At 45.3% G+C, this 72,089-nt stretch overlaps 2 protein-coding genes across 2 annotated transcripts; both read right to left on the reverse strand.

The window, feature by feature from the left end:
* Window positions 1–5,482: 5,482 nt before the first annotated feature.
* On the reverse strand, window positions 5,483–38,673 carry LAP3 (leucine aminopeptidase 3). The gene is made up of 13 exons (XM_069744696.1): window positions 38,486–38,673; window positions 37,406–37,521; window positions 37,268–37,322; window positions 35,430–35,535; window positions 34,443–34,602; window positions 33,242–33,406; window positions 32,411–32,569; window positions 31,877–32,001; window positions 10,792–10,880; window positions 8,396–8,498; window positions 7,512–7,591; window positions 6,206–6,318; window positions 5,483–5,863 (listed from the first exon to the last, which is right to left on the reverse strand). The coding sequence occupies exons 1-13, from the start codon at window positions 38,588–38,590 to the stop codon at window positions 5,668–5,670; spliced, it is 1,572 nt and encodes a 523-aa protein (XP_069600797.1). The 5' UTR covers window positions 38,591–38,673; the 3' UTR covers window positions 5,483–5,667.
* A 13,340-nt stretch (window positions 38,674–52,013) lies between these two features.
* CLRN2 (clarin 2) lies at window positions 52,014–66,595 on the reverse strand. Its single transcript, XM_069745797.1, has 3 exons — window positions 66,162–66,595; window positions 62,856–63,035; window positions 52,014–55,214 (listed from the first exon to the last, which is right to left on the reverse strand). Exons 1-3 carry the CDS (start codon window positions 66,412–66,414, stop codon window positions 54,949–54,951), a joined length of 699 nt encoding a protein of 232 aa, XP_069601898.1. The 5' UTR covers window positions 66,415–66,595; the 3' UTR covers window positions 52,014–54,948.
* Window positions 66,596–72,089: the final 5,494 nt, after the last annotated feature.

The following is a 72,089-nucleotide window of genomic DNA, read 5'->3' on the forward strand; positions in this document are numbered from 1 at the left end:
CTGGTTGATCAACTTGGACAAGTCCTCTCCCGTTCCTGCCCGTCGGATCTCCTTTCTGGGAATGATCCTGGACACTTCAAGGGGGCTGGTCTTGCTTCCTCGGTCCAAGGCCCAAGCGCTTCAGCAGGGAGCCCGAACGCTCTGCCATCCTCGCCCGCGAACCATTCGGTTCGCCATGAAGATCCTGGGAAAGATGGTTGCAGCAATCGAAGCGGTTCCTTTCGCTCAACTCCATCTCCGCCCCTTGCAACAGGCCTTGCTGGACAACTGGGACAGGAATCTCCCATCTCTCGACCGCCCTTGCCCGCTGTCCCCGCGGGTCAGACAATCACTCCTATGGTGGACCCTGGGTCCATCTCTTCTCCAGGGGAAGTCCTTTCTCCCGATCCGCTGGTTAGTGGTAACTACCGACGCCAGTCTCCTCGGCTGGGGGGGCGGTGTTTCTTCACCACTCTGCCCAGGGCCGTTGGACGGTTCGGGAATCGAGACTCCCCATCAACATCCTGGAGATTCGTGCTATCAGACTTGCCCTGAGTCACTTTCACGCCCGGGTCACCCAATACGAATCCAATCGGACGTCACAGCGGTGGCTTACATCAACCACCAGGGGGGTACCCGCAGCAGGGCGGCGATGCAGGAAGTCTCTCACATCCTTCGTTGGGCCGAAACCAACCATTCCACCATTTCTGCGGTGCACATTTCGGGAGTCGAGAACTGGGCGGCGGACTTTCTGAGCCGCCAGGGCCTTGCCTCGGGGGAGTGGGAACTCCATCCAGAGGTTTTTCGACAGATCTGCCTTCGCTGGGGGACCCCGGACGTGGATCTGATGGCGTCCAGATTGAACGCCAAGGTCCACAACTTCATTGCACGTTCTCGGGATCCCCAGGCCATAGGAGTAGACGCGCTGATTTCTCCATGGCATCAGTTTCAACTCCCATACGTGTTTCCTCCCCTTCCCTTACTGCCGAAGGTGATCCGAAAGATCAAGACGGAGGGAGTTCCGGTCATTCTGGTCGCCCCAGACTGGCCACGCCGCGCTTGGTACGCGGAACTCGTTCAGCTCGTAGCCGACGTTCCCTGGCGGTTACCAGACCGCCCAGACCTGCTTCGCCAAGGTCCGATCTGCCACCAGAGTTCAGGGGCCCTACGTTTAACGGCGTGGCTGTTGAAACCTGGATTCTAACTCGAGCCGGTTTCTCTCAGCAGGTCATTCCCACCATGTTAAGTGCTCGCAAGGCGTCTTCTGCCTCCATTTACCACCGCATCTGGAAAACTTTCTTCTCATGGTGCAGGCTCCGAGGTCACCCTCCGCTCGTTTTCTCTATCCCTTGCATCTTGAATTTCCTTCAGTCCGGTCTGGACTCCGGCTTGGCACTGAGTTCCCTCAAAGGCCAGATCTCAGCGTTATCCGTGCTGTTCCAGCGCAGGATCGCTGCCCACCTTCAGGTCAAGACCTTCATTCAGGGAGTCTCCCATGTGGTTCCCCCCTACAGGATGCCGTTAGAGACCTGGGATCTCAACTTGGTCCTGGGGGTTCTTCAGGAACCTCCGTTCGAACCCCTTCAAGACGTTCCGCTCTCTGTCCTCACATGGAAGGTTGCCTTCCTGGTAGCGGTGACGTCCATCAGAAGGGTTTTAGATCTGGCCGCTTTATCCTGCCGGGTGCCTTTCCTTGCCTTTCATCAGGACAAAGTAGTCCTACGCCCTTCCCCGGCGTTTCTTCCGAAGGTGGTCTCATCTTTTCATCTTAACGAGGACATCATTCTTCCCTCCTTTTGCCCGCAGCCCAAACATAGGGTTGAGAAGGCTCTCCATACCCTGGACGTGGTACGGGCCCTCAGGAGGTACATTTCCAGAACGGCTCATTTCAGAAAATCGGACGCTCTTTTCGTGCTCCCGGAGGGTCACAGAAAGGGTTTGGCTGCGTCTAAAGCCACGATAGCCAGATGGATCCAATCTGCTATCCAGGAATCCTATCGGGTCAGTCCTATCCCGGCGGGGATTAGAGCACACTCCACTCGGTCGATGGGTGCTTCCTGGGCCATCCGGCACCAGGCAACAGCGGAGCAGGTTTGCAAGGCCGCAACGTGGTCCAGCTTGCATACTTTCACAAAGCATTACAATGTCCACATTCACTCCTCTGCAGACGCTGCCCTTGGCAGGCGTATCCTGCAAGCAGCCGTTGCGTATTTGTAGTCAGATGGTACACGGAGTTATTTGGTTGTATTGTTTCCCTCCCAGGGACTGCTTTGGGACGTCCCATGGTCCTGTGTCCCCCAATGAGGCGAAGGAGAAATAGGGATTTTTGTGTGTACTCACCGTAAAATCCTTTTCTCCGAGCCACTCATTGGGGGACACAGCACCCACCCTGGTAGCCTTACAGCTCGTTACCTTTTTTGGTCTTTGACTGTTTGTTTGACATGTTACATTCTAATGTTACTTGATATATTGTTGTTATTCTCCTACTGCTTTTGCACTGAACTGGGTCTCTGGAAGCCAGCATGAGGGTGTATACTGCAGGGGAGGAGCTAACCTTTTTTTGTCTCAGCTTAGTGTCAGCCTCCTAGTGACAGCAGCATAACCCATGGTCCTGTGTCCCCCAATGAGTGGCTCGGAGAAAAGGATTTTACGGTGAGTACACACAAAAATCCCTATTTTGTCACCAGTATGTTTAAGGCCACGTTCACATGTTCAGTGTTTGGTCAGTATTTCAAATCAGCATATGTAAGCCAAAACCAGGAAGGTGAGAAATACAGAAGTAGTGACGTGTTTCTCAGGCTATGTGAACACGTTGCGGATTTTGCTGTGGATCTGCAGCAGTTTTCCATGCGTTGTACAGTACCATGTAAACCAAAATCTGCAGTACACATGCTGCGGAAAATACCGCGTGGTAACGCTGCGTTGTATTTTCTGCAGCATGTCAATTCTTTGTGCGAATTCTGCAGCGTTTTACACCTGCTCCATAATAGGAATCCGCAGGTGAAAAATGCTTTTGAAAACCGCACAAAAACTGCGGTAATTCCACGATAAATCTGCAGGTAAAACGCAGGCCGTTTTACCTACAGATTTTTAGAAATCTGCGTGGAAAAATCCGCAGCAGATTCCGCACCGTGTGCACATAGCCTCATTGTTCCACTGCTGTTTCTGCATTACAAATACTGACCTAATAGTTTCATTCACCGAAACCACTTAAAAAATTGCAGTGAAAAATGATGCTGCAATATCTGCAGCTTTTTTATTCTTTCATTGCTTTCTACGGGTGAAAACACACTGAAAGAAGTGACACGCTACAGATTTAAAAAGCGCTACAGTTCTGAAATCCAGTCAGAAAAAAAACAATCGCCTGCAGGAGATTTCGGAAATCTCCTACGTTTTGCTGGCACTTTGAAAAGCAGCTTTTCGCCATGTTCATATGCAGAATTTTTGCATCTTTCTGCAAATAAGAAGTTTACAGCATTTTACAGCACAAGCAAAAACTGAGATTTTCTGAAATCTCCTGCACACCGTTTTATTTTCCCCTGACTGAATTTCACAACTGCAGCGTTTTTTAAATCTTCAGCATGTCACTTCTTTCAGCAATTTTTTTTACCCGTAGAAAGCAATGAAAAAGTTTAAAAAACGCTGCAAATGTTGCAACGTTGTTTTTCGCTGCGTTTTTGGTGAATAACACTAACTTTATTAAACATGTACTGTAGACAAAATGCATACTGTAAAAAACAAACAGCAAAAGCTCTAAAGGTATGTGCACACAGTCAGTAAACGCTGCGGGTCGGCTGCTGTGTACTTGCTTCCAACCCGCAGCGCCAGATGTTACAGTATAGTGGATGGGATTCCAACAAATTCCATCTCTACTATGCGTGCACTATCACCTGCACCTCACCCGCAGACGGACATGGGGCGCGTCTGTCCAGGCTGCAGTATGTCAATTTATATGGCGTAGACACGAGTCTCCGCAAGAGATATCTCACCCCTGCAATGTATATGATGAGGTGATTCCGCACAGATCAATGACCACACGCGGAATCACCTGTGCTCAAAAGATTGTAGAGAAGAAATGAAAGCTAGCACTCAATCAGTTCAGTTCACGGTGCCAGTGAACGGGATGTTTAATCCCATATATCATAAAGTCAGAAGAAATCACTGCACTCGTCTGGTTTTCAAATGCATAAATTGAAAAGTTTATTTAAATTGGTGAAGAAGAGGTACTAGGCGAATTCACCTAGTACCTCTTCTTCACCAATTTAAATAAACTTTTCAATTTATGCATTTGAAAACCAGACGAGTGCAGTGATTTCTTCTGACTTTGTGTTCAAAAGATGGCAGCACTTTGGACACCGCACATATCCGCTGCATCCAAAGGGCTGCCATTTCCAGATTCTCTGCACATACTCTAAAAAATGGGTGTTTTGAAAGCAGCGTTTTACTGCCAAGAGAGCAGGCTTTGGCTGCAAAAAAAAATGCACCAAAAACGCTGATTCTTATGCACAAATGTACTATATGTGTATAGTTTACCCTTATTGCTTCACGTGGGAATTCATTTATTTCTATATAATAAATACCCTGATTCAGCAGACAATATTCCAGTCTTGTGTCATCCAGACAGTAGTGACAGCAGGTCGCTCTGTCAGATTACAAGCAGTGATTTAGTGACTGTGGTCAGAGCCTATGCTGATCCCTGCTGTACGTGACTGTGAAACCTGATCCTACAGCAAACAGCACAGAGCTCCGGACCACATGAGTAAATCACTGCACTGAGGGGGTCTCAAGGGGGATTTGGGAGAGACGCTCTGGGACTACAGAGCAATGCACAGCATTATTCACTGCTGTACACCCTCTGGGCACTTTATACAGGGGCTGTAGAGGCAGGGGGCCCCCCTTTCCAAACGCTGGCCCTGGGTATCACGCATGCGCTGCTGAGATGAAACCCTAAAAACCTGATTTGTCCTGATGAAGAGGTCCTGCGTGACATTGAAACGCGTTGACTTATAAACTTTATCCAATAAATGTTTAAGGATTTCAAAATAGTTAAGGACATAAGAATTCAAAATTTGAAAATTGCAAAGTTTTCTAAAATGTTCGCCATATCTTTGTTTAAAAAAAAACAAAAAAAAAAAACGCAAATCATAGCAAAGAAATTTTACCCTTATCATGCAGTACAATGTGTCAAGAAAAATATAAAAAAACTCAGAATCAGTGGGAGCTGTTGAATCGTTCCAGAGATATTACCTCAAAGGGACAGTGGCCAGAATTGTAAAAATTGGCCTGGTCATTAACGTGCAAACCACCTTCGGGGGTAAAGGGGTTAATTAATCTGGAAGGTCATACTGACAAAAATCAGAGAACCCCCAAAAAACCTTTAAAATAAGACAAAAAGGCACAAATAGTTTGATGAATTTGTCACGTCGAAAATGCAATAATGAATCTGGCCTAAAGTGTCCAACACCTTTAACAAATGTGTGCGATATGACTGGGTACTGGCAGCTAAGGTTTCATTTTTTATTTGTTTTTAGACATTTCGCCACTCAGCGCGTTGATGTATTAAAATTGCAGAATAATCTGAAGATGGAGGCGCAGATTCTAGACTTGCTTGCATAGACAGGTCATTGAGGTTTAGTTCATTACGTCCACAGAGGACAAAGCAGATCCGGTAACCGACCGATGTCCGGATTATTTCGGCTTCTTGTCCTTACTCAGACGATCAGCGAATTCTACCAAAGTCCTTGTGGGGCGGCCGGACATGCCTTTGCGCAGATAAGGGACCTCATCCTTGTTTGACATGACGCCGGCTATATCCAGGTGAGCCCAGTGCGGGGCCGTGACAAACTCCTTCAAGAAAGCCGCGGCCGTGCACGCACCGCCAGATCTGCGAGAAGAAAAACTTTTATTAGTTTCTGTGGGGCAAGATACTTTACCTCATGTATACTACTGATGTGGAATTGTAGTTTTATTTATTTTTCATAAAATCCACATATAAAAAAGGAAAAAAAAAGCCAAAAAAAAAAAAATATTCCCATGATAGAAACTGATGACGTGTTCTGTGGGGGTGCAGGAACCCCATCCCATGTGGTTCAGCTCTCGCCAATCATTTCTATAGGCATTCCAATAACAGAGGAGCAAATCTGGCGCTGGATGGAGGTCTCAGAGGTGAGGCGTCTCTATGAGATCCTGTAGAAGCCTACTACAACCACCATATTACATCCATTACCTGCTGTACTTCCCAACGTTATTAAGGTCTGCGATGGGCGACTCAGTCACTTGTTTAGTGTAATGATCAAAGAGAGGCATTCTCCATACACGGTCCCCAGTCACAATGCTGGCCTGGAAGGAGCATGAAACATCAGCAGTAAATTCAACAATGTGGAGGATATCCCACAGGTCTAGAACACATACTTCACGCCTTCCCACAAAAGGTGCAGGTGTACGGAGTTCTCTCACGAGAGGAGCCTCCTCCATACAGAACAGATGCTGGCTGCGTTACACAGCTGGCAACTGCCTCTAGCAGCAACAAACGGAGCTAGCTCAGATCGCTGTACGACAGCAGCACTGAAATAGTGCGAGGGTTAACAACTACAAGGTGTTGATAGTTTCCTTGGCAGCCAGACACCTACTGAAGGCCCTCGTTGACTCCATCTTTGTGCTCCTATGCAGCCTTGCTTGAGCTTAATAGGCGATTGTTAATTTTACTATATACTGCTGCAGTATACAGTACAAGTTCAAGTGATAGGCAAGCATGGTGGCTCAGTGGATAGTACTGCAGCCTTGTAGCACTGGGGTCCTGGGTTCTAATCCCACCAAGGAGAACATCTGCAAGGAGTTTGTATCTTCTCGTGTTTCCTCCTACACTCAAAGTCATACTGATAGGGAATGTAGATGGTGAGCCCTAGTGGTGACAGCGAGGATGTCTGTAAAGCGCTTTGGAATTAATGGCGCTATATAAAAGTGATTACAATAAGTAAAGAAAATTAAAATAAAAAATTAAATACCCTGACAGTATGAATTGAACTCATTTTCCTGATCTGAATATATTTGGTATCGATGCAAAAAGGAAGGGAAAAAAAAAGAAAAAATTAAATTTAAAAAAATTAAAATACTGTAAAAGAAAAAAAAAAGAAAAAAAGTTCATAATGTTTTCTTTAAAACCAAACAAAGGGGGGAAAAAAAAAGGCCGAACCTATGCTAATTTTGGCATTGTTGTAATCGCACTGACCTGAATAATTGTGTTACCGGGTCATTTAATGCACAAAGAGTGCTGTAAAAAAAATAAATAAAAAAATCAAACCTCAAAAAGAGACGTATATAGTACATGAAGTGAATGGTCTCATTCAAAACTACAACTCGCCCTCCCCCCCCCCCCCCAAAAAAAAAAAAACCACACAAGACCTTGTAGAGTTATGTTAGGGGACAAATAGTTATTGAAATAAGAAAAGGGAAAAAAAATAAAGTGTAAATGACCAATGATTAAGACAGAAGAGAATTCCATGACAAGAAGATAGAAAGTAAATGTTTCCAACCTCTTGAAGGTGATTCCAAAGCCAAGAAGAATTGGTGAAGACTCCGGTGGCTGCAGATCCCAGGGCCACGTCCATTGCACCTAAACAAGAATTCTCGGTGAGCCGCGATCCTCAGGGGAAGACACAGGCAGACATCCACATACAATAACTGCATACAGCTGTATATAATAAAGCCGACTCCATCTGCACCCATCACATCCTGCTCGCTGGGGTACTCTGACGACACTTCTCCCACCATTACCAGACAGACAATATAAAAGTAATACAATATACAGCTAAACAAACAAAATACATTATATTTTTAGGAAATCCAAATTAAAAGGGTTTTCCAGTTATTACGGTACCTATCCATAAGATTGCTGATAACTTCCTGAGCCCAGGGACCTGAATTGATCGGCAAAACTGGAACTTTTATCTCTGGTTTAATAGAGCAGCAATGTAGATGCCCGACCGGCGCTCTACTCATCCTATGGGGGCTGCCTAGTCCCGCACTCCGCTTTTTTCAGGCAGCCCCCATAAGAGGAGGTATGGAGCAGCAGTCCAGCATCCAACCTGCCACTCATTTTTTTTTTTTTTTTTTGAACAGGAATGAAAAAAAGCTCAATCAGGGATAAAAATTCCCCGGTCAGACCCTCACTGAGCTGGGGAAAGGGTTGGTGCCTGCCTACATCCGCCCTCTAAATTCATCAAAAGTGGGGGCAATTCTTACTCCAAAAGTGTTACTCCAGTCCCAAGACGAGGCGCATGGATCCGCACTACACGGATGAGTTTGCCGCATCTTAACGGACGTGTGCCTCTGACATACGAGACACCAGACTTCATGAGACGTAGCCCATGTGTACGTTCTCCCGGCCCCTTCCATCAGGTGTACGCAGCTCACATACCTGTTAATGTCGCTGCATTTACGATCGCTCTTGCATTAAAGTTGTGAGCGTAACACAGAGCATCCGCCAACAGCAGCCGTCCCTCCGCGTCCGTGTTATCCACCTGGAAGGAAACATCAGCAGTAATGGATTTACTACCTATAAAGAAAACAAACTAAATTGCTGTTCAGATTCATATGTACGGGGCAAAGGATCGTTACTTATTAGAGGATAACCCTTTCATCTTGCGATTAGACATCTGTACAATATTGAATAGGACCTGCACTTCATCTATAATAGCCACATAACTCGTGGCATTAGAGAAAACTCCGGCTCTATAGTGGTCTATTCTAGAAATACCCTGCACTTTAGTAAATCTGAAGCATGAAATATAGTAATTTATATCCATTACTGCTTGATGTGTTTATATTTTACTGGAGATATATATATATATATATATATATATATATATATATATCTCTCAAAGACAGTGGGGCCCAAACATATGATATACCGTATATTTCAGACTATAAGACGCACCGGACCATAAGACGCACCCCAAATTTGGGGTGAAAATTGCAGAAAAAAAGATTTTTTTATAAGATGTGGGTCCATCTTATTGTCAGAATTTACAGTATCTTACTTGAGGGCTGGCGGTGGCAGAATAGGGTCACAGGAGGCATGGTGTCGGCAGATGTGCAGTGATGCGGTGGGCGATATGGCGTTCACCTGAGCAGAGTCCCTTCCTGTTTAGGTGGGCGACGCCACGGCCCGGTGTCCATGGGGGGGGGGGGGGGTTGGGGGGTTGCAGCAGTGCTGTGGCAGCGGCAGAGGTGCAGGGATGATGAGGCGCAGTGAGCGGTATGGCGTGAGCAAGGTCCCTTCCAAAGGTGAGGTGACGCAGCGGCCCGATATCCAAGGTAAGCAGCAGAACACGGTGAATCATGGCTTTATCAGTGGCGTGGCGGCCATCTTCCTGAGGCTTCAGGAAAATGGCCACGTGTGCGCAGATGGAGATCGCAGCGGCCATTTTCCTGAAGCCGAGTTCGCAGATTTAGATCTCGACTTCAGGAAAATGGCCGCGCGATAGAGCCATGATTCACCGCACCTCTGCCGCCGCCACACCACTGCCGGTAAGCCTGCACTCCAACTATAAGACGTTTGGGGGGGGGAAAAAGTGCGTCTTGTAGTCCGAAAAATACGATATTAGTATATCTGTAGAATGGTAGGGTCCTCTCCCCTCTGTACCAGTCCAACATTGTTAAAATAAACCTACTAAGTGACATCTACATTTTGTATGTAACCCCTTCTCATGTAAATAATAATGTCAGTAAGGTGTTAAACAATACATATGCTTGGGGGTGTGAGGGTCAGGGGGTTTAGTACTGAATTAGTGGAAGGGACTGAGTACCAATACTACACAGCACAAAAACACTTGAATTACCTGGGGCTCCCGAGACGCATGCTACGCCATTGACTAGAGACACTGTTTAGAAACTCCAGTTCAAAACCCTTACTATGGCATACAAAGCCATCCATAACCTGTCTCCTCCATACATCTGTGACATGGTCTCCCGGTACTTACCTACACGCAACCTCCGATCCTCTCAAGATCTCCTTCTCTACTCCCCTCTCATCTCTTCTTCTCACAACTGCATCCAAGATTTCTCCCGTGCTTCCCCCATACTCTGGAACTCTCTACCCCAACACATCAGACTCTCGCCATACCATACCATAGAAACCTTCAAAAAGAACCTGAAGACCCACCTCTTCTGACAAGCCTACAACCTGCAGTGATCTTCAACCTACTGAACCGCCGCACAACCTGCCCTACCTTCTCCTAGTGTATCCTCACCCATCCCCTGCAGACTGTGAGCCCTTGCGGGCAGGGTCCTCCATCCTTCTGTACCTGTTAGTGCCTTGTTTTTGCTCATGTTTATGGTATTGGTCTATATTTTCCCCTTTTCACATGTAAAGTACCATGGAATAAATGGCGTTATAAAAATGTATAATAATAATAATAAAATAATAATTGACTATACATGACAAACGTGTGGCCACTTCGAAGTACCAGGATGGAGCACCACTCTGAACCTGATAGAACTACTAACAATAGCTCAGAGTGACGAGTTTTGGGCTGGTTCTCCTCCCTTGTTTGGTGGTGTTTGGTGTTTCCAGCTTCACATTGACCATGTACATCTTAATGGTATAACGCTTCACAGGCCCCATTGCCTTGGGTAACCGCGAGATAAGAGAATAAACCAGGTGGCCACATCTCCATCTATATCAGGTTTACTATAGAAACAAAATCTGAATAAGCCTAGGTCAAAGCTGACATTTCGTCTTAGTCACGGCTATTAAACGCCTAATACACAGGATAATGGCCATCACCACAGCCGGCAGTGGGTGAAGATTACCTGGATGGTCTTCCCGTTCTTGGCCTTCACCACATCCCCGGGCTTGTTAGCTCTGCCGCTGGGCATATTTTCACACAGTGGAGCCAAACCTTTCAGGATGAGATTAACCCCATCATTAGTTTTACAGAAAAACATTGAGAACAGATAAGAGTATCAGAGAGAAGGAGTAGAGATGCCATAGAAAACCTCGGACCAATTCTGAGAAACTATAATGGCCGCTGTTCAGGAGCCGACTTCCTACAGTTCTAATAAGCCGCTGTGTGACGGGTGTTTTACTTAGTACCAAATTGATTTTTTAAAGTAATTTACTGCAGGATAAACATAAAGGTCCTACAAAGTGTTATCCATGGGATGCAACAAAAAAGTAATCCATAATTGCATTTTTTGCCTGCTTTTAGTGTTCACATAACTTGTTTGTGTTTTTTTTTGTTGTTCTGTCATTGTTGCTGGAGTTTGGGTGATTTCATGGAGTTTTTGTCCAATTAAGGAAGGAAGGAAGGAGGGGCGTGGCCTGAATGTCCATGTGAGCGGACGCGCGGCAGAGCGCTCCCGCTACTAACACTCTAATTATCCTAATAAGCCGCAGCTGAGCGGCGATTCAAGACGCTTACCGGCTGCAGGAGAGTCCCGGGAGTGCGGCGGTGAACAGCGGCGGCCCCGAGGTCAGCAAATATGACCAGGAGGAGGCAAAGAGACGCAGGAGCCGGCGAGGCTGGGACCGGCCAAGATGGCGCCGACGCCAGGGAGAAGACGGAGAAGGACAACGCGGCATGCCAGAAGAGAATGGCGGCGGCGGCAAAGCTCCAGCAGTTTGCTAGAGTGGAGGCCGCAGGGAGCGCAGGAAAAGCAGAGGAGGACGCCGGAGCAGACACAGAAGGAGGGGAGGAAAGCCCAGCAGAGGAGCAGGAGGTACAACAGAGGAGCAGGGATGGTGACATGGCGGTGGTAGTAGGGGGATCTGAAGATAAGGAGCCAGGAGCAGAGCCCACCCTTAGAGACGTTTTTGCACTGGTGTCATCATGCAAACAATCCCTGACCCAGCAGCTACAGGAGGTCAAGGGGGATACAGCCCAGATAAATGCAGCCCTGCAAAAGATTGACAAACGTGTAGGGGCTGTGGAGGAAAGGGTGAGCACGGCAGAAGATCATATAGTGCAGCTGCAGAAAGCGGAGAGGAAGTTTACTCAAGCAATATCGGAGCTGGCTGCAAAAAATAAGGATCTGGAAAATAGGTCCAGAAGAAATAACATTCGTATAGTGGGTGTCCCTGAAAAAACTGAGGGGAGGAATCCCACGGAGTATATTGAAAGCTGGCTCCTTGAGACTTTTGGTGATGCAGCACTGACAAAAGTATTTGCGGTAGAAAGAGCCCACAGGGTCCCACCGAAACCACCTGTCCCCGGAGCAAGTCCCCGTACCATGCTTGCCAAAATCCTAAACTACAGAGACATTATCCTGAGGAAGGCTAGAGACATGACGGATCTGACAATTGGAGGTCAAAGAATCGCTATCTACCCTGACTATTCCGCCCTGGTACAGAAACAACGGATGATGTTCACGGGTATCAAGAGACGACTGAGGGAACTGGGAGTGCAATACTCCATGATGTTTCCAGCACGACTGAGAGTGGTGGCGTTGGATAAGATTCATTTTTTCCAGACGCCGGAGGACGCTACCCAGTGGATAGATCTCAATGCTAAAAGGCTTAAAGGGAAAGGAGATTGAAAATGTGGGGTGGGTTGGTCGGGAGGTATTTTACTTTCTTTAAAAAGGGGAAAAAAGAGATTGACTGACAGTACATTGGTAATTGAGATGTGAAGGTTTGAGGGTGGAGCTGGGCATTACTCAGGGAACGCACTGGGAGTGCTGATGCGGCGAAGTACGAGGGAGGAAGGGTGTGCAGCGTACTAAAAGTTTATTTAGTTTCTTGCAGTTGTAAGTTAATACATGTTGAAATATTTTCTTTTTCTAAGAACTGCGCCAAATTCTATTATAAACGGTAGCGGGAGGCGGAAGGAGAAGGTTACGTTAACAAGAGTGTTCCCAATGGGTGATGGTGCCCCACTCTTGATAAGAGGCAGAATGTATAGTATTGGGGGGGGGGGGGGGGTAGGGGTAAGGGATGGGAGGGAAGTTAGACAGCTCAGAACTGGGAGTAAAGACATAACTGAAGAGGAGTCACATAATAGGGGGCCGCTTTAAGATATTGAGCTGGAATGTGAGAGGTCTGGCGGATAAGTCTAGGAGAGCTGCGAGCTTGCAGTATGCAAAGGATCAACGGGCCTCTATGATATGTTTGCTAGAGACGCACTTGATACGGGAGAAAGTGGACGTACTGAATTGACGCTGGATTCAGAAAGGGTATCATTCTACCTTTTCGACGTACTCAAGGGGTGTGTCAGTGTTGGTGCTGGTGGGAGTGCAGTATGAAGAGGTGAAGGTATGCGTGGATGCTGATGATCAGTATGTGGTGATACAATGTATATTGTATGGCGTGAGAGTGTGTGTTGTGGCAATGTATATTCCACCTCCATATTCAAGTAAGAAGATTAGGGAGGTGTTGGAGAAGGTGGAACGATGGGGACCGCTACCACTTTTAATTATTGGGGATTTGAACAATATTTGTGACGACTTTTGGGATAAAAATAAGAACACCCAGAACAGGTCGGAGGGGCACACTACAACATTTGGTACCTATGTGCGTGAAATAGGCATGATTGACCTATGGAGAGTTAGGCATGTTGGGGAGAGAGGGTACTCGTGCTACTCGCCGGCTCATGCTACGCTATCCAGAATTGATATGGCGCTGGGTAACCGCCTGTTAGACACAATGGTGGGGGAGGTGCGTTATCTGCCGAGGGCCCTTTCGGATCACAGTCCAATTGAGGTGGAGGTCAGGTTGTTGGGGACACGGACCGCAAGCGGGAGAGAATGGAAGATCCATCCTAACTGGTTACATAGTGTTGACGTAAGAAGAAGTAAGACAGGCAATTAACAGTAAAAAGAAAGCATTTGCACTACTAAAGCAGGATGGCACCATTGAAGCTCTAAAAAACTATAGGGAGAAAAATACTTTATCTAAAAAACTAATTAAAGCTGCCAAAAAGGAAACAGAGAAGCACATTGCTAAGGAGAGTAAAACTAATCCCAAACTGTTCTTCAACTATATCAATAGTAAAAGAATAAAAACTGAAAATGTAGGCCCCTTAAAAAATAGTGAGGAAAGAATGGTTGTAGATGACGAGGAAAAAGCTAACATATTAAACACCTTCTTCTCCACGGTATTCACGGTGGAAAATGAAATGCTAGGTGAAATCCCAAGAAACAATGAAAACCCTATATTAAGGGTCACCAATCTAACCCAAGAAGAGGTGCGAAACCGGCTAAATAAGATTAAAATAGATAAATCTCCGGGTCCGGATGGCATACACCCACGAGTACTAAGAGAACTAAGTAATGTAATAGATAAACCATTATTTCTTATTTTTAGTGACTCTATAGCGACAGGGTCTGTTCCGCAGGACTGGCGCATAGCAAATGTGGTGCCAATATTCAAAAAGGGCTCTAAAAGTGAACCTGGAAATTATAGGCCAGTAAGTCTAACCTCTATTGTTGGTAAAATATTTGAAGGGTTTCTGAGGGATGTTATTCTGGATTATCTCAATGAGAATAACTGTTTAACTCCACATCAGCATGGGTTTATGAGAAATCGCTCCTGTCAAACCAATCTAATCAGTTTTTATGAAGAGGTAAGCTATAGACTGGACCACGGTGAGTCATTGGACGTGGTATATCTCGATTTTTCCAAAGCGTTTGATACCGTGCCGCACAAGAGGTTGGTACACAAAATGAGAATGCTTGGTCTGGGGGAAAATGTGTGTAAATGGGTTAGTAACTGGCTTAGTGATAGAAAGCAGAGGGTGGTTATAAATGGTATAGTCTCTAACTGGGTCGCTGTGACCAGTGGGGTACCGCAGGGGTCAGTATTGGGACCTGTTCTCTTCAACATATTCATTAATGATCTGGTAGAAGGTTTACACAGTAAAATATCGATATTTGCAGATGATACAAAACTATGTAAAGCAGTTAATACAAGAGAAGATAGTATTCTGCTACAGATGGATCTGGATAAGTTGGAAACTTGGGCTGAAAGGTGGCAGATGAGGTTTAACAATGATAAATGTAAGGTTATACACATGGGAAGAGGGAATCAATATCACCATTACACACTGAACGGGAAACCACTGGGTAAATCTGACAGGGAGAAGGACTTGGGGATCCTAGTTAATGATAAACTTACCTGGAGCAGCCAGTGCCAGGCAGCAGCTGCCAAGGCAAACAGGATCATGGGGTGCATTAAAAGAGGTCTGGATACACTTGATGAGAGCATTATACTGCCTCTGTACAAATCCCTAGTTAGACCGCACATGGAGTACTGTGTCCAGTTTTGGGCACCGGTGCTCAGGAAGGATATAATGGAACTAGAGAGAGTACAAAGGAGGGCAACAAAATTAATAAAGGGGATGGGAGAACTACAATACCCAGATAGATTAGCGAAATTAGGATTATTTAGTCTAGAAAAAAGACGACTGAGGGGCGATCTAATAACCATGTATAAGTATATAAGGGGACAATACAAATATCTCGCTGAGGATCTGTTTATACCAAGGAAGGTGACGGGCACAAGGGGGCATTCTTTGCGTCTGGAGGAGAGAAGGTTTTTCCACCAACATAGAAGAGGATTCTTTACTGTTAGGGCAGTGAGAATCTGGAATTGCTTGCCTGAGGAGGTGGTGATGGCGAACTCAGTCGAGGGGTTCAAGGGAGGCCTGGATGTCTTCCTGGAGCAGAACAATATTGTATCATACAATTATTAGGTTCTGTAGAAGGACGTAGATCTGGGTATTTATTATGATGGAATATAGGCTGAACTGGATGGACAAATGTCTTTTTTCGGCCTTACTAACTATGTTACTATGTTACTATGACTTGGAAGGTATAGGGAAGGAGGTGACGGAATTCTTTGCTTTAAATGATGGGAGTACAGATGCTCTAACTGTTTGGGATGCAATGAAAGCGTACCTGAGAGGGCTACTATTTAGAGACATTAGTAGGTGTAAGCGGAAGACAAGGGAGGCAGAGAGAGTGGCGGTGGAGGAGCTGAAGGCTGCAGAGGACGAGATGGTAGTGTTGGGGACCTCCGAGGCAGAGAAAAGGTTGAGAACAGCGCAAACTCATATGGAAAAGATTCTGCTGGGAAAAGCTGAAAGGAAGCGGGAGTTTCAAAGGGTGACTTATTTTCAGGAGGGAGAAACAGTGGGACACATGCTATCAGTGGTAGCTTCTGCTCAGCGTAGTACCTCGTATGTACATTCGTTGGTTTCAGATGGGGGGAGCAGGATATCTGAAACACCTGGAATTATAAAGATCTTTGCGGACTTTTGCGCGGACTTATATTCCTCCAGGGTCAATGAGTCAGTCGGAGATACGGAGACTTTCCTGGAGAGTCTGGGTCTCCCGAAATTGAGTGAGGAGGATAGTGTGAGCCTCGATGCCCCTATCACCGAGGAGGAACTGAGTCGGGCGCTGAAGTCTATGGCCAATGGGAAGGCACCTGGAGTTGATGGGTTACCAGCCGAAATCTATAAAAGCTTGGGGGAAGTGTTGATTCCCAGATTAAAGTTAGTACTGGAAGAGGCTGGATGCCAAGGGTATCTCCCAGCATCTATGAGGGAGGCTATTATAGTGGTTATTCCGAAGGAGGACAAGGATCTGGGGAAACCTGAGTCATATCGCCCAATCTCTCTGTTAACCATCGATGTCAAGCTCTTGGCCAGGGTGTTGGCTTCCCGTCTGTCCAGTGTCATTACTAACCTTGTACATCCGGATCAGTCCGGCTTTATGCCTGACAGGTCTACAGCGGTTAATCTGCGGAGGCTGTATATGAATCTGCAGCTGAAGTCTGACAACTGTGGCCGAAGGGTCATTGCATCCTTGGATGCCCATAAGGCGTTTGATAGTGTGGAGTGGGGATATCTCTGGAGGGTGTTGAAGTGTATGGGTATTGGACCGCAATTTGTGTCGTGGATTCAACTGCTATATTCATTACCAACAGCTAGAATCAGAGTGAATGGGGAACTTTCTCAGCCTATAAAGTTGGCCAGAGGTACGAGGCAGGGTTGCCCACTGTCGCCCCTTCTGTTTGCCCTAGCTGTGGAGCCACTGGCCGCCAAGATCCGACAGTCGGATGAGGTCCCTGGGTTCAGATATGGGAGTGTTGAGGAGAAGATTGCGTTATATGCAGATGACATCTTACTGTTCCTGGCGGACCCGGACGACGCCTTGAAAGGGGCCATCGAGATCATTGGAAAATTTGGAGCCTTGTCGGGACTGAGGATAAATCGGTCCTCTTTGAGGTGGATGGGGTGGAGGAGAATGGAAGTGAGCCATTGGGAGAGGGGCGGCTTAAGGTAGCATCCCTTTTTAAATACCTGGGAATATGGATCTCGATGCCAGTCACAGAGATTTTGTATAGGAATTTGACTCCTCTCATGGGCGTCCTTAAGGCAAAAGTAGATGCGTGGAATAAATTACACCTATCGGTGGTGGGTAGGGTTAATCTTATTAAAATGGTTCTGATGCCCAAAATACTCTACGTCCTACATAACGCGCCAGTTTGGATTCCACGTGGGAAGTTCCGGCAGATTAATGCTCTTTTTAGAAGCCTGATATGGGGGAGGCAGTACCCACGTATTGGCCTGGAGACGCTTCAGCGACTCAAGGAAGATGGAGGGTTGGCTTTGCCCAACCCTGAGTTATATTTTCATGCAGCCCAGAGCCAGCATTTGAAGGGCTGGGCGCGGGAGGCGTCTTCCAGTGCGGTACAACACTTGATGGAGGGGGTGACAAACCGACGACCGGTGGTGCAGTGTCTGGAGGATGGCTCCTTGGGCGTATTGGGGAAATTGTATCCAACTATTTTTTTTTTTTTTTAACCCCTTCATGACCCAGCCTATTTTGACCTTAAAGACCTTGCCGTTTTTTGCAATTCTGACCAGTGTCCCTTTATGAGGTAATAACTCAGGAACGCTTCAACGGATCCTAGCGGTTCTGAGATTGTTTTTTCGTGACATATTGGGCTTCATGTTAGTGGTAAATTTAGGTCAATAAATTCTGCATTTATTTGTGATAAAAACGGAAATTTGGCGAAAATTTTGAAAATTTCGCAATTTTCACATTTTGAATTGTTATTCTGTTAAACCAGAGAGATATGTGACACAAAATAGTTAATAAATAACATTTCCCACATGTTTACTTTACATCAGCACAATTTTGGAAACAAAATTTTTTTTTGTTAGGAAGTTATAAGGGTTAAAATTTGACCAGCGATTTGTCATTTTTACAACGAAATTTACAAAACCATTTTTTTTAGGGACCACCTCACATTTGAAGTCAGTTTGAGGGGTCTACATGGCTGAAAATACCCAAAAGTGACACCATTCTAAAAACTGCACCCCTCAAGGTACTCAAAACCACATTCAAGAAGTTTATTAACCCTTCAGGTGCTTCACAGCAGCAGAAGCAACATGGAAGGAAAAAATGAACATTTAACTTTTTAGTCACAAAAATTATCTTTTAGCAACAATTTTTTTATTTTCCCACGGAAGTTGTTGTCCAATTTGTCCTGAGTACGCTGATACCTCATATGTGGGGGTAAACCACTGTTTGGGCGCACGGCAGGGCTTGGAAGGGAAGGAGCGCCATTTGACTTTTTGAATCAAAAATTGGCTCCACTCTTTAGCGGACACCATGTCACGTTTGGAGAGCCCCCGTGTGCCTAAAAATTGGAGCTCCCCCACAAGTGACCCCATTTTGGAAACTAGACGCCCCAAGGAACTTATCTAGATGCATAGTGAGCACTTTGAACCCCCAGGTGCTTCACAAATTGATCCGTAAAAATGAAAAAGTACTTTTTTTTTCACAAAAAAATTCTTTTAGCCTCAATTTTTTCATTTTCACATGGGCAACAGGATAAAATGGATCCTAAAATGTGTTGGGCAATTTCTCCTGAGTACACCAATACCTCACATGTGGAGGTAAACCACTGTTTGGGCACATGGTAAGGCTCGGAAGGGAAGGAGCGCCATTTGACTTTTTGAATGAAAAATTATTTCCATCGTTAGCGGACACCATGTCGCGTTTGGATAGCTCCTGTGTGCCTAAACATTGGCGCTCCCCCACAAGTGACCCCATTTTGGAAACTAGACCCCCCAAGGAACTAATTTAGATGCCTAGTGAGCACTTTAAACCCTCAGGTGCTTCACAAATTGATCTGTAAAAATGAAAAAGTAATTTTTTTTCACAAAAAAATTCTTTTCGCCTCAATTTTTTCATTTTCACATGGGCAGTAGGATAAAATGGATCATAAAATTTGTTGGGCAATTTCTCCCGAGTACGCCGATACCTCATATGTGGGGGTAAACCACTGTTTGGGCACTCGGCAGGGCTCGGAAGAGAAGGCGCGCCATTTGACTTTTTGAATGGAAAATTAGCTCCAATTGTTAGCGGACACCATGTCGCGTTTGGAGAGCCCCTGTGTGCCTAAACATTGGAGCTCCCGCACAAGTGACCCCATTTTGGAAACTAGACCCCCCAAGGAACTTATCTAGATGCATATTGAGCACTTTAAACCCCCAGGTGCGTCACAGAAGTTTATAACGCAGAGCCATGAAAATAAAAAATAATTTTTCTTTCCTCAAAAATGATTTTTTAGCCTGGAATTTCCTATTTTGCCAAGGATAATAGGAGAAATTGGACCCCAAATATTGTTGTCCAGTTTGTCCTGAGTACGCAGATACCCCATATGTGGGGGTAAACCACTGTTTGGGCGCACGGCAGGGCTCGGAAGGGATGGCACGCCATTTGGCTTTTTAAATGGAAAATTAGCTCCAATCATTAGCGGACACCATGTCACGTTTGGAGAGCCCCTGTGTGCCTAAACATTGGAGATCCCCCAGAAATGACCCAATTTTGGAAACTAGACCCCCAAAGGAACTAATCTAGATGTGTGGTGAAGACTTTGAACCCCCAAGTGCTTCACAGAAGTTTATAACGCAGAGCCATGAAAATATAAAAAAAAAATTATTTTCTCAAAAATGATCTTTTAGCCTGCAATTTTTTATTTTCCCAAGGGTAACAGGAGAAATTTGACCCCAAAAGTTGTTGTCCAGTTTCTCCTGAGTACGCTGATACCCCATATGTGGGGGTAAATCACTGTTTGGGCACATGCCGAGGCTCGGAAGTGAAGTAGTGACATTTTGAAATGCAGACTTTGATGGAATGCTCTGTGGGCGTCACGTTGCGTTTGCAGAGCCCCTGATGTGGCTTAACAGTAGAAACCCCCCACAAGTGACCCCATTTTGGAAACTAGACCCCCAAAGGAACTTATCTAGATGTGTGGTGAGCACTTTGAACCCCCAAGTGCTTCATAGAAGTTTATAATGCAGAGCCGTGAAAATAATAAATACGTTTTCTTTCCTCAAAAATAATTATTTAGCCCAGAATTTTTTATTTTCCCAAGGGTAACAGGAGAAATTGGACCCCAATAGTTGTTGTCCAGTTTCTCCTGAGTACGCTGATACCCCATGTGTGGGGGTAAACCACTGTTTGGGCACACGTCGGGGCTCAGAAGGGAAGTAGTGACTTTTGAAATGCAGACTTTGATGGAATGGTCTGCGGGCGTCACATAGCGTTTGCAGAGCCCCTGGTGTGCCTAAACAGTAGAAACCCCCCACAAGTGACCCCATTTTAGAAACTAGACCCCCCAAGGAACTTATCTAGATATGTGGTGAGCACTTTGAACCCCCAAGTGCTTCACAGACGTTTACAACGCAGAGCCGTGAAAATAAAAAATCATTTTTCTTTCCTCAAAAATGATGTTTTAGCAAGCATTTTTTTAGATTCACAAGGGTAACAGGAGAAATTGGACCCCAATAATTGTTGCGCAGTTTATCCTGAGTACACTGATACCCCATATGTGGGGGTAAACCACTGTTTGGGCACACTTCAGGGCTCGGAAGTGAGGGAGCACCATTTGACTTTTTGAATACGAGATTGGCTGGAATCAATGGTGGCGCCATGTTGCGTTTGGAGACCCCTGATGTGCCTAAACAGTGGAAACCCCTCAATTCTACCTCCAACACTAACCCCCCCACACCCCTAACTCTAATCCCAACTGTAGCCATAACCCTAATCACAACCCTAACCACAACCCTAATTCCAACCCTAACCCTAAGGCTATGTGCCCACGTTGCGGATTCGTGTGAGATATTTCCGCACCATTTTTGAAAAATCCGCGGGTAAAAGGCACTGCGTTTTACCTGCGGATTTTCCGCGGATTTCCAGTGTTTTTTGTGCGGATTTCACCTGCGGATTCCTATTGAGGAACAGGTGTAAAAAGCCGCGGAATCCGCACAAAGAATTGACATGCTGCGGAAAATACAACGCAGCGTTTCCGCGCGGTATTTTCTGCACCATGGGCACAGCGGATTTGGTTTTTCATATGTTTACATGGTACTGTAAACCTGATGGAATACTGCTGCGAATCCGCAGCGGCCAATCCGCAGCCAAATCCGCACCGTGTGAACATAGCCTAATTCTAAAGGTATGTGCACACGCTGCGGAAAACGCTGCAGATCCGCAGCAGTTTCCCATGAGTTTACAGTTCAATGTAAACCTACGGGAAACAAAAATCGCTGTACACATGCTGCGGAAAAACTGCACGGAAACGCAGCGGTTTACATTCCGCAGCATGTCACTTCTTTGTGCGGATTCCGCAGCGGTTTTACAACTGCTCAAATAGAAAATCGCAATTGTAAAACCGCAGTGAAATGCGCAGAAAAAAACGCGGTAAATCCGCCATAAATCCGCAGCGGTTTAGCACTGCGGATTTATCAAATCCGCAGCGGAAAAATCCGCAGAGGACCAGAATACGTGTGCACATACCGAAACCCTAACCCTAGCCCTAACCCTACTCCTAACCCTACCCCTAACCCTAGCCCAAACCCTACCCCTAACCCTACCCCTAGCCCTAACCCTAACCCTACCCCTACCCCTATTCTAACATTAGTGGAAAAAAAAAATTTTCTTTATTTTTTTTATTGTCCCCACCTATGGGGGTGACAAAGGGGGGGGGGGGTCATGTATTATTTTTTTTATTTTGATCACTGAGATATAATCTATCTCAGTGATCAAAATGCACTTTGGAACGAATCTGCCGGCCGGCCGATTCGGCGGGCGCACTGCGCATGCGCCCGCCATTTTGGAAGATGGCGGCGCCCAGGGAGAAGACGGACGGGACCCCGGCTGGATCGGTAAGAATGATGGGGTGGGGGGGGACCACGGGGGGGGGGGGATTGGAGCACGGGGGGGGGGGGTTTCGGAGCACGGGGGGGGGGAATCGGAGCACGGGGGGGGGGGGGATCGGAGCGCGGCAGGCGTGGAACGGAGCACGGGGGGGGGTGGAACGGAGCACGGGGGGGGTGGATCTGAATGCAGGGGGGGGGGGGTGATTGGAGCACGGGGGGAGCGGACAAGAGCACGGGGGGGGGAGCGGAGCACTGGATGGAGGGGAGCCGGAGCAGTGTACCGGCCAGATCGGGGGGCTGGGGGGGGCGATCGGTGGGGTGGGGTGGGGCACACTAGTATTTCCAGCCATGGCCGATGATATTGCAGCATCGGCCATGGCTGGATTGTAATATTTCACCCGTTATAATGGGTGAAATATTACAAATCGCTCTGATTGGCAGTTTCACTTTCAACAGCCAATCAGAGCGATCGTAGCCACGAGGGGGTGAAGCCACCCCCCCTGGGCTAAACTACCACTCCCCCTGTCCCTGCAGATCGGGTGAAATGGGAGTTAACCCTTTCACCCGATCTGCAGGGACGCGATCTTTCTGTGACACAGCATATGCGTCACAGGTCGGATTGGCACCGACTTTCATGACGCATACGCTGTGTCACAGGTCGGGAAGGGGTTAAATTCGTTTATTGGTTCAGAATAAACAAACATTACACACATTTGCATTATCATCATTGATTATACCATGGAATACAAATAGATGCAAAACATCGTTATACCAAAGAATACAAAGGTTGCGTAGTGTGCATGTTAAATCATTAGATTCTTATAAGAAAATACCTAATATACAACTTTAACAACTTTAACCATTAATAGTGAGTCGCCAAAAGAAAAATAGATTTAAATCCTGCTCTATAAGCGATGCCCCCGAAAACCACAAGCCCACCTTTCTATGTAGATGTCTAATCAGTGCAGACTATAGGGTACGATAAGAGGAATTCCATCTGCCCCATATCTTTTCGAATTTACCCGGACAACCTCTATTGTGATACATTGTTTTTTCATATGGGATAATCGAGTTCACCAGATCAATCCAAACTCTAAGGGTCGGGGGGGAGCCACCCATCCATCTTAACGCCTACACTTTCCATGCCAGAAAGAGTGTCTCACGGAGAAGGATCCCAGTATAGTGGTCCCAGGACTCCTCATCCCACACCCCGAACAAACAGGTCAATGGACTGAGCGGGACAGGGATTGACAGTATAGACGTTAGTAACGTCGTGACCTCTCTCCAGTACTGAAGAAATACAGGGCACCTCCAAATCATATGAATAAAATCTGCATCAGGCATATGACACCGTAAGCAATCTGACGAATGTAAACGACCCATTTTAAAGAGTCGTGTCGGGGTCAAATAGGCCTGATATACTATATACAACTGAGTCATCCTATTATTGACGGAGGGGGAAACTTTAGTTGGAGATTCCAGAATATCCTCCCATTCTTCTTCCAGTACGTCCGGAAGGAGTTCCCCCAATTTCCCTCTGACAGAATTGATGACAGACCCATCTCCCATGGATAGTAGATATGTATATAGAGTGGAAATGAGACCTTGAGGACCCTGTGAGTTGAGGATACCTATCAAAGGTAAAGAAGAGATCGACCGACCCGTATCTACATTCCGTATGTGCGATTGGAAGGCTGACCTTAATTGTAAATACCAAAAGAATTGAGACCTCGGGATGTTGTAACTATTCTGTAATTGTTCAAAAGTCACAAAAACCCCCTGGTCATGTATGTCGCTCACCGAGAGAACACCGCAGGAAACCCAAAAATCAGTAGATGGGTGATTCAGCAATTTTGGTAGATAACTATTATTCCACAGTGGCATTTCAGCTATAACATCTACAAAATTAATCACTTTTTTAATTTGTCTCCATACCAATCTCGCCAGCCAGAGCATAGGCAGCAGACGACAAGCACCAATTTTCTCCATTTCCAAGAAACCTAGCGGGCAGTCAATCCGGGCAGAATGAATTAAGTGACTCTCGGAATTAGGTAGGGAGTTATTAGGCATCCACTTACTAATCGCCTTAGCCTGCCCGGCAAGGTAATACAGATAGAGGTCTGGCAGGGCCGCCCCACCCCCCTTTTTTGGTCTTTGCAGAACAGATAGTTTGAGTTTGGGTCTGGTCTTCCCCCATATAAAGGATGTGATTAAAGAGTTTGAATTTGCAAAAAATGATTTGGGTATTGGTACAGCACTATGTTGAAAACAGTAATTGAGTTTGGGAAGCAATATCATTTTAATTAGATTAATGCGGCCTGCAACCGAGAGGGGGAGTCTACTCCAGGTCATAAATTTAGATTTAATCAAATCCAACAGTGGATAAATGTTAAGTTGTAGGTCTAACCGACTGTATTGAGACATATGGATACCCAGATATTTGAAATTGGAAACCACAGGTAGTGATGTGAGAGTCCCGAGACAGGGAGCCGGAATATGAGATAAAGGCATCGGGCAGATTTATCCCAATTTATATATAAACCAGAGAATTTACTAAATTTATCTATGGTCGCTATCACTTGTGGTAGAGTTTCTTCCACTTTATCCATAAATATTATCATGTCATCCGCATAAAGACCGATGGTATCTACACGATCCGCGATATTTATTCCTTTAATATCTGTGGAGGACCTTATGCGTATTGCTAAGGCTTCTATCGCGAGAGCAAAGAGAGCCGGGGATAGGGGACATCCTTGACGAGTTCCCCTATGTAAGGTAAAAGGATCGGAGGTGGAGTTGTTTACAATTACCCGTGCCCTGGCATTTTTATACAGTGTGTCTATCCCCCTGATAAATTTCTCACCAAAACCATATTTCTGCAGACACGCAGAGAGAAAAGGCCACTCGAGAGAGTCGAATGCCTTGGCCGTATCCAGCGATGCCAACGCCCAATCATTATCCGGCTCTAGAGAGCTATATTGAATCACCGATTGGACCCGCCTGATATTGATAGAAGTACTTTTCCCAGGCATAAAGCCCGTTTGATCCGGGTGTATAAGGTCTAATATGAGCGCATTTAGTCTAGTGGCCAATATTTTTGTAAAAATTTTGTAATCTACGTTTACTAGTGATATGGGGCGATACGATCCGCATTCCAGAGGGTCCTTCCCTTCTTTTTTAAGTACAATAATATTTGCATCGTAAAATGTGTCAGGCATGGATCCTCCCTCCCATATACTCCGAAGTACCTTCAATAAAAGTGGTGCCAATTGATCCCGATATTTCTTATACAGCTCAATAGGAAACCCATCAGGTCCAGGGGCCTTCCCGGTGGCCATATCCATTATAGCTTGTTCTATCTCCTCCAAAGTGAACTCAGCCTCCATAAAGGCCTGCTGAACTGGACTCAACGAGGGGAATGTTATATCCGATAAATAATCTGCGCATTCAAGAACACCAAAATCCTCACTAGACTTGTATAAAGATTTATAGTAATCATAGAAACATTGGAGGATCTCCTCAGTAGAGGATACCGATGAGCCATCAGGTGCCCGGATCTGTAATACCGCATTAGATGTGTTGTGCTGGCGTACTGAAAAAGCTAATAGTTTGCTGGCCTGGTTCCCTAATTCGAAATAGGACTGACGGGTAAAAAACAATTTACGTTTTGATTTTGTGTCTATATGTTGAGTATATAACCTTTGGGAAGTAAGCCATGCCACCCTGTTGCCGCTAGTTTGGTTGGCTATATAAGCGGTCTCTGACTCCTTCAGCTGTCGCTCAATCTCATCATCCTCCCTCGCCGTCATCCTTTTAATATAGGAAATTGTGGAGGACAGACAACCCCTCAGATATGCTTTTAGAGTGTCCCAGAACAGACCATAATTTGAGGGGTCAGGGTGGGTAAGGATAAAGCAGTTCAGCTGATCCACCGTTCTATCGCTAGAATCTATTAATTTCAGCCAGAAGGGATTTAATTTCCAGGGTATAATATTATTTGACTGACCGTATTTAAGTTTAAGAATAACTGGGCTGTGGTCCGATATCCTTCTATTGCCATGTTCAATATTATCTACCCATAGTGCCAGGTCACTAGATCCAAATATATAGTCTATACGAGACAGAGACCGTTTGGTTGACGAGTGGCAGGTATAATCCCTCATCTCAGGGTGACGTATTCTCCAGAGGTCCAGCCATCCGCTACCGTTCATAAACAGTGCCAATTGAGAAGAGGATTGAATAGTAGGGCCCCCAGATATCTCATCATCTAGTCTCAATCTATCCAAGGAATTATTCATAACTAGGTTAAAATCTCCCATACAAAGAATACTAGCATCTGGATAATTTAGGGAGAATCCCATTGCCATACGGAGAACCGATATATTAGCTGGGGGTGGGTTATAGATGCACAGTATCACGTATTCCTTTGTGTTAATAAAGGCGTGCACAAAGACAAAATCGACCTTCGGGATCCCGTCTTGCCTCCCTGGCCTCCCATCTAACACTTCTATGGATCAGTAGAGAAACCCCTCTTGAGTAGCTGGTATGGAATGCGTGGAGGGACCATTGTACCCAAGGCTTTTGTGTACATTTAGCTGTGTCCCTGGTCAGATGTGTCTCTACAAGTGCTATCACATGGGGATGATACCGCTTAATCTGCGAAAATACCTTGATTCTTTTACGGGGAGTCTTAATATGTCGTATATTCCAAGTCATACATATAATTTCAGACCCCATATCTACACATAAGAAAAGGAATATTGGACGACATGGCTCGCGTAGAAATCAGGAACATCACACAGAGCATAGAGTTATCAATGGCGACTATCAAACAATCAAAACTGGTGTAAAAACCTGAACAAAACAAAGCTCGAACAATGGAGGAGTATAATCCTACACTCCTATAGTCAAATAGAAAAGGGGATACCCTCACTGGAATCAGCGTTCGGTATTGTTGATAAGCTCAGCACCTGTATGAAGAGCTCCATTTTGTGTTGCCATTGGATAAGGAAGATTGCTCAGGAGTCCGGCACATTAGACACCTTGCATGTTCGTAACCATTCGGTTACCTCCGCCGGATCTGTAAAAAACAGGGAAGAGCCTTCATGGACAACACAGAGTCGAGCTGGGTAAAGCATGGAATAGATGATGATGTTCTTATCCCTGAGCCGCTTCTTAACTTCCACAAATCGAACTCGCTGTTTTTGGAGCTCCACAGAAAAATCCGGGAAAAGTAGTAGCGTTATTGAATTTAATAGGACCCTTCTGCCTCGCCAGGCGGAGTATCGCATCTCTGTCTCTGCAGTTGAGAAGACGCGCCAAAAAGGGCCGAGGCGGAGCTCCGGGGGGGAAGAGGCCTCGTCGGTACTCTATGGGCCCTCTCCACGGAAAATGTTGAGGAGAATCCATCTCCCAAGGAGGTTTTTAGCCAATCCTCTAGGAATTGCTCAGGTTGCTGACCCTCCGAGCGCTCCGGCAGGCCTATAATTCGAACGTTATTACGGCGCAGTCTATTTTCCAGGTCGTCTGCTTTTTGTTTCCAAGCATTCACAGACCCAACGGCTTTTGACAATTTAGTTTCCATAGGGGTAATGGTGTCCTGTATCTGAGAAACTCTTGTTTCAACCTCTGAGATGTGTCCCCTCATAGCTTGCATATCATGCCGTAAACGACCCACTTCAGTATGTACATCTTCTATTTTCTCAGTAAGAGAAGATCTGGTAAGGGATATGGCCTGCATCAGTTGTTCAGACGCTTGTTTAAGGGTCAGTTCCCCCTGTTCTCCCTCCTCATTGCTGTCAGAAGGACGATTTTTGCGTTGGCTCTGCGTGGAATTATATCTAAGAGAGCGTACATTATCTTGGGCATCCTCTCTGGCATATTTCTTTAGTTTCTCAGCAGCCCCCGTTCCTTTGGAGTGCTGCATGATGATTAGCAGAAGGACCCTTCAGAAGGACCACACATATAGTTATAGCTGGTCTATTCCCCAGTAGCTGATCCAGTAGAATCAAGTCCTGGAGTAGATTCCAAGGAGACCACCAGTCATATAAAGGGATTGTCAGATATTTATAAAAGCGGCAACTCAGGGTTCACTCAGGCACTATGCCCCACAGCAGCCCACAGCTTCCACAGGCAGCACAGCAGGAGGGGAGGGGGTTAATCCCTCCAAAGTTTATGGCACAAACAGGAGCTTGTCAGATAAGGGGGGTGCAGGGCCCAATCTTCCAGGGCTCACACCGCACTACCCCTTTATTATTGCAGCGATTTATTGACCTCCTGGGTTATACCGCTATCATGCTGTATAGCGCCGCTCTCCTCACTGCTGGAGAGCGCGCTGCAGTAATGGCTGCCGTCCTCCCAGGCGCCGCCGCTGCCCCAGACACAGTACCTATGTTTCAGCGTTCCACAGCGCTCCCGCCGCTGTCTCAGACTCAGCCTGTCACTCCACAGCGCTCCCGCGCCGGTGCCTGCCTCCTCCAGGGAAGGTGTATCCGGCTCCAGCGATTGCCGGCGCTGTGTCCTGTATGTCGGGACACGCGCCCAAGATGGCCGCCGCAGCCCAGGGATTTTACCGCCCGTCCAGGCCACTTCACTTCCCGGCGTCTCTGGGCTCCTGAATCGCCGCTTTTTGGGGTCGCCGGTCTCCTGGGGTCCTGAGTGCACCTTTCCAGCCGGTGCAGCAGGTAAATCAGGGGATTTATGGCAGGATTGAGTGCAGGATGACCGGAGCTCTCCCGAGGTGCGTCCTCTCTCCTGGACTACATAGCCACGCCCCCCATCCAACTATGTTTTTGATACATAAATTATGGATCAGACTGCGGCAGATTCGTGGGGTTACGGGACTGACTAAATTTACACCGATATGGCTTAATAATAATTTGGTTGAGTTTGCGGCCCTTGGAGTGCTGGCGGAGTGGCAGGCCAAAGGAATCCATTTGGTTGCTCAGATAATTCAACAACGGGTGTTAAAGTCCTTTTCGCAGCTGCAGGGGGAGTTTGGATTGAGACCGACTGGGGAGTATCAATATGCCCAGATGAAGCATGCTTTTAAAGCTCAAAACAAGGGCGATGGTATTGAGATCCAAGAGGACATAGTCCTGGAATACGTGTGTGGGGAAGGGTCCACAAGGGGAGTCATTTCCACCCTTTATAAGGACCTACTGCATGCATATTTGCTGGATTTCCCTCTAAAAGCGAGAGCTAAATGGGAAAGAGATTTAGGCCCAATGGAGGATGAAACCTGGGAGTCGGTGTTGGAGTGGGTTCCACGAGTGTCACTGAGTGAGCCGTATAGATTATCGCAGCTGTACATCTTACACAGAGTCTATAAATCACCGGAAGTGTTGTACAGAGCGGGGTTACGTGCTGACTGAATGCCCGAGATGTAGGACTGAGAATGCAGGAATATACTACATGATGTGGACATGTCCAAGACTGGTGGCTTTTTGGCTGGTGGTACTGAGCAGTGTGGAAGGGGCGTATAAATGCAGAGTGCCGAGAGATCCGATGGTGTGCCTACTGGGATACGTGGAGGAAATTAGAGTGGATAACACCTGGAAGATAGCAATAGCTAGGCTATTATATATGGCTAGGAAGGTAATAGCAAGGAACTGGATCAAGGAGGAGCCGCCTACAAGGGGTGAATTCCTGAAATATGTTAAACATGGTCTCAATCTGGAAAAGGGGGTCTACAAAAGACGTGGGAAAACAAATGTTTGACAAAATGTGGTCTCCGTGGCTCGAGCTGGGATGAGTGGAAATGGGCGAATGAAGACCTGTGAAGGGGGGAGATTGCTAGAGGAATAAGCGGTCATAAGTGAGTCAAGCGGCTCAAAGAGCCATCAATACTGGTAACAGAAGTATAATTGGGAAGGAGCTGTCATGGGAGGGGGAGGTTTGGGGCTTGTTGGGATTGTTGGGGGTTTGGAAAATGAAGAAACTTTGTAATATATTGGAAAATGCATAAAATGTAATGTTCATGTTTATTTTCAATAAAAACCTATTTAAATCAAAAAGGAAGGAAGGAAGAACATTTATATTTTCCAATCTCCCCCTTCAGCATTTTGTGCAATTTACCAAAAATAGTGCCACAGTTCTGCGCAATTCTCCCCCCCCCCCCACACACGATGGAAGACAAAGAGCAATTTTACCTCCGGTTTTAGTAAACTTTAAATGTCACACCTACACGTTTGAAGATTTTATCAGTGAGGGTATGTGAGTCGAGCCCCCACTGATCCACGAAACGGAGGGTCAGGGGCACCAAGCTCAGGGTTGTGCCCTTTTGGCCAATTCTCAGAAGCACAATGTTAGCATTGTATATGCTTATAGTAAGTATACAAGTGGTCTGTGAGGGTTTCAGCACTCGGACACCATGAATCAAAACTGTTGATGTGTCGGAAGTTACTTAAACTGGAGTAGTATACTATACAATTACAACCAGATTTTTAAAAATTGTTCCAGTGCACTTAAAACAAAATGATTTTTCAAATTTTCCACATATGTGTACACAGCCCTCGTGCAGACATGTGCGTTTCCATTGGTAGCAGAAGTGGTATAAAATTAAAAATGAATAAAAATCTGGTTGCAATTTTCATACAGCCTTTAAATAACAAAGTCGAAAAATTAATACCGTATTTTTCGGACTCTACCCCAGGTTTAGATAACACAAAATATGAAAAACATTTTTCCTATTAAACCTTCTATGGTAAAGTGGGGAGGGGTCATTATCACTAATTTTAATGCACTTGGGTAGAACAGGAATGTAATAGATCAATTAGATCAATTGTTAGTGTCTATTATAGACACACACACAGATATGCTACATATGCACACAGCTCCGCTACATTAGCACATTTATAGATGCACACAGCTCCGCTACATTAGCACATTTATAGATGCACACAGCTCTGCTACATTAGCACATTTATAGATGCACACAGCTCTGCTACATTAGCACATTTATAGATGCACACAGCTCTGCTACATTAGCACATTTATAGATGCACACAGCTCTGCTACATTAGCACATTTATAGATGCACACAGCTCTGCTACATTAGCACATTTATAGATGCACACAGCTCTGCTACATTAGCACATTTATAGATGCACACAGCTCTGCTACATTAGCACATTTATAGATGCACACAGCTCTGCTACATTAGCACATTTATAGATGCACACAGCTCTGCTACATTAGCACATTTATAGATGCACACAGCTCTGCTACATTAGCACATTTATAGATGCACACAGCTCTGCTACATTAGCACATTTATAGACACACTGATTGGAAAGGATGGGCAGTCTGACTCTTCTGGGTGATCTGGATAACTTGGCTTCGCTCACCAAAGAGAGCAGGCTCCTATGGATCCTAAATGGATCCCAATTAAATGTGAGATCACCCCAGGTAAACACACACATTAAAAATAGACTTTATGTAGCCGAAACCCCGCACACGTGTGGCCAACCAATACAATTGCTGGCCAGGCAGGGTTTCAGCCACCAAACTCTGTAATTTTACCGCCAGCGAGATTCGGACACTTCAGGCGGCCTGTGAGGGCTTCCTTCGTTCACAGCAGGGAGCCAGCTCTTTGTACAGGGTCGTTTGCGAATCACTAGTGTTTGCGTTCTCCTCCATCACAGGAAGCTGCCTCCGGAATGTAAGACCCACATACTAAAAAGTGCATCTGATAATTTTTCATAACCACAATTACTTACCAATGAGGTTAATGGGTAACTTGAGAGTAGTAGCAGTCAAGATGGCAGAACAGACAGTTGCTGCACCACCCATATCCGCTCTCATTGCATCCATTCCAGATGATGGCTTCAAGGAAATCCCACCACTTCGAAAAAGAGACATTTTGGGGTCAGTGGTACTTTCAACAAGGCACAAAATACACCTGGTCCTCAATAGGAATCCGCAGGTGTAAAAATGCATGTAAAAACCACACAAAAACTGCGGTAAATCCGCAGGTAAAACGCAGCGTGTTTTCCTGCGGATTTTTTAGAATCCGCGCGGAAAAAATCCGCAATGGAATCCGCAATGTGTGCACATACCCTAAGGAGGATGTGCGCCCAGCTGATACTACTGGCACAGTCCCTGCCCCAGGTAGCACATGTAATACATTACCTCCATCTTCTATTCTAGGTATACACCGAAGTAAAAAACCTCCATGCGGTCCAATAGTAGTCAGCAAGTGTTTTGAAGGGTTGCACGACCCAATGTCATAGTGTACGTGATGTGTCTCTGACCTGTCAAAAGTGACTCCTTTCCCCACAAACACAAGAGGAGACTCGTTAGGATCACGGCTGCCGGTATAATGGATTTCCAGGAAAATCGGCGGCTCATCAGATCCTTTGGCCACACTTAAAAATGCTCCCATTTGTTGCTCTTCTATCCATGACCTTGATCTAAGAGATGAAGGTGGAAATATATCACAGCATGGCAATTTAAAAAAAAAAATACAAAATTATATATATATATATATATATATATATATATATATATATATATATATATATATATATATATATATTGACCAATTCCATATATATATATTGGCCAATTCCATATATATATATATTGGCCAATTCCATATATATATATATTGACCAATTCCATATATATATATATTGACCAATTCCATATATATATATATTGACCAATTCCATATATATATATATATATATTGACCAATTCCATATATATATATATATATATATATATATATATATATATATATATATATATATATATATATATATATATATATATATTTTCACACACACAACATTGTATCTATTCAACAACCAACATTCAGTTTTAAGTTACAGGAGCTCTGAATCGCAGAAAAAGAAACCCAAAATAGAAAATAAGTCTTCAAATTATATGAAAAACAGTAAATCTTTATTAAATAAGCACATAAGAGAAAGGTATATGATGCGGTGGTTGTATAAATTCATGACACACACTAATATTAATATATTTAGAATATCCCCTGGATGAAGCATTTCTTGCGAAACCCTTTTTCATCTCATCTCGTTATTTGTGCAATATTTCGGCAGCTATGCCCGCTGTCTTACCTTGTGAACACCTTAACCCCGTCCCCCAATGCTCCCGTCTTCTGTTGAATTATCTCCGCGAACTTTGAAGGAGTCATATAATTCGCTGGAGATTCCATCAAGTAACGAGCCAAGTTCTGCCCCTTAGCGTAGGAAACTCCTTTTTGCCAGGCATCTAGTTCTTCACTAAATGGAAAAATCAAATCCTTCTTGGTAAATACAATGCATGTTGGATACAACTTTTTTTTTTTTTCCTTTCAACTTCATGGAAGCCGTCCACTTATTTTCTAATATGCAGCAAATACGCAATAAAAAAAATAATGTCAGAAGGTTTTTGCTATGTAATCTGAGAGCACCATGGTGTAGGAGCAGAGATCCTGATTCCGTTATGTGTCACTTACTGGACTGCTTGGTGGAGTTTTGCTAAAATCCCTGTTCTCTGCTGCAGATGTAGCAGTGCCGTGAATGCTGAGCGGAGTGTAACATCAACCACATCCCTGACTGGCAACTTACTGTGTATAGGAAAAAGGCTGCCAATCAGTGGAGGGTTACACAGATTAGCTGGACTGCCTGGCACGCTACATCTAGTCCTCCAATGACTATCTCTTTGTTTTATCAGCAATGATTGACAGAGGGTCCCTACATTATGCTGCTCTCAGATTTCATAGCATAAGTCTGATGACCAATTCCTTTTAATACGGTCAAACATTTTATTTATATACTTTTTTCCCCCCACACTACAGCTAATTCTGGAACACGTCTACTGCAGACGTCTCGGGAAACATTATGCAAAATGCTATAAAATTACTGTCTTGAACATCAGTTGCCCCTACTGGGAGAAAAGGCGCCAGCGACCTCACAAGTGACCTCCCATTTTGAGTACAGTTAATCCGCTGCTTTTCCTATGGAGGCACAGAAGTTGGAGCACAATTATGATGTTACTGCACTCGATTCACAGGGTAGAGCGCCCGGAGAACATACATATATAGAACTACTGAGCCTTTGTAGGAAGGGTGTCTGTGGCTCAGTGGGTAGCACTGTGGTCCTGGGTTGAATCCCACCATCATCTGCAAGGAGTTTGTATGCTCTCCCCGTGATTGGAGTAAAACAACACAAAGACATACAGATAGGGAATGTAGACTGAGCCCCAATGGGGACAGGGATGAGGTCTGCAAAGTGATGTGGAATTAATGACGTATATAGTGGAGTAAAATAAATATACCTTCCATACAGCTTTGTTGAGACTTTTTTCTTCTTTTTGGCCTTCAGCTCGTCATATTCATATAACCCCAGAACGGCCCCTTCTGCCGCGGCCTGAGCGTCTCCGCAGGGGTCAACGTCCACATGTGCCATCTCCAAATCCTGCATGTGCCTACAGCCCGCTGGGTGGGAAAGCAACAAATACAGTCAGAAGTCAGGGCAGGTAAAGCCCCCACACACAATAGATGTCCTATAGACGGCTAACGCTCCGGACCCCTCGCTACATGGCCGAGTGTTCCTGTGTTCTCTATGAGGGGGCCGCGGTCAGACTGCAGCACCATCAGCTCATCTCCAGGGAGAACAAGAGGGTCGATGCTTTCAGGGTGTCTGGCCTGTCATATACCCCGTACAGACCCCTTACACATTGGCAGGGTTGGACCACTTTAGTGTAATGTGGATTTCGGCCTTTATTCGTATTGTGCTACTATTTCCACTAATTAACAATCACAATAATAAAAAACAGTAAGCTTTTCCAGGCTCTTAGTTTTCCCACACATTCAATTTTGATGTAGTTTGTGGTCATAAATGAGATGAGCGAAGCGCAGAAAAGGTACAAATTCTTTCAGACCAAGCTCACTGATACATTCTCAGTTAACTCATCCTGCGGCCAGCAATAGACTGTGCAACACAGAGGCTACAGAAGTCAGAGGGTGCAAACGTTTTAATGAATCCCATTTGCAAAAATGATTTTTTAGCCCCAGATACTTGCATGCAAGAGAAAAAAAAAGGAGTTCCTAAAAGGTGGATAACTGCTTTAATTAGGATAGGACAAGCAGAATGTTTGCTGTGTGTTAGATGGGACAGAAGACTCAGTCTGGCCATCCCCTTTAGCTGATAAGCTGATGTACCTTTTCCTTTTAGTTCACTACTGAAGTATTAAGAGAATCACTGCCAAAAATACAAAGGTCAGCGCTAACCAGAGCGGCGGCCATGACTGGTCACACATTACCTGATACTGCAGCCCTAATGTTCTCCTTGCTTTCATTCCAGAGCTCCTGCTGGTGGACACCGGCCGACTGCTTCCCCAACCCCACCGTCACCACACTGGGGAAATCCTGCCATTGCAAGAAAGACTTATTTATGACGGGGTGACATTCTAGTCACACCTGACTGGTACAATCCTATGTAGAAATATGGCAGACACACCAAATGCTGAGATAACATGTGGTGAGGATACCGCCATAGTGTACATTCACTTAGGACAGCTGTGGCCGGCCTGCGGGTCACACGCAACGCTTTGGCGGTTTCGTATGGACTGGAACAGCCAAAGGGATAGAAACAGTGGAGTACCACCCAGGAGTTGGGGTGGCGGGGTGAGGGGCCTGGTATGGCATAGCGCCGCAACCCACCCCTCAGGCGTCACAAGTTTAACACTATCAGAATCCTCAGTGTGTAGATCAGAGGTGTCAAACTGCATTCCTCGAGGGCTGCAAACAGGTCATGTTTTCAGGATTTCCTTGTGTTGTACAGGTGATAATTTAATCACCTGCACAGAATGATTCCAGCACCTTGTGCAATACTAAGGAAATCCTGAAAACATGACCTGTTTGCAGCCCTCGAGGAAGGCAGTTTGACACCTCTGGTGTAGATAATGTTAAACAGGTGGCCGTCAGCTCCATCCTCCACCAGTCAGACTGAACGACAGACTCAGCGCAGCGGGCAGATGACATTACTACATCATACCCATGTTGCTGAGCCTCAGTACTCACAGCAAAGCCCAGTGCAACACATCGGGGAACCAAGGCGAGGGAAGTAGTCATTTCTATAGTCAGTCACTTATGTGGGGGAATAAGTGGGGACATCATACTGTGAGTGAGCGAAGGCTGGGGGCATCATACCTTGTGTGGGGGAGGGTTGTGGGATCCATCATGCTGCATTATGAGGAAACCATCGCACGGTGTTTGGAGGACAGTGCTTTAGGGCCCCTCACGCTGTGTGTGGGAGGGAGGACTGAGGGGTCCATCACTGTGTGAGAGGCCATCAAACTGCATGTGGGGAAGGGCTGTGGAGTCCCCCATGCTGCACGGCAGTGAGGGGCACGTCATACTGAGCGTCGGGGATGGCGGTGAGGGGCACATCATACTGAGCGTCGGGGATGGCGGTGAGGGGCACATCATACTGAGCGTCGGGGATGGCGGTGAGGGGCACATCATACTGAGCGTCGGGGATGGCGGTGAGGGGCACATCATACTGAGCGTCGGGGATGGCGGTGAGGGGCACATCATACTGAGCGTCGGGGATGGCGGTGAGGGGCACATCATACTGAGCGTCGGGGATGGCGGTGAGGGGCACATCATACTGAGCGTCGGGGATGGCGGTGAGGGGCACATCATACTGAGCGTCGGGGATGGCGGTGAGGGGCACATCATACTGAGCGTCGGGGATGGCGGTGAGGGGCATATCATACTGAGCGTCGGGGATGGCGGTGAGGGGCACATCATACTGAGCGTCGGGCACAGCGGTGAGGGGCACATCATACTGAGCGTCGGGCACAGCGGGGAGGGGCACATCATACTGAGCATCGGAGGTTTGCTATTGATCATGGTACATAAGCTGAATAGGATATGTATGATTATAGATAACAGTGACGTATATGGTTCTGATTACAGGTTGCTGATAAATGTAAACCTAGCAATCATCCCAATCGTAACATGTAATAGCGGTAACAGCCAGACAATAATAATTAATTCTGCTCAATATTAAATGATAAAAATTAACAAAAATATATTAACATTGAACAAAATTAGTTTTAGTCCATTGGTTCACATAGTGATAATGAGAACGTGCCTCATGCAAACCATAGAATACTCGCGTCTTCCCCTTCTTCAGCGCCGGCCCGGAGCTGTAGAGGAAGACCATGGATTACTATGGGGACGATGGGGAGGGAATGATCTGTGTTATCCTCGGATAATATTGGATTTCTACCTTGCCAGCTGATGTCGCAATTTTCCTGAAACAACATTGTCGAACGCGTCTGCGGCCCGGGTAAGGGAGAGATGTTCATCCTCCTTATTCTTATCATACACACCGAGAACGAGCCCCTAGAACAGAAAGATGTGAAACAGCTGAGGCCGTACAATGGGTCCGCGATGTGCAATATGGCGTCATGGTGGACCCCATACCACTCATCAAAGGCTTCCTTGTGCTCCCCCACAACCACGGCTTCTGGGAGGAAAAGGAAAAATCTATATGACAGAGGGAACAAGTGGTGGAAGGTGCGGCGGCCATCACACGGCTTTGTAACGTGTAAATGGTGCTATCAGCCAATCCAGGGAGAAAAAAAAAAAAGTAAATAAATTAATCAATCAGTGTATTGGATCCAATTTTCTGCCATTATTGAGGCACGGGAAAGTAAATTCTAATGCTATTATTACCTATGGTTGGGTGGCAGCCGAGTGGGTTTTTTTTTGTGTTTTTTTTAACATTCCCGTGGTTGCGTTTGATCAGATGGAGAGCAGACATCTTCCTGGTGTTTTTCTTTTGGTTATTTTTAGGCCTGAGATTTTGGTTAGATTTTGACCCTGCAGAATTTCTGCACCCATTATCAATATTAGGATACTTGCGGTTTTCATTGAGTTTGTGTGTTTACTTACATGCATTTTTATTGTTTTAAATAAAGCCGGTTTGTTTTTAATACGTCCCACTTTTTGGCTTCAACAAGACTTTAGTGATCTGGTCATGTGCAGGCTACATACATTATTTTATTTATTTTTTTTATTAATCCCCTTTCCCTACATATGCGCTTTTTTTTTTTTTACGTAAAAGTTAAACTCACCGCCAGCAAAAAAAAGAAAAAGAAAAGCTGCTGGCGGCTGGAGCGACATAAATCCGGTGACGGGTCACCTACAATGGCGGAAACACTTATTAATCTCCAGCGCCCTAATAATACGCCAGGCACAGCGCGGCATCCTCCACCGTATACTGCTGTCGTCTGGGCATGATACAAATGTGTGCAGGCGTGAACAGGCTAAAGGGCATGATTGCAGGGGGTGAGGGGGACTTTACCTTGCGGCCAGAGTTGTAGGACTGTGCAGACAGGGAGAATGTCCTGCTGCAGCAGCAGCTCCTGTGCACACCGCTGTGGAGCGCCGCTCTGAGGGGCTGCAGCATGATCTCCGCTCTGGAGAGTCAGGAGCTGTCACTGGGGCTCAGATGGTGTCCTTCACCACGCGCACAGGGAGGGACCCACGAGAATGACGTCATCACACAGCGACACATGAGGCCCCGCCACAGGCAGCAGAAACTTATCACAGCTCATGGCCGCCACCTTGTGGCAATATATCATACTGCAAGACTCTAAGATCTACAACCTGTTCTTCTAAGGTCTCAGTCACACGTCTGTTCTCTTTCTCTTATGAGAAGAATTAAAAAGCAATAAAAGCGACCGCCATCCATCAGTGTAGTGGATCAGATTTTACCCATCATATCCTATGCTGTTCATTTGCTGTTCCCACATCTTGTTGTTGAGCGTTTTTGTCCTCTTGTGCTCCTTGTCACACCTCTTTGAGGTGAATATCTTCTGGAATCCACTCCAAATTTTACACATCAAGTCAAACAGCTGAAAAAAACATTTAATCTATATATATAATTGTCTAAGGGTTTTTCTGTCTGTCTGTCTTTCTGTCTGTCTGTCCTGGAAATCCCGCCCCTCTGATTGGTCGATGCCGCCAGGCCTCGACCAATCAGCAACGGGCACAGCGACGATGATGTCATAATGGTTGCCATGGCGACGATGATGTCATAAAGGTTGCCTCGATCAATCAGCGACGGACACAGCCTGCCGTGAATTCTGGAATCATCATTGTCCATATACTACGGGGACATGCATATTCTAGAATACCCGATGCGTTAGAATCGGGCCACAGTCTAGTATTATATATATATATATATATATATATATATATATATAGATGAACAGCACCAGAAAAAATCCCTTAAAGCGTGCACGCTTCCCAGACCGGCATTCCAATGACCTTCCAGACAGTAAACAGAAAGGGAAACAGCACGAAAAGATGTAAAAAAAAGGACTTGAATGCCCTGTGGAGTGGCATCGTTTTGGATAAAATAATCCTTTCTCAATATACACACATACACACATATATCTATAATTTAAAACACTAATCAGGAAAATAGAAACTTCCCCAAAAAAGGAGTTTTTCCTGAAGCTGAAGTTGTGTTTGACCTCCTCAAAAAGCTCCGTCTGAATTTAGATTTTATCATACGCAAAACAAAAACATTTGTGGAGATTTCTCAAACTTCTCAACCCGGACAGCGAAAAACAGACATTACTGGGGTGCAACTAGGAGGCCGCCATTGTGCCGTGCGTTTTTTTTCTTTTTTCACAAACCGATGGTAAAAGTCAATCCACAAATCAGATCCAATTGTCTCGGTATTTTGGGGATTTATTTTTTTTTACAGTCAATTGACAGGTAAACAGCCCCCGGAGTATAACGGGGAAAAACCATATACACATGTACAAGAAAAACAGATGTCTGAGCAAAATCTCCAAGGATCCGAAATGAAAGGGAATGTCCACCCTTGGGGATAAATTATGGCTCATTGTGTTTTATTTAACATGCTGCCCCGCGAGGACGGCCTCGTTCACACAGCAGTGATTTTTCTTTAATCCAAAAAGCAGTCCGGGCCTCATCAGCGTTTCATTCCGATTTTCATCAGAGTTTGGTCAGTGTCGCCTTTTTCCCTATTTTTCAATACATACAATCATGGCTGAAAGTGTTGGCGCCCTTATGTCCAATTTGCCTTTTTTTCTCTGTTTTTTTTTTGTTACTCCAATACACACAAAGGAAACAAACCTGTGTATAACAAAATGTGTGTAATTGTAATAATTTTCTGGGAGAAATACTTCATTTTCTGGGTCAATTTCAAGGGTGCCAACACTTTCAGCCACAACTGTATATGGAAAAGTGAATGGTATCATCCGCAACTACAACAAGTCTCATATGGCTACCAAAAAAAGCTCTAGTAAGGAAAGGAGGATAACAAATAAAGTAAAAGAATCGCCTCTTTAGAAAGGTGTAATTTTGTGCAGTTGATCCCTCATTATAAGGGCAGGTGCGGACGACCGTGTATTGTCACATCCGAGAGAATCGGATCAATTATGCAAATGGAACCCTGATCAGTGTGTGATCTGATTCTCTCGGTCGAGGAGAAGATGGAGAAAAAAGTATCCATCTTCTTCATTGTGTCGGTGCGCAGAAATTGGACTGCACACAGATGTCATCTGAGTGCAGTCCAATGTTTTTTATGCACTAGTGTGATCCAAATATCGGATCAAACTCGGGCATGTAGTGTTTTTTTCCTTGGATGTGCTCGGCCCCATAGAATACCATTGGTTTGGGTATGATCCTATGTTTTGTCAGATCACGCTCAGACAGTCTGCACCTGCCCTGACTCTTCATCCAAGGAACATGCAAGGATGGAAGGGCTCTCCTGCCCCCTGTGTGGTGCGTCTACAGAGTTTCTCTTCCTACAAGGCCTCCTTGGCTCTGAGTACAACCCTGCTGGTTCTGGATTCTGATGTAGGAGAACAAATAGGCCAGGATCACACATGCGAGAAACACGTCCGTGTCTCGCATGTGAAATCCAAGCTCTGGCGCAGGCACTCCAGAGCGGAGCGTGCGGCCACATAGGAACACATGGAGCCGCACGCTCCGCTCCCAAGTGCCGGCGCCAGAGCTTGGATTTCACATGCGAGACACGGACGTGTTTCTCACATGTGTGGTCCCGGCCATAGAGAGAAATACGGCTCCTCCTGGTGCAATGACTCCATGGTGGCCGAGAGGCTCATTACCGGGTCTGTGCACACATTATGTATCTGCAGCAGACATTTCTGCACCAAAAATGCGCCTCTTGGTAGGAGGAACACTGGTAAATCACGCGCATTTTTGCCATTTTGTTTGTGTTTTTGATGATTTGTTTTCTCCCTATTCACTTAAATGAGTGAAAAACGCTGAAAGAACTGACATGACAGAAATGAAACTGCTTCAAATCTGCACGAGACCTGAGGAACCTTCATCATTTCGCTGGTCCAGTAAAAGTCTGCGTTTATTCATGGCAAAAACATACTAGGAAAAATGCAGCAAAAACTCCGCCTGTGAATAGGCCTTAGGCGGATGTGCAGCGAGCGGGCTCAGCACTGGGGGTCAGCGTATGGTACAGGTCCGAGGAATGAGAGGTAGCAGCCGCTCAGGAGCTCGTGACGTCTGAGCATCAAGCTGAACATGAAGTGTAGAAACCAATACTGATCCATGGCGCTTCTGGTTGGGGAAGACCAGATCAAATACAAAGTGGATCCAGCATAGTGTGGGAGGTAACAAGTCAATGCCGCGCTTTAATGCCGCAGCGGCGTCTTCATCATACGGGATGACACTAGTCACTGATAATGTCCACCACGAATACATGGCCTGAAAATGTGCAATTAGAGAAAGCATTATATCCTGCGGCCAAGAGCCGGGGCCTTATCTGCGTCCTGCTCCCCAGAGCCGAATCCTCGCATGAATTAAGTACCGTAATCGCCGTAATGTGATCCATTCAGCTGAAAGATGACTCTGCGCACGGAGTTCAGCTTTCCGCCCCCACATCCAGCCAGACTTCCATTAGCAGAATCATTAAATACCTGGGTCACATTCTGCCAGTCTTAAACGTTCCTTTAGGTTGTGAGTTTTTTTAGTGCACTTTTTGGACAATACATTAGTACTTGTGAGAGTCTTATAGGGGGCATTCAACCTCCTTTACACCCAGTGGGGTAACTTGAAGCTCACGGTCCTCAATGCAAAATCTCCAAAAGGACTCCTAAATATTGGTCTCCTCATATGGGCCGAGGAGAACGTTTGGGCACCTTAGACCCCAGGGCCATGTGCGACTGCAATCCCTGCACCTACTGTAGTTATGGAGCTCCTTCTAGGACCAATGGGTACTCAGTACCGGGCCCTGGGTGTTCAATAAAAGGGGATGTGATTGGGGAATAAAGTTTATGAAAGTTATTTGTTTTGTGACGCCACCTGTGGTATTCGGTCAGGGATGACTGACGCTGCTTAAAGGGGTCCTCTGGGGATGATGGTACTGCAGCAGGGATGGGATGGCTTTCCACAGGTGAAGCTTAGTCCCCAGGCCTCCCGGTGTAGTGGGTACAGATCACAAACGGTGTAGTGCCGGAAAGAATTAGAGGACACAAGGTTGCAGTCTCTTTATCTTTTACTGGTAGTATGCAGCCACAGTCCAGGATACGGATCACAGGTGATGGTGAGGTCCAGCCGGCCTGGAAGCGATTCGAAATCCCCCCAGCCAGGTGGGGTTGGAAGCCTTCCTTACTGCGCTGTGGTGAATTCCATTGCTGCCTAAGGCTTCACACAAGGTCCTCACTTTCTCTCTCTATCCTATTTATAGGACAATATCCATATGGCAGGCAACTCCTGCCTTTTTATAGATGTCTCTATTTGCTGTGTCTCTGGGCTCTATATGCTGATGTGCCTTCGGATGTAATGGTGGACAGGCGACTTGAAATCTCCTGCCCGCTGCTTTCTGCTGTGGGGCATACAGTTACCCCCACAACCTCGGTGTTCCGGCCACCTGTTTCCTTGCGCTGATTTTGGAGTGAGCCTTCTCGCAGCTCCACTCCCAGTATCTTTCCTCTACTTTGCCTCTTCTACTCTCACAGTCGCTCACAGTCTTTTCTGTCTCTCTCTCTCTCTGCCCTTTCCAGGAGCTGCAGCACCTCGTGTCTGCACGGCCCCAGCTTTCCTCAAGACTGACTACCTAACTCCTCCAGCCAGAATATCTAGAGAAGCCACCCAGAAACTGGATCAGAGCTCCCCCTTCTGGCCTGGAGTCAGAACAGTGTTGTGGGTATGTGTCACCTGTTAAAGGGATCTTCCTCGCTTCCAGGCATGGCATCACCTTCCCCGTGAGGAAGGCAATACCACTGTAACAACCTGTTTCCTTCCAGTAGTTATAACCTCATTTGTCACCAAAACCATTAAAATTAGTAATGGGCCTTTTTCGACCGGTCAGCTGCCTCTGAGAATGATGGGATCTGTTATGATCCGGTGACCTTGGAGCCGCATGAAACTTTCTCTGGAGTAGGTGGAACCTGTACTGACCGCAAATCCTGAACTGACACCGCAACTAGAAGAAGCCGTGGGGTGTTGCCTAACAAACCCTAGACACCTCGACACAGCCGGAGGACTAAATACCCCTATAGATGGAAATAGGAATTCTACCTTGCCTCAGAGCAGAACCCCAAAGGATAGGCAGCCCCCCACAAATCTTGACTGTGAGAAGGAGGGGAAAGACACATGCAGGCAGAAAGCAGGATTTAGCAAAAGAGGCCACTCTAGCTAAAAAGGAAAGGATAGGACAGAATACTAAGCGGTCAGTATTAAAAACCCTTCCAAAAATATCCACAGCAGATAATACAAAAAATTCCACCATCTAACTAAAGACGTGGAACGTATATCTGCAACTCCAGAGAATCCAACAAGACTGAGAAAATACAGACACAATCTAAGCTGGAAAAGAAAAAACAAATGAATAGCACTGAATTATCAGGCACACGCTGTGTGCCACAGAAACAAAACCAGACACTTATCTTTGCTGATTTGGCAGTAAGGCAGGAGGAACCAGACAGAAGTCTAAAACCTCCCAACAGCCATGGACAACTGGCAAGGACTAATGAATCCTGCAAACCTAAATACCCCAGTCAGAACTGCAATCAGCAGGTACACCTGACCAGGACTGCAATCCAGGGACAACTGCATTACCACCTACAACCACCGGAGGGAGCCCAAAAGCAGAATTCACAACAGTACCCCCCCCCCCTTGAGGAGGGGTCACCGAACCCTCACCAGAGCCCCCAGGCCGATCAGGACGAGCCAGATGAAAGGCATGAATCAAATTAGCAGCATGGACATCAGACGCAAATACCCAAGAATTATCCTCCTGGCCATAACCCTTCCATTTGACCAGGTGCTGAAGCCTCCGCCTCGAAAAACGGGAATCCAAAATCTTCTCAACCACATACTCCAACTCCCCATCAACCAACACGGAGGCCGGAGGATCAACAGAGGGAACAACGGGCACCACATATTTCCGCAACAAAGATCTATGGAAGACATTATGGATAGCAAAAGAGGCCGGAAGCGCCAATCGAAAAGACACCGGATTAATAATCCCAGAAATCCTATAAGGACCAATAAACCGAGGCTTAAACTTAGGGGAAGAAACCTTCATAGGAACATGACGGGAAGACAACCAGACCAGATCCCCAACCCAAAGCCGGGAACCAACACACCAACGACGATTAGCAAAACGTTGAGCCTCCTCCTGAGACAACACCAAATGGTCCACCACATGAGCCCAAATCTGCTGCAACCTTTCAACCACAGAATCTACACCAGGACAGTCAGAAGGCTCAACCTGCCCAGAAGAAAAACGAGGATGAAAACCAAAATTACAAAAGTAAGGCGAAACCAAAGTAGCTGAACTAGCCCGATTATTAAGGGCAAACTCGGCCAATGGCAAGAAGGCCACCCAATCATCCTGATCAGCAGACACAAAGCATCTCAAATAAGTCTCCAAAGTCTGATTAGTTCGCTCGGTCTGGCCATTTGTCTGAGGATGAAATGCAGAAGAAAAAGACAAATCAATGCCCAGCCTAGCACAAAAGGCCCGCCAAAACCTAGAAACAAACTGGGAACCTCTGTCGGACACAATATTCTCCGGAATACCATGCAAACGAACCACATGCTGAAAAAACAACGGAACCAAATCTGAAGAGGAAGGCAATTTAGGCAAAGGCACCAAATGAACCATCTTAGAGAACCGGTCACAAACAACCCAGATAACCGACATCCTCTGGGAAACTGGAAGATCAGAAATAAAATCCATAGAAATATGCGTCCTGGGCCTCTCAGTGACCGGCAATGGCAAAAGCAACCCACTAGTGTTATGATCAGGCGGCCTTGGAACAACATGAAAAAACCCTCGCTGGAGTAGTGGTAACTATACAGACCGCTAACCCTGAACTTATCACAGTCACTAGAAGTAGCCGTGGGGTGTGCCTATCCAGACCTAGACACCTCGACACAGCCGGAGGACTAATTATCCCTAAAGATAGAAAATAGGAATACTGACTTGCCTCAGAGTAGACCCCCAAAGGATAGGCAGCCCTCCCACAAATAATGACGGTGAGTAGGAGAGGAAAAGACACACGCAGGCGGAAAACAGATTTAGCAAAGGAGGCCCCTTCTACCTGGATAGGAAAGTATAGTACAGGATACTGAGCGGTCAGCACAAAATCTACAAAATATCCACAGCAGAAAAATACAAAAACTCCACCACCTAACTAAAGGTGTGGAGAGTTTATCTGCAACTCCAGCGAATCCAACCAGACTGAGAAAACAACAGGACAGTCGAAGCTGGAACCAAAATAGAAACTATGAACAGGACTGAAAAATAGACACAAAGCCTGTGAGTCTAAGAAACAGAATGAGACACTTATCTTTAGCTGAAATGGCAGCAGGCAGGAGAGGCGGGGCAGAGATCCAATACTGGCAATAGAACATTGACAACTGGCAGGGACTAATGAGTCCTGCACAGCTAAATACCCCAGTCAGCTTTGCAATTAGCAGATACACCTGTCCAATCCTGCAGTCCAGGCACAACTGCATTACCATCTACAGCCACCAGAGGGAGTCCAAAAGCAGAATTCACAACAGTACCCCCCCCCTTGAGGAGGGGTCACCGAACCCTCACCAGAGCCCCCATGCCGATCAGGATGAGCCCGATGAAAGGTACGAACCAAATCAGCGGCATGGACATCAGAGGCAAAAACCCAAGAATTATCCTCCTGGCCATAACCCTTCCATTTGACAAGGTACTGAAGCTTCCGCCTCGAAAAACGAGAATCCAAAATCTTTTCAACAACATATTCCAACTCCCCATCGACCAACACAGGGGCCGGAGGATCAACAGAGGGAACAACGGGCTCCACATATTTCCGCAACAAAGAACTATGAAAGACATTATGAATAGCAAAAAAGGCCGGAAGCGCCAGGCGAAAGGACACCGGATTAATAATCTCAGAAATCCTATAAGGACCAATAAACCGAGGCTTAAACTTAGGGGAAGAAACCTACATAGGAACATGACGGGAAGATAACCAAACCAGATCCCCAACCCGAAGCCGGGAACCAACACACCGACGACGGTTAGCAAAACGTTGAGCCTCCTCCTGAGACAGCACCAAATTGTCCACCACATGAGCCCAAATCTGCTGCAACCTGTCGACCACAGAATCCACACCAGGAAGGTCAGAAGGCTCAACCTGCCCAGAAGAAAAACGAGGATGAAAACCAAAATTACAAAAAAAAGGCGAAACCAAAGTAGCCGACCTAGCCCGATTATTAAGGGCAAACTCTGCCAATGGCAAAAAAACAAACCCAATCATCCTGATCAGCAGACACAAAGCATCTCAAATAGGTCTCCAGGGTCTGATTAGTTCGCTCAGTCTGGCCATTTGTCTGAGGATGAAATGGAGAAGAAAAAGACAAATCAATGCCCAGCCTAGCACAAAAGGCCCGCCAAAACCTAGAAACAAACTGGGAACCTCTGTCGGACACAATATTCTCCGGAATACCATGCAAACGGACCACATGCTGAAAAAACAACGGAACCAAATCAGAAGAAGAAGGCAATTTAGGCAAAGGCACCAAATGAACCATCTTAGAGAATTGGTCACAAACAACCCAGATAACCGACATCCTTTGGGAAACAGGAAGATTGGAAATAAAATCCATAGAAATATGCGTCCAGGGCCTCTCAGGGACCGGCAATGGCAAAAGCAACCCACTAGCACGGGAGCAACAAGGCTTGGCCCGCGCACAAGTCACACAGGACTGCACAAAAGACCGCACATCGCGCGACAAAGAAGGCCACCAAAAGGACCTACCAACCAAGTCTCTGGTACCAAAAATACCAGGATGACCAGCCAACACAGAACAATGATCCTCAGAAATCACTCTACTAGTCCATCTGTCAGGAACAAACAGTTTCCCCACAGGACAACGGTCAGGTTTGTCAGCCTGAAATTTCTGAAGAACCCGTCGTAAATCAGGAGAAATGGCAGAAAGGACTACCCCTTCCTTCAAAATACCGACTGGTTCCAAGACCTCAGGAGAATCAGGCAAAAAACTCCTAGAGAGGGCATCAGCCTTAACATTCTTAGTACCAGGAAGATACAAGACCACAAAATCAAAACGAGAAAAAAACAAGGACCATCGAGCCTGTCTAGGATTCAGCCGTTTGGCCGACTCGAGGTAAATCAGATTCTTATGATCGGTCAAGACCACAATACGGTGCTTAGCTCCCTCAAGCCAATGTCGCCACTCCTCAAACACCCACTTCATAGCCAACAACTCCCGATTGCCGACATCATAATTGCGTTCAGCAGGCGAAAACTTACGGGAAAAGAAGGCACACGGTTTCATCAAGGAACCAACAGGATCCCTCTGAGACAAAACGGCCCCTGCCCCAATCTCAGAAGCATCAATCTCAACCTGAAACGGAAGAGAAACATCCGGTTGGCGCAACACCGGAGCAGAAGTAAATCGGCGTTTAAGCTCCTGAAAGGCAGAGACAGCCGCAGAGGACCAATTCGCCACATCAGCGCCTTTCTTCGTCAAATCGGTCAAGGGTTTAACCACGCTGGAGAAGTTAGCAATGAAACGGTGATAAAAATTTGCAAAACCCCAAAATTTCTGAAGGCTCTTCACGGATGTGGGTTGAATCCAATCATGAATGGCCTGAACCTTAACCGGATCCATCTCCATAGATGAGGGAGAAAAAATGAAGCCCAAAAAAGAAACCTTCTGCACCCCAAAGAGACACTTAGACCCCTTCACAAACAAAGCATTGTCACGAAGGATCTGAAATACCTTCTTGACCTGTTCCACATGAGACTCCCAATCATCGGAAAAAATCAAAATATCGTCCAGGTATACACTGAGGAATTTATCAATATAAGTCCGGAAGATATCATGCATGAAGGACTGAAAAACAGATGGAGCATTAGTGAGCCCGAATGGCATCACAAGGTATTCAAAATGGCCTTCAGGCGTATTAAACGCAGTTTTCCATTCATCACCCTGCTTAATACGAATAAGATTATATGCCCCCCGAAGGTCAATCTTTGTAAACCAACTAGCCCCCTTAATCCTAGCAAACAAATCGGAAAACAAAGGTAAAGGGTATTGAAACTTGACCGTGATTTTATTCAAGAGGCGATAATCAATACAGGGTTTCAAGGAGCCATCCTTCTTAGCAACAAAAAAAAATCCCGCTCCCAACGGTGAAGAAGATGGCCGAATATGCCCTTTCTCCAAAGACTCTTTAACATAATTCCGCATGGCGGTATGTTCAGGCACAGACAGGTTGAAAATTCGGCCCTTAGGAAACTTACAGCCTGGAATCAAGTCAATCGCACAATCACAGTCCCTGTGCGGTGGAAGGGAACTGGACTTGGGCTCATCGAATACATCCTGAAAATCAGACAAAAACTCTGGAATTTCAGAAGAGGAAGAAGAGGAGATTGACATCAAAGGAACATCATTATGAACCCCCTGACAACCCCAACTAGTCACAGACATAGACTTCCAATCCAACACAGGATTATGTACCTGCAACCACGGAAAACCCAGCACGATAGCATCATGCAAATTATGCAACACCAGAAATCGACAATCTTCCTGATGGGTTGGTGCCATGCGCATGGTCACCTGTGTCCAAAACTGGGGCTTATTTTTAGCCAAAGGTGTAGCATCAATGCCCCTTAAAGGAATAGGGTTCTGCAAAGGCTGCAAGGGAAAACCACAACGCCTGGCAAACTCAAAGTCCATTAAGTTCAAGGCAGCGCCTGAATCCACAAACGCCATGACAGAAAATGATGACAATGAGCAGATCAAGGACACAGATAACAGAAATTTAGGTTGTACAGTACTGATGGTAAATGAACTAGCGATCCTCTTTATCCTCTTAGGGCAGACTGAAATGACATGAGAAGCGTGGCCACAATAATAACACAACCTATTCTGACGTCTGAATCCTTGTCGTTCCGTTCTAGACAGAATCCTATCACACTGCATTGGCTCAGGAATCTGCTTTGAGGACAACGCCACAGCGCGCACAGTTCTGCGCTCCCGCAAGTGCCGGTCAATCTGAATGGCCAGAGACATAGAATCACTCAGACCGAAAGGCGTGGGAAACCTCACCATAACATCTTTAACTGATTCAGAAAGCCCCTTTCTGAAAATTGCCGCCAAAGCATCATCATTCCATTTAGTCAACACAGACCATTTTCTAAATTTCTGACAATACAATTCTGCCGCCTCTTGACCCTGAGACAGGGCCAACAAGGTCTTCTCCGCTTGATCCACAGAATTCGGTTCATCATATAATAATCCTAAAGCCTGAAAAAAGGAGTCTACATTAAGCAAAGCCGGATTCCCAGATTCCAGGGAAAATGCCCAATCCTGTGGATCGCCACACAGCAGGGAGATGACGATTTTAACCTGCTGAATGGAATCACCGGAGGATCGAGGTCTCAGAGCAAAAAACAGTTTACAGTTGTTTTTAAAACTCAAAAATTTGGACCTGTCACCAAAATACAAATCAGGAGTAGGAATCTTCGGCTCTAAAACAGGAGTCTGAACAATATAATCAGAAATACCCTGTACCCTACAGCAAGCTGGTCTACATGAGAAGCTAATTCCTGAACATCCATGCTAGCAGAAGACTCCTCAGCCACCCAGAGAAAAAGAGGGAAGAAAAGACAAAGCAGACTGCAGAAAAAAAATGGCTCAACACCCTTCTTCCCTTATTCTGAGATGCATTTAACTCATTTTTGGCCAGTTGTACTGTTATGATCCGGTGACCTTGGAGCCGCATGAAACTTTCTCTGGAGTAGGTGGAACCTGTACTGACCGCAAATCCTGAACTGACACCGCAACTAGAAGTAGCCGTGGGGTGTGCCTAACAAACCCTAGACACCTCGACACAGCCGGTGGACTAAATATCCCTATAGATGGAAATAGGAATTCTACCTTGCCTCAGAGCAGAACCCCAAAGGATAGGCAGCCCCCCACAAATATTGACTGTGAGAAGGAGGGGAAAGACACACGCAGGCAGAAAACAGGATTTAGCAAAAGAGGCCACTCTAGCTAAAAAGGAAAGGATAGGACAGAATACTAAGCGGTCAGTATTAAAACCCTTCCAAAACCCTTCCAGCAGATAATACAAAAAATTCCACCATCTAACTAAAGACGTGGAACGTATATCTGCAACTCCAGAGAATCCAACAAGACTGAGAAAATACAGACACAATCTAAGCTGGAAAAGAAAAAACAAATGAGTAGCACTGAATTATCAGGCACACAGCTTGTGTGCCACAGAAACAAAACCAGACACTTATCTTTGTTGATTTGGCAGTAAGGCAGGAGGAACCAGACAGAGGTCTAAAACCTCCCAACAACCATGGACAACTGGCAAGGACTAATGAATCCTGCAAACCTAAATACCCCAGTCAGAACTGCAATCAGCAGGTACACCTGACCAGGACTGCAATCCAGGGACAACTGCATTACCACCTACAACCACCGGAGGGAGCCCAAAAGCAGAATTCACAACAGGGATCCAGCAACCCAGTGAGAGCTTCTTGGATCTACTGAACTCCTCTCACCAGGGTGTAAAGATGACAGTGTCTGGCTGCCAATACAACACCCTACCCACCCAGTCTGAAAAACGCTCTGCATTTCCGTGGCTTCAGGTAGAAATGTGTTTTAAAGTATCGGACTGTGGTGATTTTCCCTAATATATGTGTTCACTTGAAGTTAAACACATATTTAATAAGGAGATTATTTGGGATAAAAAAGAGACGACTCTTGATGAGAGGAGCTAAATGATCCAGATCACCCAAAAGAGACGGGCTGCCCATCACTGATTGAGATAGTCTAAAACAGAAAATATTAGACAGGAGGGGGGGATGCAGCTGCAGCTTCTCAGTATTTAGTGAAGCTACATGACATGGAGATGGCAGGGACAGCAGCCAAAAACACAAATCTGGTTGTGTCAGGGTAGACAACACAGTATTCATCAACACGTCAGTGTCCCAGCACAGGTGACAAAATGATGCCACATCATGGCTTGTGTTGGCACACTGTGTGCAGGGGAGATGACGACTCGGTCGCTCGGCGTCGGTAAGTGTAAACCTTATTTTTTGTGAGTGGTGGCATGACTACCTTTATAGGGGACAGTCAGTGGGCATCATTACTTTTTAAGGGGCATATTTACTTTATCAATCGGGCACTCAAGGGAAATTATTTGTTTAAATAAGTCATTGTTCCTTGGTTAGGGGTCACAATAGTGTCGCTGTCCAGGCGCTGGCAACACGATACGCCACTGTCTGCATACTGTCATACAAGGTGCGATGAGATGAAGTAAACCATTCGTAAACGGATTTATTACCAATGTTTTATTATTACAGAGAAATCTGAACGTTACAGATGATTTCTATTCTTATTGGACTCCTTGGATTGTGTAATTTTGGCATCTCCTAATGGATGGCTTCCCTTACCAATGACTAGGCGGTGACCGAGGAAAGTTTATTTCATACCTTTCAGTTCACAGATAATTACTCTTCTGTCTTTTATTTGGGATAGTTTATGACAATAGTTGACTTAGAATGATAATCCGTAGCCATATAATCCAATGGATATAAATAAAAGGGTTTGCCTTACCGACCCCACGTCACCCTTCTGTCCTGACCACTGTTTGCATACACTGTAAGTCTACGTTCCCATAGCGGATTTTCTTCTGCGTATTCATTTGTGGAAAATCTGCTGCATATTAAAGCGCAAGCACAGTGCATGAGAGCTCAAAAAATCTATGGCCATGTCGCAAAACATATCGGCAGAGTAAATTGTCAGGAACCGCGGGTTTGAGATCTGCCTCATGTTTATTCTGCGAACGTAGGTGCAAGATTGCATTACGAAGGGTAATACCTCTTCTAAATGATATCCATAGTGCTAAGTGCTGCTGCAGATATTGCAGCATATTCTTCATTGCGGGAGCTCTATGTGGGAGCATAGCCTTAGGTTAGTTTCAGACAAGTGCATTACTGTATGTGCAGCTTAATTATGAATGTACACCGGCCCGAGTCTGACGACCTGAACTGACAGCTTCATAGACCCATGGACCGCTGACAATGATCAGTGGGGTGAATCAGGTACCCAGTGCCGGACCAGCAGAGGTGAAATGGTTGTAGCATTTTACTCTAAATCAGACTCTGGAATGGGTGGTTTCAATGAGTTGTCCAATATTCGTAAATGGAATTCGTCATGTCTCCAAATGTTATTGATTAGCAGATAAAACTGCAGGTTAACAGTTTTACAATGCTGTCCGGCCGCTGTACTGAAAGGGCAGTTGCTGGGAGAAAACAAACTTATTTCCTCCTGGAAGCCTCTGGCTTTCAGTCGTAGAGGCAGGCTCAGAGCGGCTACAGTCATCGGTCACTACACATTAAGCACACCCTGACACTTTGATTGACAGCTCCCTCTGCAGTGCGTCTGTGTACAGGGAGTCATCAATCAAACTGCAGGAGCGCTCTTACAGTATAGTGAGCTGCGCTGTGATCGGTGACTGTAGCTGCCCCATGACTGAAAGCTTCTCCCGGGAGAAATAAAGTCCATTTTATCCCAGTAGCCGCACTCTCAGTACTGCGACCAGGCTTCGTTCGTTGTAACTGTATTTACCTGCAGATTAACCCCAGTTTGGAGACATGACAGGTTCCCTTTAAGCGTAAATCTTGTAGAAATAATAAGTAGAAGCCTGCTCATTCAGCACAGGTTTCACCAATATTTTCACAACATATCAGAAGATCACTTTTCTGCATATTTGGACTGAAAGCTGTCAGCCATTAAACAGAGAACTGATGAAAAAAAATACAAGCAGATTTATTTCCCCAGGCCTTGTGTTTTATAATGGTGGCATAACTTATCTTATAATGTAGTAGTGCACTATTAGATCCTGCTTAGATTACATATAAAATGGATATGCCAAAACTCAGTGGTGCAGCCACTAACTCCTGTGACAAGTCTCCTTCCGAGGGGATATTCAGTTTCAGCTGCTTTTCGACCATTGCTGGTCGTCCCACCGTTAACATGTCTAAAAGAATCAGTTAAAAAGAGAATAAGAAAATAATACTGCCGTAAGTGCTTTATATTCCATTATTGATATTTTTTTGGAAACTGAATTGTTTAGCAGAGGTTAAAATACATTCAGAACAAAGGATTGTGCTGGTAAGTGAAAATGCTGGATCTCCACATTTTATAAGATGATGTCCAGTCTTAAAGCTCTACCATAAGCTTTCATGAGAGAGCCACTGCCAGACTGCTCTGGCAGCAGCTTATCTGTGACCTGAGAAAAAGGAGCGGCCGTTGAAATCACAAATTGCTGATCTCTTTCCTCTCCAGCATCATCTATCAAGGAGAGAGTCGGGAGGCCCCCAGACTCTTTACACTGTCGGTGATTTCTACACATATCAATGAGTTTGGATGAATTTAGGTGAATATGTATGGGGGGGATTAGGCTAAACAGAGAGGAAAATGATTGGTGGGATCCAGCCCTGGTTTCTGGATAATTTTAAACATTTTATTTTGCTTATATACTGCAGTTTTGTAGGACATTACTAAGGTTTGAACACATCTATCTCACCTTGAAGGATATAACAAATGATGAAATTAATCACATACTAGATTCCTTGATAGGGCGTTGATCCAGAGAACTAGTCTGATTGCCGTATGTGGAGTCGGGAAGGAATTTTTTCCCCAAAGTGGAGCTTACTATTTGCTACATGGGTTTTTTTTTGCCTTCCTCTGGATCAACATGTTAGGGCATGTTAGGTTAGGCTATGGGTTGAACTAGATGGACTTATAGTGTTCCTTCAACCTTAATAACAACTATGTTACTATGTTACATGGCTAAATAAGAAGACATATGAGTGTTCTTGTGGGAGACAGTGGACTGTCCTCAGGAAAAGTCCAAGCTTCTTATATCGGGGAGAATGGAAATAAGAAGGATACTGAAATCAGATCATGAGAGTTGGGATGTGATGATGGTGATAGAGGCTCCTACATCCAGCTTCTTCTTTATGAAGTTTTGTTAGATACACCTTCTACCCTATCATATCTGAGATCCATTAACTGAAAGTCCAAACCCCATCTGTACACGTCCAAAGCGAGAGGTCCAACAGATTATCCAGGTCATGGAGAACCAACCGATCCACACGGGAGATTCACTTGATACAAGCAAGTTTTTATTATACCTTCCATTGAACCGCTGCACCAAAATATGGAATATCTGCTCCTACTGTATATCCTTCTGCAAAAACCCCCTTAGGATTAGTACATGATGTCCTCTGCAGTTACATTTGCCTCCTCTGTCTTCGTCTTAAATTTAGGAAGACGGATGGTACTCGCTGCCATGAGCAGAATGTTAAAGGCGTGAGTTGCTCCACTTGCCACACACAACCAGAAGGAGTCCTCGTAATGTTCCTCCAGGATGACGATTCTGAAGACATTTTCTCTAAAATTTGCAATCCTCTCTGTAAGTTGATGAAGTTGGACAGCAGCAATAAAGCTGGTGACGGCAAACACAATGAACAGACCTGCGAAAAAATGAGTGAAAAACGAGGCATGAGAAATCCACAGAGTAATATCACAACTAATACAGTAGTGCTACAAAAGTAGGAAATCTTCATTAAGATTATTTTTGGAAGACCAGTTATGAAACCACCATGTCCACCATTACCGCTTTCAGACTGCTTACTTATACAAAAATATGTGGGAAGGCTTGCCACTTAGGAGCCTGTGAAAGCATGGCAGGTGCCCTGATGGTGGATAGATTGTCACCCAGGTTGTAAAGGGAGTAAGTCAGCACGATCCAGCCCTCGAAACAGCATCTGTGGTCATGTTGTTCTACAAAAGTTAATGGCATCCATATTCTTCATTATTTAATCTGTTGCTCCCAGTCTAAAAAAAAGATCACGGTTTTATTTCATATGCAAGTGAGAATTAAGTGGAGGGTCATCCTTGCCTCTCTGGCTCTATTTCTCGCTATCCCTCACCTTCCTCTGCTTTTTGACGGCACACTGTGTGGTCAAGCCCTTGAGTTGTCAATGAAGAAGAGGAAAGAGAGCCAGCGAGGCAGAGCTTTTGGAAGTGCTTTGACACTCCCAGAGCACTTAAGCCTTACTTGAATGTGCATTAAAACGACAACGATTTTTCAGTCAGGGAGTAAAAGACAGCATCAGTAAAGGTGTGAGATGACAGTTTTGGGGGCTGGATCGTGCTAACGTTCATGCCATAAGTGTCTCTGCTGTCAGCTGAACTCAGAGATTGAGCTCTACCTTCCTTAACATAGAGCAAAGTTTGCTGCTCTTAGACCTACAGTATATCACAAACGCAAATCTGACGCTTTAATACAATGTAAAGCAGTCAGTGTACAACTTGTATAATAGTATAAATGTTATGCCTTCTAAATAACTGAACACACAGCCATTGATGTCTAAACCGCTGGCAACAAAAGTGAGCACACCCCTAAGTGTAAATGGCCACATTGTGCCGAAAGTGTCATTATTTTGTGGAGCCACCATTATTTTCAAGCACTGCCTTAACTCTCTTGGGCATGGAGTTCACTAGAGCTTCACAGGGATCTTATGCTCCTCCACTGTCACAATCCATTTTTGGATTCCTGGCAGCTCTGATTCCGCTATGATTTAAATGAAGCTTTTTTTCCTTTCAGGACCAGCGGGGGTTAATATCAGTTTCTCTGCTGGCAATCTGTTGTAACTGCAGAGCTGCTATGTCAGCTGATGTGGGTGGTGACCACTCCTTGTTGGCTGCTGTGGTTTATCAGCTGGTTTTGTGAGTTTGTGATCCTGGTGCCTTTATTCTGCTGTAAGGTGCTTTGCAGCAGAGGAAGTTGTAAAGCTAAGTTGTGTTATTACCCTATCTGTCTCGTATTTTGTCACTGTCCCCTGTGTTGTACTATCTGCAGTGGTAAGGCTAGAGCCCTTGCCGGCCAATGCTCTAGCTAGGGCAGTGTGAGGTGGCAGCAAGGGACGAGGTTCCAGACGGCGGTGGGGGGAAGGACCCACTTAAGTGGTTAGGGGAGTGCAGGGTCAGGCTCAGGTTTGAGAACGAGGTGACCAATCCTCATTTCCCTATTGGTAGGGCCTTCATCACCCCTTTACCATCTCGTTGTGTGTCATGCCATCCACCGACTGACCCTTCCCCGCATGGGGTCGCTGTATATATAGTGACATCCACCTTCTGTTTGATGATGCCACACATATGCTTAATAGGGTTTCGGTCTGGAGACATGTTTGGCTAATCCAGAATCTTTACCCTCAGTGACCTTAGCAAGGTATTGGTCACCTTGGAGGTGTGTTTGGGGTCGTTATCATGTTGGAATACTGCCCTGTGGCCCAGTTGCCTAAGGGAGGGGATCATGCTCTGCTTCAGTATGTTACAGAACATGTTGGCATCCATGGTTCCATCAATGAAGTATAGCTCCCCACAGCCGGCAACATTCATGCAGCCCTAAACCATGATGCTCCTACCACAATGCCTGACTGTAGGAATGACACACTTGTTTTTGCACTCATCACCTGGTTGCCAATACACATGCTTGACACCATCTGAACCAAATAAGTTTATCTTGGTATTATCAGACCACAGGACATGGTTCCAGAAATCCATGTCCTTAGTCTGCTTGTCTTCAGGAAAGTGTTCACGGCTTTCTTGTGCATCATCTTTAGAAAAGGCTTCTTTCTGGGACCACAGCCATGCAGACAAATTTGATGCAGTGTATGTCGTGTGGTCTGAGCACTGACAGGCGGACCTCTGCAGCAATGCTGGCAGCACTCGTACATCTAGTTTCAAAAGACGACCTCTGGATATGTCGCTGATCACATGCACTCAACTTCTCTGGTCGTCCATGACGAGGCCTGTTCTGAGTGGAACCGGTCTTGTTAAACCGCTGTGCAGTATTGGCCAGCTCAGTTTCAGGGTGTTGGCAATATTCTTATAGCATAGGCCATCTTTATTTACAGCAACAAGTCTTTTTCAGATCATCAGAGAGATCTTTGCCATGAGGAGCCATGTTGAACTTCCAGTGACCAGTATGAAAATGTGAGAGTGATGACCCCAAATTTACCACACCTGCTCCCCATTCACACCTAAAACCTTGTAACATTAATGAGCCACATTACACCGGTGAGGGAATATAGCTTATTGAACACAATTTGGCCATTTTCACTTAGGGGTGTACTCACTTTTGTGACATAAATGGCTCTGTGGTGAGTTATTTAGATTGCACACCATATTTGCCCTGTTATACAAGCTGTGCACCGACTACATTGTATCTACCGTTTATAGTCGAGTATAAGCCGAGATTTTAAGCCCAATTTTGGGGGCTGAAAGTGCTCCTCTGGGCTTATACTCGAGTCATTGTCGGTGGAGGGGGAGTTAGCGGCAGCTGTCACATACTCATCTGCTCCTGGCGCGGTCCCTGCATGTCCGATTGTCTCCGCATCTTCTTGTGTTCAGCTGTCACGTGGTACCGCTCATTAAAGTAATGAATATGGACGCATATTCATTACTTTAATGAGCGGTACGTGACCGCTTAACATAGGAAGATGCTGGAAGCTACCGGAGACAATCTAACAGTGAGACGCTGCCAGGGACCGAGCCGGGAGCAGGTGAGTATATTGAGGGAGGGGAGCATTCCGATATTCACCTGAACCCGTTCCACTACAGAAGACCGGCCCGTCTTCCTCGTCCTCAGCCTGTGACTGTTCAGGTCAGAGGGCGCAGTTAGTGTGCACGCTCTGCCTGAACAGTCAGAGCCAGAAGACAGAGCGGCACGCAGCGGTGGAACGGGGACAGTGCCGGGGGCCTGAGCGACGAGAGGTGAGTATGTGATTTTTTTTTTTTTTTTTAATCGCAGCATATGGGGTATAATGTATGGAGCATCTTATGGGGCATAATGTATGGAGCATCTTATGGGGCAAAATCTATGGAGCATCTTATGGGGCCATCAACCTTTATGCAGCATTGTATGGGGCAAATGTCTCTATGGAGCATCTTATGGGGCCATTATTAACCTTTGTGCAGCATTATATGGGGCGTATTTTGTATGGAGCATCTTATGGGGCCCATCATGAACTGTAAGGAGCATTATATGGGGCTCCTGATTCAATATGGATATTCAAAAACACTTAATCTACTGATATCTGAATTAATTTAACTTTTATTGGTATCTATTTTTATTTTTGACATTTTCCGATAGCTGCTGCATTTTCCACCCTAGACTTATGCTCGAGTCATTAATTTTTCCCAGTTTTTTGTGGCAAAATTAGGGGGGTCGGCTTATACTCGGGTCAGCTTATACTCGAGTATATACGTTAATTATCATATCTTCAGTGTTGTTCTATGAAAAGATATAATAAAATATTTACAAAAATGGTGATAGTCTGTATATCGAAACACTGTGGCCAAAGCAATTTGGTTTGTTGGCACCTTCCCTGGAGCTTAGCAATACTTAGGAATACAGTAAGAACTATTTTATGTCTATAGTAAACTTAAAGGGGTTGTGCCATGAACAAAAGTTTATATTAATCAATACATCTTGAAGTAATGATATTTTCAACAATTGGATGTGATTAAATAAAATGTCCCTGTGCTGAGATAATCCCATCAATGTGTCCCTGCTGTGTACTGTGTAGTGGCTGTGTCTGACCGTGCAGGAACATGATCTGATCATACCACAGCTCCTGGGCAGGGGGGAGCAAAAGAGTATACAGACATTACAGTGTTGGATGACAAACTTTGAAGTAAAACTTTGTTTAAAAACAGGCAGCGAAATGTTTAACCTCACAGAAAGAATCAGCTGTGATCCCAGACTGTCCTGTCTGTATACACTTTTGCTTCCTCCCCTGCCCAGGAGCTGTGGTATGATCAGACCATGTTCCTGTACGGTCAGACACAGCCATTACACAGTACACAGCAGGGGCGCATTTATAAGATTATCTCAGCACAGGAACATTTTATTTAATCACATCCAATTGTGGAAATTATTATTATTCCAAGATCTATTGATTAAAATGAACTTTTATTTGAGGGAAAACACCTTTAAGTGTTTATGAAAACTCATCTTAAGGGTATGTTCACACGTTCAGGATTTCCATCCTTTTTTTTCAGGACAGTTTTTTAAAAAACTGCAGCTCTTGGCAGAAAACGCAGGTCCTTTTTTTGGTCCTTTTTTTGTCCTTTTTTGATGCGTTTTTTGATGCGTTTTTTGATGCGTTTTTTTATCCTTTTTTTATGCAGTTTTCTATGCAGAGACTGTGTGTTTCCTAGGAAGCTTTTTAGGGCTAAAATGGCTGAAAATACCCTAACCCTACCCCTAACCCTAACCCTACCCCTAACCCTACCCCTAACCCTAACCCTACCCCTAACCCTACCCCTAACCCTAACCCTACCCCTAACCCTACCCCTAACCCTAACCCTACCCCTAACCCTACCCCTACCCCTATTCTAACCTTAGTGAAAAAAAAAAAAATTCTTAATTTTTTTATTGTCCCTACCAATGGGGGTGACAAAGTGGGGGGGGTGTCATTTACTATTTTTTTATTTTGATCACTGAGATAGGTTATATCTCAGTGATCAAAATGCACTTTGGAGCGAATCTGCCGGCCGGCAGATTCGGCGGGCGCACTGCGCATGCGCCCGCCATTTTGCAAGATGGCGGCGCCCAGGGAGAAGACGGCCGGACGGACACCGGGACGCCGGGTAAGTATAAGGGGGGGAGATTAGGGCACGGGGGGGGGCATCGGAGCACTGGGGGGGGCATCGGAGCACGGGGGGGGCATCGGAGCACGGGGGGCGGGATCGGAGCACGGGGGGGCAGCCACACTCCGCCCACGCACTTCCGCCCGCTCCCCCGCACTTCCTGCTGCAGCGGTTCTGCACATCAAATCGCAGTAAAACCCGCAGATATATTTTTGATCTGCGGGTTTTACTGCGATTTTGACCTCACAATGGAGGTCTATGGGTGCAGAACCGCTGCGGTTCAGGAAAAAGAAGTGACATGCTCCTTCTTTTTTGCCGCAGCTATTCTGCGCGGCTTTTTAAACGAAATTACGGATCATGTGCACAGCAGTGACTGTTTTCCATAGGGTTACATTGTTATGTACCCTGCATGGAAAACAGCTGCGGAACCGCAGCGGCAAAACCGCTGCGGTTCCGCAGTAAAAAACGCACTGTGTGAACATGGCCTTAAGGGGGTTTTCCAAGTTTAGATTTTTTAGTGGAAATACTGCCTCTGGGCAAAAAAGGAAAGCCAGCTTTACTTGCCACATGCCACCAGTCTTTGTTGACATGGCAGCTGATGTCATGAACACAGCATGTGATATTTAAACACTGAGCCCGGTGATTGGCTGCAGTGTTTACATGAGGTAGTGATGACATCACTGCTACTGACATATTAAAAGAATCCCAGGGCAGCAGCAGCGTTAAGGCATGGCTGGAGAAGCAGTGGGTTATGGAAGGCTTTTTTATCAGAGTTAATGGGGACCTGTCCTGGTCTGTTTCTTGCAAGCAGTAGCTCACCTGCGGAGAAGCACGGAAGCGACAGACAGGTAGGCAGGCAGGGTAAGTCCAGAGCTGGAGGCCTCTAAAGGCTGCCCCAAACAACAAATAGCAGTAGAGTTCTTAAAGGAGTTGTCCATGGAGTCTAACTCAGTCTCTCACAGTTGATCTTCCTTCTAATCCTAAACAACTCTAATAAAGTAAGATCCTTCTTTTGCGCTTGTTAAGTACAGAAAAGCAGCCTGTGTTTCTGCCATATGTTGATGAGGTTTTTGACAAAAAGATTTTTTACAAGTCAATTTTTGGAGAAGGTTTAGCCATTAAAAAAACACAATGCTACGATGGATTTTTTGTATGTAATGTCCTCCTGAACACTTCTGCACTTCAGTGTATGAGGCCTGTCAGGATAGCAGAAGAACTAAGATGACAGCTATGGGGGCTTTAGCACCCTCGCAGTTGGCCATCTGGTAATTCTGGCATATGCCAGAAGGGCCTGTCTGGCCATGGGCTGCCTTGTCTGCTACGTTGTTAGCAGAATCAGTGTGCTCAAAACACCCATACTGTTAAAGGGACACTGTCACCTGAATTTGGAGGGAACAATCTTCAGCCATGGAGGCGGGGTTTTTGGGTGTTTGATTCACCCTTTCCTTACCCGCTGGCTGCATGCTGGCTGCAATATTGGATTGAAGTTCATTCTCTGTCCACCGTAGTATACACCTGCACCAGGCAATCTTGCACAGCGCAGGTGTGTACTATGGAGGACAGAGAATGAACTTCAATCCAATATTGCAGCCAGCATGCAGCCAGCGGGTAAGGAAAGGGTGAATCAAACACCCAAAAAACCCGCCTCCAAGGCTGAAGATTGTTCCCTCCAAATTCAGGTGACAGTGTCCCTTTAAGGGTTGTGACGGAGCACAAAGTCGCTGACTCCATCACTTACCCCAGCAGGCCACGGGTATCATGAGACATATTGGTCTTGCAGGGTAATATTAGTAATATATCCCATCTGGTTCTTGGGACGGGGACAACATGGGCCCCAGTCCATAGCTGGTGGTAGTCATGTAGTGCTAAGGGGTTAAACGATTGGCAGGATAGTATAGACACTATAGCGTTATTGTGGAAGAGGTTCCTCTTATGAAATTGTCGGTTTCATCTGGAATTAGGGTATATACCTCCTGCGTACCGCCTAGTACATGGGCTCATAGACTTTCTCTTGTGCCGGTACACCACTCTGTGCAGACAGTGCGTGTGGGAGCATCAGCTTCCTGGGTAGTGATCGTCGGAGCTATTTTTTCAGCAGTCAGTGGGGGTCTCACGACTGCGACTCACACTGATCTGCATCCAATGTTAGGGGCAGGGGGCAATATATAAAAACCCAAAATGAATGGTATACTTTAAGACCAAAATGGGTTCCCCATTATTGTGTTATGCTTTAGCAGCCAGGACAAAGGGTCTTTTTCCCCCCAACCACACTGTGCTATATTATACCAATTCCACACCCCTTTCTTTGCTAACAATGCTGTTCTTCTGTATGGGGGGGGAGACCTGCACAGGATCACACTGCTCAATAGCAATGAATATCGGACCCCTGATCTCCCCATCTGGTACTGTAGGTGCATCCTTACACCTGACATATGAAATGCATGTGAATTTACCTGCAATGAAATTCCAGAGGCAAATCCCTGCTGGACCCTTAATCGAGCAATATGGGACTTTCAGTGCATTATATACACAGAATCCAGCACTGATCAGAGCAAAAGAAATGGCTGCAAGGAGGAAGAGGATAATGATCACGTGGAGGGTGGTGTTCAGGGTCTTCACCATGTCTGGAAATACTGGAAGAAGAAAACACTACTGTTACTACATGGCTGTATCATAATGAATCCTCTGTAGAAACTACAATAAAAAACAAAAACAAAATGACTCTACATTTTTTCCAATAATATTTTAATGAGTGAAAACCAAACATGTCCAACCTTCTGGTTCAGTTGGGCGCCTGTGATTCGGTAACCGACCAAAGCGATGTTCACATGTCCAGAAATCATCGGGTAGAACGGATCTAGCAGTAATCCGTTCACAAAAAAGTTGTGCAGACAGAACTTTTTGGTCCGGCTACAAAAAAATCTGATTTCAACTGGACCTGATTTTTTAACCCCTTCATGACCGTGGGATTTTTTGTTTTTCCGTGTTCGTTTTTCGCTCCCCTCCTTCCCAGAGCCATAACTTTTTTATTTTTCCGTCAATTTGGCCATGTGAGGGCTTATTTTTTGCGGGACGAGTTGTACTTTTGAACGACATCATTGGTTTTACCATGTCGTGTACTAGAAAACGGGAAAAAAATTCCAAGTGCGGTGAAATTGCAAAAAAAGTGCAGTCCCACACTTGTTTTTTGTTTGGCTTTTTTGCTAGGTTCACTAAATGCTTAAAATGACCTGCCATTATGATTCTCCAGGTCAGTACGAGTTCATAGACACCAAACATGACTAGGTTATTTTTTACCTAAGTGGTGAAAAAAAATTCCAAACTTTGCTAGAAAGAAAAAAAAAAAAAAAAAAAAAATGCGCCATTTTGCGATACCCGTAGCGTCTCCATTTTTCATGATCTGGGGTCGGTTGAGGGCTTATTTTTTGCGTGCCGAGATGATGTTTTTAATGATAGCATTTCGGTGCAGATACGTTCTTTTGATCGCCCGTTGAAAATGAATGGCTAATTACGGATCCATTTTCCATAGACTTCAATGTTAAATAAGACATAAGTATATAATTCTGAGTGCATTGATCACGGCTCCACTTGCTTTATAGTGGCTTTTTGTATAGCTGACAATATTCACTTTATAATGAACTGGACTCATATGTTATTTGTTATCATGTGTATGAAGTGGCTGTATTGTAAATATGTCAGTAATATTTATTGTACATTTGTCACTTAGTTATATGGAAAGTCTTATGTTTGTCCTTTCCATCCCAGCAACCTTCTCGACAAAGACCCAAGAGGGTCAAAAATTGAGATTATTTTGGTCAGCAGAGAAGTCTATTCTACAGAATTTCCATATTCGAAAATAAACTACCGTCAATATTTAATTGACTGCGTTATACCAGAGCGTGAGCATTGAGTCCTTTCTGAATATTGACATCAGGGGTTTCCATACCCCCTTCTCTTGCACCCACAGGTTTAAAGGGACACTGTCACCTGAATTTGGAGGGAACACTCTTCAGCCATGGAGGCGGGGTTTGGGGTTTTTTGATTCACCCTTTCCTTACCCGCTGGCTGCATGCTGGCTGCAATATTGGATTGAAGTTCATTCTCTGTCCTCCATAGTACACGCCTGCACAAGGCAAGATTGCACCTCGTGCAGGCGTGTACTATGGAGGACAGAGAATGAACTTCAATCCAATATTGCAGCCAGCGGGTAAGGAAAGGGTGAATCAAAAACACAAAAACACCGGCTCCATGGCTGAAGATTGTTCCCTCCAAATTCAGGTGACAGTGTCCCTTTAATGAGTGTGCCCCAACCTATTACAATATCTGTGTAGGCACACGGACAGTGGTATATTTTGCCCTTTAGCTTTGGCAATATGATGGATGGATGGATGGATGGATGGATGGATGGATGGATAGATACGCCATGTTGAGAAATTACTTACTTACACTCAGTTGTACTTGTCACGGAAATCATCAAGAGCTGCTGCTGGCAGCTCCTTTTGTAATTTCCAACAAATAACGTCTGAGATGTGATGTGTTCAATGGGTGACAAGTCTGGAGACGCTGCAGGCCATGGTAGCACATTTAGGCCACGCAGGATGCTCACAGAAGAACCAGCATCATATGACCTGGCGTTGTCATGTTGAAAAACGGCTTTTAGGAACCTTCGGAGAAATGGTCGTACCATTGGTGCAATAATTAATCCATTCTGTACTGCAAGTGAAATTAGACGTCACATACCAAGTTTAAGAAATATCAGAAGGGGTTTGCACGGCATTGGGCTTTCAGCCAGACGTCCAGTTATAAGTGCTCCGCGGACATCACGACACCTCTGTGAAAGGCTATCAAGGTGTAGAGCAAGATGGCAATGGTGGCTGGAATGGAGCAATGAGCAATGAGTCGCACTTTTGTCTTGAATGCAATGATAGGTTGAGATTTGTCTATAGAGCAACTGGTCAACACAATGAAGAAGCCTTCACGAGGGAACATCCCAATTGTTCTACTCCCAGGATTATGGTGTGGGGCGGCATAATGTATGGTAGCCAGACCTCTTTAGTTTTCATTCCACGTACTCTAACAGCTTGGCGTAATATTGATTTGGTCGTAGAATCAATGCTACGGCCTTTTCTCCAAAGTGTCCCAGGAGTTGTTATTCAACACAGCAATGCCAGGCTGCTTATTACTTGTGATACTGTGAGGCCTAAACCTGCTATTATGTCCTGCAGAATCTCCAGACTTGTCTCCCATCATGAGCTCATCCGGGATGTTATTGCTCGGCAATTACAAAGGAGCTGCCAGGAGCGGATCTTGATGATTTGCTGCCCAAGTGCATTCAGCGTGGCAGAACATTCCTTACGCAACCATTAATAACGTAATTGACAGCAGAAATGCGGCATGTGGTGGCCATAATCCTGAATAGATCTAGATGTTTGGAAAATTTTGTTTCCATTTTTTCATCATTTCCATATCATTAACATATAAATCAATGTTGAGAAGTGTATATACAGTATAAGTATATGGATGTTCTTTGGACCAATATGGGATGAGCAGGGGCCTATCGCTATGTTGGACATACTATCTATGCTAATAGCTTTACCGCTGCATACGACAAACATACATTACACAGAGTAAATGCACAATTAATCTATTTTTTTACTTAATTTTAAAATTTCATGTTTTCCTTAAGAATTAGATATACTGTATTTTCAGGTAACAAGAAATGGGACTCATCCCCATAGTTACAATAATAATGTACTCACTTTTGAACGTGAAGCTTCGCTTCCCCAGTCCACATTGGCGCACTTTTCCCCCCTGAAAAAGTCCGTAGTAAATATCCCCAATAAACTTCACCAGCTCCGGATCTGAAGCATTGACCAAATCGACTCCAGTCTGACATAGTGTCTTCCCAGTCATCCATTTCTGAGTCGCCATGGCAACAACGATCAGCAAGAATGACGCAAAACTTAATGCGGAAGCCAAGGAAAATATAGTTTTCTTGAAGCAACCCGGCATTCTAAAATGTTCAAGAAATCATCCCTGGCACTGCCCTGCAGTAAGGACACTGCGTGTTACCGCTGGCACATCTCTGGGGATGCAGATGCTGGGGATATTCCATCGTTGGCGTTGTGTTACTTGCAGCGAAGAGGAAGATCAGGGCTGATATGGAGGAAGCCTTGTGATGCAGGTTGTGTGCGGAGGGGCTTCCGGCAATGAAGATCTTCGGTGTAACTGGTGCTGGATCCTGGAGGCAGTAACCCTATCCCCGGGACCCTACTAGTGTTTCATCAGACCGCTGCATTGTCTCCTCGGAAAATACTCAGATGACATTTGCTGAACAGCAGCACGAGACGGACAGCTCTTACCTCATCTCTCCTACAGAAGGAAATTATTTCTAGCACTTTTATGCCTCCTTCTCTCCTATTTATATATTTTATTTATTTATTTTACTCACTTATATAATGCCATTAATTCCACAGCGCTTTACAGACATTATTGTCACTGTCCCCATTGGGGCTCGCAATCTAGATTCCCTATCAGTATGTCTTTGGAATGTGGGAGGAAACCGGAGAACCCGGAGGAAACCCACGCAAACACGGGGAGAACATACAAACTCCTTGCAGATGTTGTCCTTGGTGGGATTTGAACCCAGGACTTCAGTGCTGCAAAGAAACAGTGCTAACCACTGAGTGTAAATCATCTTCCTTTATACTTTGACATTGTTCCTCTACTGTTTTTCATTTTCCTCCTAGCCCTTTAATTTTTTCTTTTTCCTATTTTCCTTAATAAACCATATTTTTCCTTCCCCGATGTCATCCTTAATCCTTTCTACCCTTTATTTTGCCTATATCTTTCATCCCTTTAAATTTGTCTTTTTCGCTTTTATTTGTTTCTTGTTTGCATCTATATTACTTAGTATTTATAATCTGTCTTCCCCTTTTTCTTTTACCCATTTATGTCAAAAATCCTTATTAAACACTACTTTAACAAAAAAGGCAATACCACAAAGAAAGCGGTGTACTAGTCCCAAATGGTATAAAATGCAAACTTTATTGAAATGCAAATTCAAAGGTCAAACGGGCAGTAAAGAGTTAAAAATTGGCAGCACATCCGTAATTACATAATGGGGGGACAAGATGGCGTCACATTACAGCAGTATAGATCAAATGTAGTTTAGTACTCAATCAGAACTAACAGGCACTTCTATACATAGCATATATGACCAACAAGTGTCACTAAGGAGAACATAACCAAGCATACAGAGCACTTAATTGAGAAATGGAAACATACCATATAATGATGAACCTCCCAGGGAGGGTCGGGGGACGACGTGACTGATGACCGATAAAACCTAGGTGGTCTCCTCTCTCTACCCAACTCTCGAGAGTGTTCCTGAAACTGTAAATCGATTCGGGTGGCCAAAGATATAAGATCCTCCAAGAAGGTAGGGATGTCCCGACCAGAGAGCTCATCCTTGATCTTACCCGAAAGTCCCCTCCAAAAAGCCCCAACCAAAGCCTCATTATTCCACCCCAGTTCAGAAGAAAGGGTGCGAAAGCGAATGGCGTATTGCCCCACTGTAAGAGTGCCCTGTTGGAGACTGAAAAGGGACTCGGTGACGGAAGCCAAGCGCCCTGGTTCATCGAACACCCTACGGTATCCAGAAAGTTTTGAATATTAGTGACCATCGGATCATCCCGTTCCCATAAGGGATTCACCCAGGCCAAAGCCTCCCCCTCGAGGTGGAACACGATAAAAGCCACTTTGGCTCGATCAGAAGGGTATTGCCGGGGTAATAGCTCAAAATGTAAACGGCACTGGTTCAGAAAACCCCAATATAACTTGGGATCTCCAGAATATCTAGACGTTTACCCAACCGAAGAGGTGGGTGAGACACAGAATCACATGGAGGAACTGAAGCTACAACTGCCGCAGAGGATTGAAGAGAGAGTAGACAATCGTCGACGGACACCATGTAACTATGTATGTGAGACTGAGTATCTCGCTGCTGCGCGAGCTCCTGCTGGAGCCCAGCCAAGAGAGGAGCGTTCCCGGGATCCGCAGACTGCAAAGCAGACAACCGGGTGTCCATAGACTTCATAACGGACATGATCTGAGTCTGATTCTCTCGCAAAAAGAGTAATTCTTTTGAGTCGCAGCACAGCAACCAGCGGGGTCCATGGCCTGATTATACTGTTATACTGTTACTGTTTCTGATGTACTGACAGAAGGGACAGACAGAGAGTGGACCCTCTGGGTCACGGCACTGAAGCTCCGAAGGTCGAGCGAACCTGGGAGACCAACCCCTATACAGGGACCGTGAGGAGCAAGCCTGAGGGAGTCAGATACCACAACGGCTGGAACCAAGAGGGACGGCTCAAGAAGAAAGCTCAGAATGGAAAGCGGACAAACAGAAGTGAGCAAGCAGTTAGAAGAATCAGAATAACAGGACGGGTAAGAAAACAGGCCAGAAGCTCGCATGAAGTACACACGATAATCAGGCATTGCTAGAATGGTGGAGACGCCTGATATATCCAGCACAGTGAGACGGCCAGGAAAGGAACATAAAAGAGGAGTCCTGGAGAAGTGTACTCCAGATCATCTGGGGGTTGGCTGTACCACAGCCCTGAAGGACACAGCACACAGCTGGAGACAGTAATCTGCAGAACTGTGTGTAAAGTGTTGAAAACTGCACCCATCTGTGTCCTCTGAATTATTCCTGCGTCACTTGCCATGTACTACAACCACCATCATCACAAATAACACCTATATCTGCCCTGGGGACTAACTCTACCCGTGGAGAGCTGAAACATCTTAGCTGCATCACAAAATGCCCCAGTGGATCTGAACTGCAGCGTCGGCCAAATTGACCGAACACTACAGGTAGCGTCACGAACATTACCCCCTTTTCCCATAAACTTTATTCCCCTACAAACATTCCCTCATCCCTTTTAATTGCGTGCCCAGGGCCACGGACCGGGTCACTGCTGCCGTGACTACCCCTTTAAAAACTGTCCGACCCGGTTCTGAGTACCCCACCGCCCTAGCTGGTGCTTTAACATGTCACTTTTGTCACATTATTTTCAGGGGTACCATCATTTCTGTCCAGGCCTATTTCATGAGTTTTATTTTCTTTTTATTCTGTGGAAGCATGGTTGAAAAGCAATGTCTGACTTTCATTTGTTCATTTTCATAGATCTTTTAGTTATTATCATTTTTGTCAGATTCAAGTTATTTCTGTGACCATTGTGGGTTTGTCTGTCATTAAACGAGGGGTACCAACAATTTTGACCACGTGTGTAGTAAAAATCACAGTCTTCTTTGAAGCCTGGCAAAGGCTGGGTTTCAAGAGAGCTCTGTGATGACAGACATGGGGGTCTTCAACAGACCTCTTGCTGACATAGGAACCCATCGGCACCCTGCAATCACATCACAGAAGCGCAGAATGACGCAGCACCATTCCGACGTTCTGTTAATGCCACTATGAAAGTTTGACAGCGGCATTTAACAGCCCACTCCATACACCAGCTACTGGCTTGCGCTGTACATGTGTGGCGGATGAGGGTAAGGGGTTAAAAAACATTTTTTGTTCTACTGGGCGACCACTTTTTTATATTTCTCAATAGGAGTATATAAGGACTTGTCTTGTGCAGGATGTAGTTTCTATTGGTACCATTTTGTGACTTTATCGCTTTTTATTACATTTTTTTCCTGGCAGTCAGAATAATGCCGGCGTCACACTCAGCGTATGCAAATACGGTCCGTATATTACGGCCGTAATACGCTGAAAAGTCCCGAAAATAGTGGTCCGTAGCTCCTCCGTAGGCAGGGTGTGTCACCGTTTTTTGCGCATGGCATCCTCCGTATGTAATCCGTATGGCATCCGTACTGCGTGTTTTTATCGCAGGCTTGCCAAACCGACATACGCCTATACAAGGGATCCATGTGTTAAAAAACAAAACAAAACATATATACTGTCTATATATATATATATATATATATATATATACGTCAGTAGACACATATATATATATATATATATATATATATATATATATTATTCCTTCATACAGCGCGAGATAGCAAAAAGCCGGTAATTCAATTACCGGCTTTTGCTTTCTCCTTCCTAAACCCGACATGATATGAGACCTGGTTTATATACAGTAAACCATCTCATATCACCATTTTTTTTTGCATAATCCACACTACTGTTAGTAGTGTGTATCTGCAAAATTTGGCCGTTCTAGCTCTTAAAATAAAGGGTTAAATGGCGGAAAAAATTGGCGTGGGCTCCCGCGCAATTTTCTCCGCCAGAGTAGTAAAGCCAGTGACTGAGGGCAGATATTAATAGCCTGGAGAGGGTCCACGGTTATTGCCCCCCCCCCCTGGCCAAAAACATCTGCCCCCAGCCACCCCAGAAAAGGCACATCTGGAAGATGCGCCTATTCTGGCAATTGGCCACTCTCTTCCCATTCCCGTGTAGCGGTGGGATATGGGGTAATGAAGGGTTAATGCCACCTTGCTATTGTAAGGTGACATTAAGCCTAATTAATAATGGAGAGGCGTCAATTATGACACCTATCCATTGTTAATCCAATTGAATGAAAGGGTTAAAAAAAACACACACACATTATTAAAAATTATTTTAATGAAATAAAAACAAAGGTTGTTGTAATATTTTATTTAACGCCCAATCCAATCACTGAAGACCCTCGTTCTGTAAAAGAAAAAACATAATAAACCAACAATATACTTACCTTCTGCAGATCTGTAAAGTCCAACGATGTAAATCCTTCTGAAGGGGTTAAAACATTTTGCAGCAAGGAGTTCCGCTAATGTAGCGGTGCTCGTGGCTGCAAAACCCCGGGGAATGAAGCTAAATATAGGTCAATGACCTATATTTAGCTTCATTTGCGGTGAGGCGCCCTCTGCTGGCTGTTTCTAGATCGTGGGAACTTTCCTAGAAAGCTCCCAGGCTCGAGTTCATATGAGGACAACCAGCAGAGGGCGCCTCTTATGAACTCGAGCCAGGGAGCTTTCTAGGTAAGTTCCCACGATCTATGAACAGCCAGCAGAGGGCGCCTCACCGCAAATGAAGCTAAATATAGATCATTGACCTATATTTAGCTTCATTCCCCGGGGTTTTGCAGCCACGAGCACCGCTGCATTAGCGGAACTCCTTGCTGCAAAATGTTTTAACCCCTTCAGAAGGATTTACATCGTTGGACTTTACAGATCTGCAGAAGGTAAGTATAGTGTTGGTTTATTATGTTTTTTCTTTTACAGAACGAGGGTCTTCAGTGATTGGATTGGGCGTTAAATAAAATATTACAACAACCTTTGTTTTTATTTCATTAAAATAATTTTTAATAATGTGTGTGTGTTTTTTTAACCCTTTCATTCAATTGGATTAATAATGGATAGGTGTCATAATTGACGCCTCTCCATTATTAATTAGGCTTAATGTCACCTTACAATAGCAAGGTGGCATTAACCCTTCATTACCCCATATCCCACCGCTACACGGGAATGGGAAGAGAGTGGCCAAGTGCCAGAATAGGCGCATCTTCCAGATGTGCCTTTTCTGGGGTGGCTGGGGGCAGATGTTTTTAGCCAGGGGGGGGGGGGGGCAATAACCGTGGACCCTCTCCAGGCTATTAATATCTGCCCTCAGTCACTGGCTTTACTAC

The sequence above is a fragment of the Ranitomeya imitator genome, chromosome 1, assembly GCF_032444005.1.
Source record: "Ranitomeya imitator isolate aRanImi1 chromosome 1, aRanImi1.pri, whole genome shotgun sequence".
NCBI classification, from domain to species: Eukaryota; Metazoa; Chordata; class Amphibia; order Anura; family Dendrobatidae; genus Ranitomeya; species Ranitomeya imitator.

Bases quoted from the DNA above. Each gene is read 5' to 3' on its own strand.
- LAP3 (XM_069744696.1), bottom strand. From the start codon at position 38,590: ATGCTGCAGCCCCTCAGAGCGGCGCTCCACAGCGGTGTGCACAGGAGC. The intron at 32,570-33,241 runs GTAAGACAGCGG...TTCATCTCTTAG, and splicing joins GGGGTTAAGGTGTTCACAAG to ATCAAGGTCATGGATAGAAG. The intron at 7,592-8,395 runs GTATGTGAGCTG...ATTCTTGTTTAG, and splicing joins AAATGCAGCGACATTAACAG to GTGCAATGGACGTGGCCCTG.
- CLRN2 (XM_069745797.1), bottom strand. From the start codon at position 66,414: ATGCCGGGTTGCTTCAAGAAAACTATATTTTCCTTGGCTTCCGCATTA. The intron at 63,036-66,161 runs GTGAGTACATTA...TTCTTCTTCCAG, and splicing joins GCGAAGCTTCACGTTCAAAA to TATTTCCAGACATGGTGAAG. The intron at 55,215-62,855 runs GTAAATTCACAT...ATTTTTTCGCAG, and splicing joins CCTCTGGAATTTCATTGCAG to GTCTGTTCATTGTGTTTGCC.